Here is a 72,089-nt window from a genome sequence, read left to right as displayed (position 1 = left end):
TATGACAACAGTGTTCCACAGCTTCTGGAAAGCTATGAAATGGCTTTGTTATTTAATTGAGAGAGACCAGTCTTGCATCTCTAAGTTAAATTGTTCCAAACTTGATTCCAGAACTGTATCAGTGTGTAGCTCTGAATGCAGGCAGACAACAACCATCAAAATGAATAATTGATCACCATACCATATAATGCAAAGGCATCTCAAGAGCATACAGTATCAAGCAGTCCTTTATCAAGAAGGAAAGCAGCCTAATTAATGGAAAGCAGAGTTAATTTCCATTGTATTTTTCTGCATCTGATGGCATCTGCATTGGCATTTTGTTCTTAGTAAGCTATATAACTAATGAAATAGCAGTACATTGAAAGATCACTGTCTTTTGTGTATCTTGATGAGCACACGGTTTCCTGAACTCTTTTATTTACTGTTACAGCTACCTGTTACTGTTCCACATCTCCCAGATGGAATCTAAACTATTTAACAGGGACCATCTCTCTGTTATGTATTTGTATTGGGGTTTAGTATTTATTACTGCAGTTTTTACACAGTGGCCTCAGACAAATCATGAATTGCACTTTTGTTAATAACACAGAATGCTCTTTCACTAGCACTACATAAATACCGTGGCTGAGTGCATGGGAAGTGAATTGATTTTAAGTCTTTTCACATGGCAGTTCTGCTCTGTCATTGCAGCTTCCTAAAGACTGAAATGTTTACACAGAGGCTGCTCAAGAACATGTCTGCCCAAGGAACCGTGTTGGAGGAAGACCTTGATTTGGCCAAGCAGAGTGCAGCCCTTGGTGCAGCCCTTCCTCTAAATCACCTTCCCTCCATTCCCTCCCTGCCTCTCCCCTCCCCATCATCTCTGTTGTTTCCCTGGTCATCCAGTGGAAACATCACTTCCTGCTGCTGTTACCAGCTTTCTGCCTGCTGCTGGACAGTAGTTCAGGACTCAAGCCTTTCACAGGAATGTGTCTGATTGGAATCAAATACAATGTTTAAAACACTGAAAAAACACATGGAAAGCATCATAAACATTTTAGTACCTTCATTTGTTGGCTTCTGTGGTGGCAGCAGCTGAGGATAAGTAGTAGTGACAGATTAATTTTAATTGGAAAAAGACATCTAGCTTGAAGATAGCCTTTTTTTTTGAGCTAATCACATGTTAATGTGTTAATAACTTAAATGTTAAGATTTATTTTTAGGCTAGAGAGACCTATATACTGTTATGAAGTGCTGTTCCCAAGCACTTCACAGTATTTGAGCTCTGGAAAGGGCCACCTGTAAGAAATGACTGCTAAATGAGTTTCCAACTCTGATACTGATTTAGCTTGTAAATGTAGGTAGATCACAAAGATGCAGTTGCTGCGTTCCAGTGTGAGGTGGTAACCAAATACTTGTGAGGATTTGGGCCTTAGAGTCTATGCCTTATTTTTCCTACATTCCAAAGTGAAATAATAATAATAGTAACGTGACATATTTTCCATTGAAGGCTTCTGCAGAAGGCTTACTCAATACTGTATTGAGTCAGTTATGATTATTTATTTTTGTATGAACAAACTAAAAAATAAGAGCAACTGCATGCCTAAAACTCAATGCAGTGCTTTGTTTCTGCTCCCCCAATGGCTGGGACACCTACCAACTAAAAAGGGAAACTGCAAAGTTAAACCTCTTGCTCTCTGTAGGTATTCCAACACATATGATATCAAGAATTAATTTGAAACCATTGGGTACAAGAGGTTTTAAATATTATTTCAGTGTTAACTTTGAACTTCAAAGCTATTGGTAGAAGTTCAAACTTGAATGCTATTTAAACAAGGTCTTCTGGCACTGCAGTTGTGAACTGCATTATCAGCTTTCTGTGTAAGGAAACACGTCTCATTCCTGCCTTAGGTAATGAATGAAAAATATATTTGAGTGCTTAACCTCTGAGCAGTCCCCGCTTGAAAGAATCCCCAAACTGAAAGAGCAGGTGTGATGTTTTGAAAGTCAGAGTTGATATCAACCGTCAGCCTGATGCATGGTCAGCATTATTTGGCTAAGAACAGCAGAAATAATAGCCTCTTAATTTTTTTGTTGGTGGCAATGTTAAATGTCAGCTATAGCTTTTGCTTGCTCAAGAACACTTTTCTTACTCATTTGACCTGAACTTTCTTCTCTTCCATCACTTTCAAGAAATAGACTTTTTTTTTTTTTTTTTTAGCAGCAAAATACGCTGTAAACATTGATTAGTTGTCTGAACTTAAAAGGTATGCCAGTCATGGACTAGGGGTATGCTTCAAAGCACCTTTAGGTTAATGTCACAGTCCTGTCCCCAGTCATTTCACAACAGAGCATTTCTTGACAAGAATTAGCTGTGAATACCTTCCTTCTCTTTCCACATCAGGAACTATAGTGTGTCCACTTGCCAGTAGAGAAGGGTTGGGCAGCTGGGGTTGAATCTGTGCTTGACTCACAGCAGCTTCCACAGTTTCCACATCAAACAGGACTGCTCCTGAGTGATAACAGAATTCAGCCTCGATCTTGTAAACTGATGAGCGTTGTGATACCCACTGCAATCAGTTGGATTTAGAAGAGGTGATCCACACTTTTAAAGTGTGCATCCCCATTCAATAAACGTGTATGTCAGCATTTTGTAGGCTACTGTTGATGCAGATTATCAATTGCAGTGCTGAGAGGTGGGCCACTCACAGGAGCCTACAGGCTGCGTCAGCTTCACTTGCATTGGGGTTCCTCTGATGACCATGGCTCTGAGCATGTTATAGATGGGGTGAAATATGCAGCAGAGGTAGGACTTATTTTTAATAGCAGTATTCCTTACTAACTGGAATTTGATTGACTGTGCATCTGAACAGAAAAAACATTCTCCCTTTTGCAAGTATTTGGTGTGGATTTTTCTCTAAAATCTGTCTATGAAATTTGTGAGTATTCATCAGCATGCAGTGGGATAAGTTGCATCTGCCAACAAACGTATCTTTGCAAGTGTATACTAACATGGAATTTGCTTCTTCAAGCAAGAGTTTTTGCTGGTATTTTAGAATGTTTTAAAAATATTTGAGACAAAGCAGTCTGTTATTTCCAAATAGGAAGATCTGTTTTCTGCTGATGTTTTTCAGCTTTTAGCAGTTTCTTGTATAGCTTGAATTACTAAGCTAGTTTAAGAAAGCGTTAGTAATGAACAGAAAAACTCACCAAAATCGCATTTGGTGAACTGACATTCAAAATGAGATCCACCTTAAAAATGGTTCAGAGTGGTAAAGGATATCTTCCAGATTTTGAACATCTGTGCTTTAAAATCTCTGTGTTTATTTTCGGGAACTGTGGAAAACAGATGTTTGGGTTTGCTTTTCTTTTTTCACATGTAAACTACTGCACTACTGTTGTCCCAATTTGCTAAAATTAATGGCTGCTTTAGACCCTGAAGACTACTTTGGTAATAAATATAAGTAAATTCAATCTCTATGCTAGTGAATTACTAGCAAATGTTACCTCCTTCCTCCATATGATTTGAGAATAGGCTCAAAATATGTGCCTACACCCACAAATGATCTGCCGTACTGTTTTTCTGCCTTCTTCCTACACCCTCAAGGTGCAGAGTTTACAGGGGCTTTGCCCACCTGTCATAGGAGAACATTGGGGCAGATGTTTTGCAGGGTCAGTGTGCACAAACATGGCAGACAGAGATGACTGTGGGTGATGGTTTGGTTTTTTTCCTCATTCCTTAGCCACAGCCAGACTTTGTGTTCTACTTCCTGTGGCTAACTAAACAGAAAATTCAGCTTCCTTAAGCTATTTCTTGGTTAGTTCTCCACCTTTATCCTTGGCAGTGATAACCTTATCTTCAAGAGAAAAGAAACAGAGAACAATATAGTAATTTATATTCAGGGCAAATTATTTTGTTGATATTTTAAATAAACTACTTTAAAAAAAAGAAGTTAAAAATTTGCATTCAAAATATGCACCAGACTACTTTTTTTTTTGTGTGTGCATGGTGCTGTGTTCCAAATGCTACTTATTTTGAGATTCCACACTGCTGGTTGCAGCATTTCTAGCAATATGCAGGAGCCAGAGATTTTCTGGAGGGAGATGTAAAAACTTGAAATATATCCTGAAAATACAGCATTGTCTAAAGTAGAAATGAAAAAGAAATATCACGTTCCTATCTCCACTCCTTTCCAGTACAATGTGCTGAGAGTATGCATTACATACAACCCAGTGTAAATCCTTGAGCTGATATCTGTGTAACCTGAAGATCTAAAAATCTGCTTGAGGTTAAGTGCATGTCAGTAGGTGGTTTATACACTGCATGTGTGCATGACATGCTTGGATTGAACTGTTTATGGTTGCATTGTCTGATTAATTTTTAAATGTATTTTGTGGTAAACTGCATTTTCTTTTATGCTTCACTTAAATGTGAAGTGATGCTTTATAGAAAGTATGAGCATATGGAAGCATGGGAACAGCAGTCAGAAATACTTACATATAGTTTTCTTTTTCATGTCAATTCCTTTAGTTACTGTGTACTGGAAACTTTTCTTAATTTTAAAGCTTGTAAGATTGTGCTGTTGTCAATTTCTTGCATTTATAACTGAGGCTTCATTGATTTTTAGTTACATATGGTACACTGGAATCCAAAACATGGTAATTTTGCTGGAGCTTTGAAACAACCTGATGGCGTGGCTGTTGTGGGCATTTTTCTGAAAGTAAGTGGCAAATGTTCAGTCTTCATCATTTTCGTCTTAAAGATGTATTTTTATCTTTCTTTAGTGCCAGGGGAAAAGTTCCCATCATTTTCCCCTGCACTGTATCATGTTACAGGAAAACATTCAAAGTGATGTGCAGACTGAAGTCACATATGTCCCTGAGCCCTCCAGATTCCATGCACTAACCCCTTCAGAGCGAACTTCTGACACCATTCATGACACCAATGGCCTATATCACGAGTGGTATTGAACAAGAGACACACAACTTCAAGCCTGGAACACTTGCTAACTTTGTCCCTGATAGCTGACCAGCTCTTTGCTGTGGTGTGTACTGAGTGAAGAGGACAGTCTGCATAGGAAGAGCGTTTCCTCCTGCCCTTTGTCTGCTAGCAGGCATTGTGTCTGCCTGTCAGCAAGCTTATGTTGACTGATTCCCTTCCTTGATCTCTTGCTGATCCCAACATAAGCTGGGAATCAAAAGGAGTTCAATGAACCTGCTCCAAAAAGAAAGAGTTGATGGTAAAATAAGTTCACTGAACATTTTAACCTTGAAATACAGCAGCTTCTTAACAAAATAATACAATACTGATATTTTCCAATTGATTTTTTAATAAACTTAACAGAAAGAAAGCAATCCTAGTATCAAATCTCTGTGTGGTCTAGGACACTGAGAAACACCGACAGGCAGACAGCCTAATAATGATAAATTATGCAAATTTCAGCTATGTGGCTGTCATTTTACCTGCAGGTGGGCATTTCAGCTTGAACACAGTGTCAGAGAATAGCTCTCCTTTTATTGTTTTATCACTAGGAAGCTGCATTCGTACAAGCAAGTGGATGTAATTAATTTTACCACAGTGTCCCTGGACAGGCTAGATGCAATGTCATTTTAATTCTGTTACCCTGTGAGCCAGCCTGACCTTTTTTCTTGTGGTAGTTTAAACTGAAGGTCAGCACATGTCCAGATTCTCCCCTATGACTATATCCTTCAGTTATTCTTCCTTTGTCATTTCTTTTGATCTGTTTTAGGCAGAACTTTATCTTGTAAAACACAACTTACAAAGCATAACATTATGTTCCTATTAACCATGGTAAGGTCAGCTAAAAGGTCTAGAAAAGTAAGTAGCATCACTGTATCTTCTCTGGCTGCCTTTCCTCATTTCCCTCTTGTTCTTTGGTGTAGGAGCCATTGTTTTGCTTTGGGTTTGTCATGTTCCATGACTGGGTTTTTGCCTATTGCTCCAACAGAGATTGAATTATTTCCTGAAGAATTTAATCTATTTTGAAACAAGACATGGCAATAACAGCATGTCTTGTGTATACTGTCTGCTTTTCTGGGTGCAGAGCCATGTCAAAGCCTTTGGAGGGGCTGAACGTCATGAACACAAGCAATAAAGTGACCCCATAACCTGAGGAGGTCAGGACATGAATGCCATTATATGTCCTACGTCAAATCTGATCTGACTGTGTATGTGCTGTAGAATGTTTGAAATGTCTGCAGGAGCTCCGGCTCTTCAGACTATCAAGAACTTTGCCGAGTGCTCATACATCTCACAGTGGTTGTGGGTCGCTTTCAGACCAGGAGCCAAGGGCTAGGCCCTGGAGGGTATAGATGACACTGAGCATGCAGTTTGCTCCTCAGAGTGGGAGATGGCTTGTAGAGTCCTTCAACATATTTTTGAATTCCAAAGCCAGTTACTTGAGTCTGCTATTCCAGGTGTTCTTGTAACACATGATTTTGTGTCAGTCTGTACCAGATGCTCTGAGAGTACTGCTACTTAACTTGATAAATGGGATGTACTGAATTTCTTTCAAACACTGTGGAACATGATGAAAAAATACAGTACTTCTGCTTTGCATTACAGGTTGGAAAAACTCCCAAACCAGAGATGAAGAGAATTCTTGAAGAAATTGATAACATTAAGACCAAGGTACAAAAACAATTTTTGTGATATAATGTAGTTGAAAAGCAGCAGAAGCAGAAATCAGAAGTTCAGATTCACTTTTTGGCATCATTCTGATGCCTAACAGTAGCACCAGAGGTGATGCATTGGACTGTGGAGCTGGACATTTTCTTTTACTTAAGTAAACATACAACTCCTCACTTCTGTAAGTGTTCTTGTGGTAGAGGATTTTTTATCAATCCTTGCATGTACAATTGATAGTCTTATCGATACCGCTCTGTAAAAATATGCTAGTGTGCAAATAGCAAGAAGAAATTTAAAGCTTTTTTGAATTTGAGGACAGCAGTGGCCAAACCAAACACATATAATTGAGTAAAAATTTAGTTAGCCTGAAATAAGATGTATTTGGAGTCTTGATGTTAATTCTTTCTACCCATATTTTGTGCAAGGATGTGAGGAAGGAAAAGTATTTTAGCTCCTCCCATTGCACTTTGTAGGGTAATACTCTGTTCCCATTTAGAGAAGATTCTCTGTGATACGAGAAGGAATTAGGCATAATAGATTTTGCTTTCCAGAACTGCATCCTAAATACCAGTAGAGAACTGAACTTTCTTGCTTAGTTCTTGTTGCCCTGAGGGGACAAGGTGTGGAGATACTCTTTCGAGTATCCTGTTTGGTGGAAAAGCAAAATTTCTCAGGAAATGTATGTCAGCCTTGATGGAGTGATAATTAACTTTGGTTGTAAGACAATCAGGATCCGGTACTCTTCCAGGAAATGCTTTCGTTTTTTACATTAAGTGTAATAGTGCCAACAAAAAGGTTGAGAGTGTCACCATGACCATGTAATGAGCTCACAATTTTGGGAGGAGAGAGATGCAGATTTAAATTCCTTCAGACAAGAAGGCACTAAGGAATCTAGGGTAAATGCCTGGCTATTGTTCTATTGGATTAAAAGTGTGCCAGTACCTGTGGTGCCACAGCCTTTAATTTATATCCCAAGTGACCCAAAATAAAACAAAATTTTGATAATTCCAGAACAGAAAAATGTAACAATGAATTTGGTTTGGTCCTGCACAATTCAGTTTGTAATTTCTTCTAATTTATTAATGGAACCAAAATGTCAGTACTATTAATTGCAGGGCAATTGCTTGACAGGAAGAAAAGGAGATTGATCTCTTGTATGGATCTTGATGTATAATTACTTCCTTTATAATAACATAGATAGTGATGTCTTTTAAGATGCATATCCCTAGAGTTACTGCAGAGAATTATTTTTTCTTTCTTTAAGGGGAAAGAAGCTCCTTTTCAGCACTTTGATCCTTCAATTCTTTTCCCCAAATCTCGGGACTACTGGACCTACCATGGTTCGTTCACTACACCTCCCTGTGAGGAGTGCATCACTTGGATTCTCTTAAGGGAGCCGATTGAAGTCAGCTCAGATCAGGTAAACTGCAGCTAGTTCTGCTGCTCCTTTACCCGTTCTCAACAGTGTCTCAATATGTCAATGTGATGATTTTCAAGCCCTGTGTTACCTGTGCTTTTTGATAAGGAAAGCTTTAGCCAAGAACTGTGGGAAACTGACTGTAGAATGGACTGTTGAAATGGACTGTAAAACTGACTGAGAATCAGGCTCTCTTCCTGGGCACCTCCTGGAATAGCTTCAGCAGGAGTGTTCTTGGGATCCTGAAAACCTGTGCGGGCAGAGGTGCCCCTGAGCCACAAGATTCAGCCATCACAGCAGCCCGAGTTCATTCTCTGTGCTTCAGCATTAAGAGGCATGTGAGACTAACATTTAGCTGGTTTCCCAGGCAAAGAAATTGCTGGTCCAGATCTTGACTTCCTAAAAACTGTTAGCGAGAAGGCTAGAACTAGCTAGAACCTGCAAACCTAAATGTTAATACAAATTAATGTACTAATTGTATTCATGTAGCTCAAATGTGCATTTACACAGAAAAAAAGAAGAGAGCCAGTCTGAATAAGGTGACCTTCCTTTTAGCTCTTGCGTTAAAACTTCTGGTTATTTATACTGTTTTCTGTACTGCTTCAGCAGTACAAGTCAGGGTATAGTCTTTTTATTTGGCTGTTTTCGGAACAGGTTTATTTTGCATTCTCGTGAAAGGGTAACAATTAACAAAGCAACACTGAATTTGAATTAATTTGGAAAACAACAGCTAAGTGCTGAGTTCATGATTGAACTTAATAATCCAGTTGACATAACTTCCTCTGCCTCACAGAACAACACATGAACTTCTGCAGACCAGCTTTTTTTAACAGACTACCTTGCATAGACTTAGATGTGCATCCTCCGTCACGGACAGCCATATTTCTCAAGTGATTTGACTGCAGTCCAGCTCCAGCAGGGTCACAGGAGGCCCCTATTATTTTTCCACGTTGTGAGTGTGGGTCAAGGGAAAATCTAAAAGAAGCCTTGGCAAGGGTCAAATGATGCACTGCTCTGTAGATTAAGAGTGTAAAGATCCACAGAAACCATGCTAGCTGTTGGGCTGTAGTGATCTCTACCTTGTCATTGTAGAAGAAAATTCCTTTTCTGTCTCAGTTTGTTCTAGGCATCAAGGTCCACACTGCTTCCAGGTGAATTCACAAGACACTTTAATTTTTCTTCCTTGCAGATGGCGAAGCTCCGCAGCCTTTCCAAGAACAGTGAGAATGAACCTCTTAACCCACTAGTTGATAACTGGCGCCCACCTCAGCCTGTGAAGGGCAGGATAGTGAAAGCCTCGTTCAAGTGACGTCTCAAGTCTCTGCTGAACCTGAGTGAGAAAATCTTTGCATCCCAAAGTGTAGTTAGTTTTTGCTGTCTACTGCTTTTCCTCTGGATCCAGATCTGTGTTTCTCAGCTTGAAATTCTGAGTGGTAAAACTGAATCTGATTTTGAAAGCAGAAAGGATACTGTATGCAAATACTAACCTTAATAAGGAAATGAGATACATGTGATTCTTGACCACAAATGCCTCAGCATTTGTGATAGTGTCACTTCTCTGCCATGTGGTCTTGGATGAAAAATGGGCTCAGTTTCCGTATTTAAAACTAATTTCAAAGGAAATGTAGTGAAGGCAGAAAAATGAACCAGTAGTTTAGGAAAGCAGAGACAGCAGTGGGTCAACAGTAGATGAACAGGAGGTAAAATGTCTGCTTCTGCAGCATCTCTAGTAGTTATTTTCCTCAGATATCCCACCTCCAGTGCAAACATCCAAATAATATGTTCCCCTTGAACATACCAGATTTTTCCTTCCCTCTCTTGTTCATAGTTTGTTATCCAAGATTACATTAGTGTTCTGGAGATACAATCTGGCATACTCAGCTTCTGTTGGTCAAGAAGAAAAGATACCTTGCATTTCAGCATTTGCTGTCTGCCATGTCCTGCTGCTGCCCACTTATCTTTTCTTCTTTCACTGCTGCTGTTACTTCACCCATCCAGCTGTAGAGTGCTGCTGGTATCACGTTGCCTTGTATTTAGTATAGTAGCTTTAGTATGGCTGAGGGGGAAGTGCCTTTCTTCTGCTGCTCAGACTATGTTACCTCCCAGAATGATGGATTTTTAGTTTTGATGCTCAGCCTGTTTTTTCATTTTTGACATCATAGTCTGCACATTTATGATTTCACCTATTAGGAATTTTGTTGCAAATGGAGAGGGTCTTTGTGGATAAGTCATATGTGTCATTTCTCTTTCTCACTACTGAAAAATGAAGATTAAGTCATTTAAGTGTTTGTTTATTGTGACTCTGTAGTTAGAGATTCTAAGTGGAGTCTGTTTAGCTGTGTTCCTTTCTGGGGAGACACACCAGCTTGCACATATGATCCAAGCAAGGAATCACTGGCAGACAGAAACTTCTAAATCGCCTTCCCCAGTCCTTCATCATGTAAACTTTATCATTTCAGCATGCTTCCTAGACAGCGTAACACAAATACCATCTAGGTTGAGCCCACATGCAGATGATGTGAGTGAAGATCTGCTACGTTATATTCACCACCAGGGTGATTATTCAGCATTGTACATACAGGAGATCGGGTGGTCAAAGGCAGTGTGTAAAGCCTCCGGCAAATGAAGCTGCTGGATTATCTGTATTCCTCTAACTCATCAGTAGGTGACAGAGGGCATTCTTCTGGAGATGTTGCCACAAACATGTTCACAGCAATATTTTTAAGGGATATGTCAAAATCTGAAAAAAGCAGGGTTACAAATGGCTAGAATAGGCATTTCCCAGTTCTCCTTCACTATTTCACTTTTCACCTTTACTAGAAAAATGGTGCTCCAACAGGGAAGAAATGAAGGGGCAACACTGGACAAATTCTGCTGTTATTATCAGCACGGTTCTGTGAGAATTCAGGAATGAAACTGAGGGAAGAGTTTGATCCTTTGCATTCATTTAGAAATGTTCAAAGAATTACTGAATTCCCGTTGAGAGTTAATATTTCAGTTTATTAGAAGGGTATTTTGCTTAGTGTAAAGCAGTTTCATTTTAAAAACCAAGTTCATGTCAGCAGAAACTAAAGTATTGATTGAAACCTGTTTACAAATATTTTGGTGTTGGCTTAATCTTATCAGAAGATCAGCTTTTGACGTTACCAGTGCAGCACTTGGGATGGTATTGAGTCTCTTAGATCCCTAAACTCCTGAATCTGTACATCTTCTCAACACATAGAAATGTTTCTACAGAAAGCTCATAAGCAACATTTTTTCCTACTGTACTATGTCTTACATGTAAGATTTCTTATAACCCTATGCAGTTGATCTTGGTGTTGAGAAAATTTCAACACAATTAACTGAGACAAGAGTTTGAGCCTTTCTATCTAAAAGCCATTGACTGTAATATTTTAATCTCTTGTTATTGGGGCAATAAAACAAGATGAGTTGCCTGCACTTGAAATAACAGCTTTTGTGTCTTCAGAGAAGCAATAAATGGGCATAAATAAAAAATTGATTTCTGGTTTTATTTCTAATGCTGAGTGATGATTAAAAATAACAAGAACTTACTAGAAAACCTTGTTTCTCTCTTCTTTGATACATATGCTTGTAATACAAGGGTGGAAGGATACTCTAGTAATAACCTTTTTAGCAGTTGGAGTTTAGTTTAATATCTCATCCTGGTTTCTGTGTTTCCAATTAAACAGATCCTCAAAAATATGAGACAACAGAACAGTATCACTTGTTCTCTGTTTCAGGTACATAAAAAGTGTTTATTCCTTGCCTGGACACATTGTCTTACATCTTCCCAAAATTCATACATTCATGTCTGATCTCAAATGTCACTAACCTGGATATGAATTTTGGTTTCTTGCAAGAAGCACATGGATCATTTAACTGAAATGTTACATCATTCTGAAATTTTCTGATTAATACATACTTTCTAAGCACATAATTAAACTTGTTAAAGTGAACACATCATTCTGAAATTTTCTGATTAATACATACTTTCTAAGCACATAAATTAAACTTGTTAAAGTGGAATAATACCTGAATTGCCCACAAAATCGGATACTGAGTGCACTTTCTTTTATTTGCATGTTTCCTCCACTGCTTTTGAAAGGCAGAATAGGCAGAAGTTTATCAACTACTGACATAGTAGTTTTGGTTCCAACAGCAAACATGTGCTTTGTATGTTCACACAAAGGAATATACAGTGTGACATTTATAGAATTCCCTCATGCGTTTGCTCTGATTCCATTTTGTCCGCTAAATTACATAAAAGCATCAACCTCATTGCAAATATGCTTTACGCTTCTGTTTTTCTCTTAAAGAATAAAGTGTACATAGGTTTTGTTCCATTGCCTTTCTCTATTTGATGAATAGTGTACCTTAGTATTAATTACCTTGGTAATGAGAAAAGAATATGTTATGTGGACTCTAATCCTGCTGCCTCATCTATCATAAAGAGAGAAAAAAGCCTCTGGGCACTGATGAATTTTCAAAAAAGTAAAAATTACCCTAATCTGTGGTGCACTAAATTTTTTACTAATGTGTATATATCTATTAGTTTCAGCAGGGCAGGCAAATGATTGAAGTTGAATTATCACCCATTAGGCTTTGACAGACACTGAGTCTCTCCCAGCTTCCCACATCTCACAAAAGCAATTAATAGAAAACTAAAAGCTTATTCCTACAGTTCCAAAGCTTTTTTTATTAACTGAAACAAGTTTCCCACCAGCTGTGGCCATGTTTCAGTTGGATGTAAATTCATAACTGAACTGTGAATTCCTGGTATGACCCTTGGTATACAGCCAGCTATGGTTATGCATTTCTACTACAAAATTAAAAGAAAACATTATTTTTACTGGATCTCAAAGAAAGACTCTCCTGAATTTGCTTGCTGGTGTTTTATCTGCTGAGTAATCAGAGTTAAAGAATGTTCATATTGTCAGTGAGTTTAGTAAAATAAAACAATACCTACTTCCTGAGGCATGTTGCCCCATGCCTCAGCAAAGGAAGCAGCTATACAGTGTATGTTCCACTTCATCTATCTGCCTTTCATCTCGATGAATTCTGGCATTTACCTTTGTCAATATTGCAGCACAAAGCATGCATTCGGGAATTATTTTAATTCCAAATCCAAAACTTTAAGAAAACATATTATAACATTCCCTCCCCCCGCCCCCCTCCCCCCCAAAAAAAAAACAACCAACAACCAACAAAACCAAAACACAACGGGTACAGCTAATGATGAGTTACAGATCAAATCAGACTCACCTTTTCCTCAAGACTCTATTTATAAATAAAGTATCTTCTTTTCAGTTTAGGGCTGCTGTACATGTTGATTTGCAAAAATGTGCAGTAAAATGAAATGGACCAGTTCAGGGTTATTTGTGAGGGAGAGACAGAAAGGCTGTAAAGTTTTGTGTTAATTAAAACACAGAAACAGATTTCAGTACAGATGGGGACCTTATGATATTACTAGGAAAATGAACACCAACAGAGTATTGTTATTACAGAAATTGTTAACTTTCTATATTTGGACTGTACAGCAAAATACTTGCAAGAATGTGTAGAATCCACTTAATCCTGTATGTAACAAATGCCAGATTTCTTTATCAGTTAATAATGAATCCAACAGCAGATTATGTGCTATACAATTACAGTTTGGATTTCAGTGAGTAAGTGTGCTTGTCCTTGTGTTGATTATTGCAAGTTGCTTCCATTCAAAGTAAAAGAAGAACAGAGAAAATTGCATCTTCGAAGTTTTAAATTTCAAAATAGGCAAGTATTCACTATTCATGTAAACGCAAGTTAACTGAACTGAAAAAGTCCATGCACTTAAATGAGGAAAACTTACAGAATCATAGAATCATAGAATGGTTTGTGTAGGAAGGGACCTCAAATATCATCTAGTTCCAACCCCCCTGCCATGGGCAGGGACACCTTGCACTAAACCAGGCTGCCCAAAGCCCCATCCAGCCTGACCAGGAACACTTCCAGGGATGGGGCACCCATAACTCCTCTGGGCAACCTGTGCCAGGGGCTCACCACCCTCACAGTAAATAATTTATTTACTAATCTAATCTAAACCTACCCTCTTTCTAAACCTACCCTCTTTCAGTTTAAAGCCACTAACCTTTGTTCTGTCACTACACGCCCTTGTAAAAAGTCCATCTCCAGCTTTCTTGTAGGCCCCCTTTAGGTACTGGAAGGTCTCCCCACAACCTTCTCTCTTCCAGGCTGAACAACCCCAACTCTCTCAGCTTGTCTTCATAGGAGAGGTGCTCCAGCCCTCTCATCATCTTTGTGGCCTCCTCTGGACTTGCTTCAATAAGTTCATCTCTTGTGCTGGGGACCCCAGAGCTGGACACAGTACTCCAGGTGGGGTCTCAGCAGAACAGAGCAGAGCAGCGTGGAGAATCACCTCCCTCGACCTGCTGGTCATGCCTCTTTTGATGCAGCCCAGGATACAGTTGGCTTTCTGGGCTGCAAGCACACATTGCCGGGTCATGTTGAGCTTCTCATCCACCAACACCCCCAAGTCCTTCTCCTCAGGATGGTTCCCAATCCATTCTCTGCCCAGCCTGTATTTATGCTTGAGATTGCCCCAATTCATGTGCAGCACCTTGTGCTTGGCCTTATTGAACTTCACAAGGTTTTCATGGGCCCACATCTCAAGCTTTTTCAAGTTTCCTCTGGATGGCATCCCTTCCCTCCAGCGTGTCAGCCGCACCACACAGCTTGGTGTCACTGGCAAACTTGCTAAGGGTGCACTCAATCCCACTGTACATGTCACTGACAGAGATGTTAAACAGTGCTGCTCCCACTAGAGACCCCTGAGGAACTCCACTCGTTACTGGTCCCCACTTGGACATTGAGCTGTTGAATGCAACTCTTTGAGTGCAACCATCCAGCCAATTCCTTATCCACCAAATGGTCCATCCATCAAATCCGTGTCTCCAGTTTAGACACAAGCATGTTTGTGAGGGACAGTGTCAAATGCTTTGCACAAGTAAAGAACTTACTGTTTTTTAAAGCAAAAACTTCTGCAAACCACATGTTGCTTGATGATGAATAATGACCAAAAAGGCTGTTGGGAGTAAATGACAGTAAGAAATTGAAAGGCAAATCATTAGCCAAGAAAATTGTATCTCTGATGTCAGAGATCATTTAAGTACAGTGAACTTTGTCAGAGAAGTCATGTCAATTTTTACTTTTGAAAAAAATAACGTAGTGGATGGAAAATCGGCCATGAAAAAGGAAGATAGAGAAGAAAGAAATGCAACTTCTATGCAATCAGGATGAGGCAAATATAATCTAAGTCCATGATATAAATGAATGCCTCACTTTCAATAAGGATGACTGAAGAACACAACTGCAGATGAACAAGGACTGATAGGAATATATATATGTGAGAATGAAAACTATCATTAACTGAGATGGTAAATTAAGTAGGACAGTAGAGCAAACTCCATCCAGGTGAAGGAGTTGTCTCTGCTTCAGAATACTGAAAAGATTGGCATAATAAATTGCAACACTCCCGTTATGAACACTATTTAACAAGATCTCCTGAAGATGGCATCCTGCCTTTCTAGGAGAAAATCCAACAGGAAGGTTGGAAGTGATAAGACCATCTGATATGCAGAAGTGGTTGCACTACTGAACCATACCTGCACTTCGCACAAGCAGAAGCGCTTACACAGAATGTTAGCAGTATGGGAATTCTTAAAGGAGGTCTCACTTACTGGGCTAATTATCCAAGCCAGAGGTTTACATTAACACGTGCTTTTGCAATTCTGTCATGCCATCAGTAAGCAGAACCTGTAGTAGGTGTTAGGAAAAAATATGCCTTTGGTGAATTTGAGTAGCACACTGTCACTCTTTTACTGTTACTAATATCTCACAGAAGATCTGTTAGAAAACTTTTGAAAAACTCAAAAGTCCTTCCTGGAGTTAGACCAGCTTCCTCACTGGGCTAGACCAGAAAGACCATGGGGCAGTTGTCTCAGGCCTGTATGATGGTGATAATAAAGCTTTATTGTATTAAGATTTTTAATTCTTCCAATTCCTCCCAGTATTTTTTTTTTTTTACTGACATTCCCACTATTCATGGGAAATGAAATGGAAATGGAAAAAAAATGCAAACATCCTTACTGAAAACTGAAGTGAAGGACGCGTCTTCTTGCTGGACTTGTAATGTTCCTTTTCCACAGCCCACACGGTGGAGCCAGTTCCTCAACAGTCACTTTCCTGACATCACTTGCAGCCAACACGAAGCCCGAGCTCCTACATGGTGCAGGTTCTCTAGTCCAGCAAGAGTAACTAAATAAGCATTGAAACAAATGCCGTTTATCCAAGTTATTATTGAGCTATAAGGGCCTGTGCTTAAATAAATAAATATTGATAGTAATAGACTGGTGCCCATTTCAATCTATAAAGCTTTCATATTTTGCCTGCATGTTTATTCATGCAAAATCTACATATATAAGTGCTTTTGCTTCTGTAATCTGAGAAAAGTCCAGCTAATTCCATTATTACAGTTCCAAGGAATCCTATCATAAGGTAAGAGGAGCTACAGATTAAAATCTCCCACTGATATGCACCAAATTGCTTGCTGATTTGAGTAATTACAAGACCAGGACTGCAGGACACATCGCCCTGCACACTAGTGATAGCCTGCCTGACTCGCTCTTTCAGTCTACACACCCCTTTTCTCTCTGCACATGATGTCTCAATCATCCTTCATGGTTATGGTAATTTCTTCACTGAACTAACAAACTAAGACATTTCCATTAAAGTTTGCTTCTTTCAGAGAACAGTGATATTTTTTTTGTCTTAACACTACAGGTTGCCAGCCATTAAGCCCTAATTTAAGAGCTCTCACAGTGTTGTGCATTGTCTGTGTAATAAATCTCTTTGGAGAAAAAGTATAATGAAGAAATAATTTTTCTTCTTAAGATATCATTGAACAATGGATGGCATCAGTGTCTGCAGCATACCTAAATTTACAGCCAAACAAATGCTACTGACCCTTGAATAAACAGATGAAAGATGATTTGTTGCCCAACAGTATGTAAGACCTATAATTGAAACACTGATTTCATTGTCTGTGTTGGGAAAGGTAGGGGATGCGAGTTTAGAAACAATATTTTCCAAGCCTAATGACTTAGAACACTTTACTATAATTGCCACCAATGAAAAATTCTGAAAAAGGCATGGAGTCAGTGTGATCTAAATAAAGTTGAGGATATGGAACTTGTCTTCTGCCTTTAAGGTAGTAATTGTGGAAGCACTTAGATTTAAAAGAATACAGTGGAGTATTAATTAACAGGGATATAGTTATGTTCTTATATTGATGTCCATCGTCAGCCTATTTCAATGCCACCCTAAGAAGTACCATAAAATATTTCGAAAGTTCCCAACCAGAGTTCCTATATGTGCTTCCCGTAGCCTTAAAAACAAAAAATCATAATATTTGCTGTCTATACAGGTATCTACTTGTTCTCTTAGAGGTGATGGGGAGCAAAAGCCTAATGCAGAGAATCCTGCCTGGCAGTTCTTTATAAAAGCAACTTCTTGCTTGTGACCTTTTACCCAGGGATATGACCTGAGTTGCACATATTCCGATCAACTTGAACTTTTAATAGTTAATATTTAACAGTTTAAAATAATTAAAATTGTATTAGTTAAATTCAATAGAAGTGAACATTGCCAGTCAATAGTTATTTTCAGAAACCTGACAAAATCTGCTGCTCATGCTACTTTGCCGAGCTCGGCTGACCTAGTTACTCTTTGCCACCCGTGCTAGAAGCATGGTGTTCACTTGTCACAGGACCTGACTGACGGCTTAGCCATTTTTAAATACTGGTATTCACTTGCTCTGTAATTATCTAAATGCTGAACAAAAAGCAACACTACATTTGAGCTCTTTTTAATTATTATTATTATTTCTTTCTTGCTGTATTGAAATGTCTTTAATCAGGAAATGAAGTCACATGATTCAGAAAAGATTTGCCTGGAACAGCTTCGCAGTAGCATTTAGGTAATACTACATGTAGAACCATACATCTTTAAGTTAAACAGTGGGTCCATTTCTTTATATTTGCATTTTTATCTTCATATTACAAAATTGTAAGGTCCAGTTCATAATGCACCTGTTCAAGTAAGTAGCCTCTTCATTTGGCAATATTTACTGTGACTGAGCTGTTGAATAGAAAACATCCTTTAAAACTTGTTGCCTGGATAGACATCATGAAAGTAAGCGCATGTATTTCCATGTCAGCAAGGGAACTCAAGAATACCTTATGTGGCAGGAAAATAGGTAAATGAATTCCATTTATGCATGCATAGAGAAAAAATTCACAACTGCTAAATAAACATGATAGCAATGCATGGTTATAACGCGTCAGAAGAAGGCAAGCTGTTGAATGTCTCCTTGCCTCAGCTTCTGACTCACTGTCTGGTCTGTCTGATGCACAAAAAATGTCAAGCTTCCCTAGTTGGAACGGGTGGAAGTAATATGTGAGAACATTCACATAATCTTTAATGGGGATATGGAGTTTCACCAAACGGCCCAGATGGATAGGGCACAAGGCAGCATTACCTGACGAAAGCTTTCCCATCTACTCCTTGTCACTGGGAATCTCTGAATAATCCATCTGCGTTGTTAGTGTTTGTTGGAATTTATGACCTGATCCTATTTTTTGCTGTCACTATATGGACACTTAGTTAAAGCATACAAACAATGCTACACAACTCCATTTGGAATATGCCCTGGGTTGCACCTGGGGAAGGAAATGGCATGGCCCTCACCATAATGGAAGCTAAATCCAACTCCATACACACAATTACACTGGCCACAGCCCAAAAGGGTCTCTCCCTTGTTTCCAAAATAATCTGTGGCTCAGTGTTATGTATCCAGCATCAGGCTTCGCTGTGGGCATGGTTCCCCCTCATGCTTCTCTATCTACATGTCCTTGATAAGATCTAGAGTGTTTTAGCAGTCCGTCTCAATGGCTTTCTATCTTACCGCTTAACTTGTGCCAGGGTTGTTTCCAGTAACAGGCTCTGTTCTAGAGTTTGCTCTCATAACTTTTTTCTTTTTTCTTTTTTTTTTTTTTTTTCAGTTTGGCAGGATTTTGGGGGGCCCTTCCATCATCAGTCTTTGATGCTTTCTGTCTTACCTATGTCTGGTCTAGAAAATCATGCTTTTCTTTGCACCGGAGATAGTCACTGCAGGCTGCAAACGGTACTGGCAGAGCAAATGTGGACTTGGACTTTTTTGTACAAGCAGTCTACAAAAGTGTTGCCAAACTTGTTGGAGTACTTCATGAGCTCCCTGCACTAAGCAGCAGTCTGGCTGACCCATCTCGTGAGCATCAGGTAGACTTTTGCAGATGAGATCTTTCTACAGAAATGCATGTTTCTCGTTTATCTTGCATTACCATCGCCACTACTGTAGTTATACAAGCCATTACCCCAAACCTAGTGCAGCCTTCTGCCCACCTAGTAATACACTTCTTCAGCATCTTTTGGTTGTTCAGCTTATGTATATTCAATGAAGCAAACCTGTTCTCTTTGGCAACTAAGCATGGGTGGTGTGTGTGCATGCACATACAGAAGCAAATATTTTCCAGGGCTTTGAAAGGAATTGAAAGGTAGCAGGCAAAACAATGCAGTCAACAGAAACGGCTGGATGGCATTCAGAAAGTATCCAAATGAGCTCACAATTATGTGTTGTAGCTGCATTGCATTGCAAAGTGGGTAGATGGGAACATATGCTGAAATACGGCAAGTGTTTACCCAGCGTTCCAACCAAGACTGCCAACACGTTTTTAACATTCACCTAGATGTGTTTACTTGGGTTTTCTTTCCTAGTTCATCCACATATTAAAAATCCTTACCTAAGAATGTGACAAAATTACTGATGCTATCTAAACTGGTATTTTTTCTTGTTTCAGTATGAATTTTTGTTCACGTGGACTTTTAAATAACATAAGTGGTGGAGCAGAGTATGCCATAGCAGCTGTGGGATTTTGCAGATGAGTAGCAATAAAGATAGAATAAATCCGGGCAGAAAGGTATTTTATAGAGCTATATACTTGTAGTCTGTAAGTATCAGATCCTGTACTTTGACAACAGAAACTGTGGGAAAAAACAGGAATTGTGTCATAATAGTAACATAATTTAACTCAGTAGGGTGGTTTTTATTTTGGCAGACAAAGATCTGGCTGTTAATAGGTTTCCATTCATGCCTACCATGTTTTCCATAGTCTGGCACGAATTTCAGTGAAGTGGAAGGCATATGACAAACTGGCTTCTTGGCTGTGACATGTCGCACCAACTATGGCATGCTCAATGAAAAGCACTGTGTGAATGTCTTTTGCACACTGCCAGGCGTGCTATGCACAATCAGCTGCAAAACAATATGGTGTGTTCTGCAGCTTTTTTTGTTGTATTATTTTCCACAAATTCCTAATTAAAGTAGATGGTATGTTATATTAATATTTGTACTAGGCACAAAACAATAATTCTAAAACTGTTCCGTAATATGGTGCAGTTGTTCTGCAGTCAGGCACTAAAGTGAAAGAGAATTAAAGCAGGCATATCTTAGCCTGCTGTACTGACTGAATAAACGCAACGCACTCAGCTTCTTGCCTGTCGAGTCCTGCAGGCCACTAACTGTCTTCCCAGCCCTCCACTGTACTCACATTTATTCAATGTTTTTCTTGTACTAGCAGGCTCAAAACTGGACTCCAGAACCAGTTGCACGAGTGTTGAAGGGGGAAATTGCCACTCACATCGGCCTGCTTGCTACGCTTTCGTTAATGCAGTTCAGCGTGTACCACAGCAAGGGCAGACCACTGGCTCATGCTCCATTTGTTGTCCACCAGGATCTCCATGTCCTTTTGCACAAAGGTGCCGGCCAGCCAGCCAGCCACTGGCCAGTCCTGGTGCAGGGAGGCTGTTCCTCCCCAGATGCAGGACTTTCTTGGCACTGCCTTTGTCATACTTGCATGAGGCTTCTGTCTGGGTTCCTCTGGATCGCAGCTTGTGATTGCATCCTTGAACTTGCTGAGGGTGTGTTTTGTGCCACTGCTCAGGTCATTAAAGTTTTGCCAGCAAATCAAACAAATTAAATTTCAGTCCAGCAGAGTAATGGATACTCTACTGGACCAAATCTTGTTCATAGTATCTAAATAAGTTGCTATCTCAATTTCATTTAAATTAGCATAATCTCTTTAACTTACCTCTTTCTTTTTGGTCATATATGTACAAAATTTCAAGGATGGGGGCTCTATGTATACTGGAGGATTGTACCAATGTATCACTGCTCTTACTGGACATATTTATTGACCTTGCCATTGGCTCTTTTCACCTCCCCACTCACAGGCATTGTAAGCTGCCTTCCTTTTCTCCTTTCTGTTTTACAGACTCCCAGCAACCAGCCTATTATCTATCATGCAAATAATTCTTGTGACACAAATCTTTTTTCACCTTTTTCTTCACTGCTGCCCCTTCCTATTCAGTTCTCTTTCTCTTTTCTGCTTGCCCCAGGCATCTATATCAGTCTCTGTTACCCTTTTCCCATACTCGGCTCCCATTCTCCTTCCAGCAAGGGCTCCATATGTCCCTTGCCCAGCCTATTCTCCCTGCCACAGAATAGAGGCTTCATATCTCTCTTCTTCCTTTTATCTCCCTCTTCTTTTTTCCTGCTCAGCCAATAAATCACTCAGTGATTTATCAGTAAATATGCCTAAGTGGGAAGATGAATAGGGAAAACAATGTTTATAGCTGGGCAGTATGGTATTAACTGGTGTGACCAGCTGGCTGTTTATTTGATCTGCAGAAAACTGCAGAGGTATTTAAGCTGCTAGAGTGCTGTGGTGCTACCCATTCCATAGTTATCGCATTACTTCCAAGCAAACAGAGAAAGAAATGTCATCAAGATGATGTCATAATGCTTAGCCAACTGGTTTATGTGATGCTAATCCCAACACATTTTTGAAATATGCTGCAGTTCTGAAGTTGGATCTTTCTAGGCTACTTTTAGGCAAGCTTATGTATATAAGCATGTACTAAAATGCCTCCCTTTTGTCACCACGACATTTCCCTCATATTTTTATTCTAGTGCATACATGTATTTTTCTGATTTACTAAATAACATGCCTAGTGGACAAAGACCTGTAACACCGTAGCTGACCAGTAGTTCAGTAAGAGGGCTTTCCTGGTAGCTAATAATACTAAGATATTATCCCCTTTGGATGTTTGTCATGTATAGATATGAGGCTGAAATGACACTTTCTGACTAAATCTTTTTGAAAAGCAGTGCTTCATTCACTCCCTTAAAAGATCATGTCATTGTCAGCAGCAATATCTTTTATTATTTTTGAAGATAAAATATGAAATCCTTATGGTATCATTTCTATCTACATTTAATCATCAATACACTACTACGTTCAGTTGCAATAATGAAATGACAAATGGGAAAATATTGTCTATTTAATATTTCTTAAGCCAATTACTTTTCTGGATGTCACCAGCTGATTTTCAAGTTGTGTGTGTGTGTGTGTTATATTCAATAAAGGTCAAACAACTGAAGTATTTGAGCATCTTTCTTTCTTCAAGAAAAATAATAGATAACTTTGCCAGCTTTCTTTAGAAGCAGCTGTTAGCCGTTCTTCTGAAGTATGACTTCACTGCTGTCTTCTGGTGGTCCATAAAATATCCAGAGGACCTTCAGCTCTCAAATTCTCTCTGCTTAAGCTGTTATCTACACTTACCACCAAATTCACACTTAAAGGCTCTGGATACAATCTCTGAAGATGGTGTGAAACACCTGCCATAGTCTCATTGCTTGCAATTTGGGAACCACAAATAGGTTGGATAATTTTCCCATAGATCTCTTACCTGTTCCTTCTGCTCTGTATTCCTTTTTGTACATACTATATTCAAAGGTTATTTTGGGGGTAAAACAGATGTAAATGGGTGAGTTGGCATTCTCAGTCTCTTGCAGAAGCAATTCAATATTACAAATATAGATACAGCTCTAGAGAAGTAAGCATGGCCTTAGTAAGCATAGCCTTTTGGCAAAGGCTCAGCTCTTGAGAGCAATGATTTTCCATTGCCGTGTTTGCCCTCATACAAACAGTGTAGGTATGAGGAGGAAGAGGCAAAGAGAAAAGGAAAGAATTAATGCCTGGGAAAAAAATGTTTGAATTAAACACACAGTACATACCAGTGTTTATACGAATAAGCCAAAAGTGGGATCAGGGTATGCTATGTAAGTGGCAGCATGTGAAGAAAGATAAACCTGATCTTGGAATTGCTAATGATCTTCTTCATAATGGAAGAAGGCCTTTTTCTGCTTTAATAGTGGACTTTCTCAATCTTTGTATTTCTTTCTTCACTTAGTTCTGAAAATAAAACATGCAAGGAGTAAGATTCTTTGAATGAGAATCCTGTAACAACCTAATGCAGCAGGAACTCATTCTTCCCAGACCTTACAGTACCACAGAAATCTCTCAAGCTTTACTCTTTTTTTTTGTGAAAGGAGGCTGGCATTTACATTAATGTCTGTGGTTATACATTAAAAGTCTTTTTGCTAGCTCTGTAATTTGACCCGCTGTGTGTCTGGCTAGTGCCATAGCTTGATAGCTTCTTTCTCATGTTCTAAATAAAATGTCAATATGGGAAATTTCTGTAGTTGGAGATGAAAGCATCTTAGTTGCTGAGGTTTCTGTGAAATATGTGAATAACTCAGAAGATTAAATACACCTTTATATTTATAATGAAAGCAAATTTACACATTCTGATTTGATGAGTTTTGGAAATGCATATGTCTAAATCCAAGAATGGATATAAAGTATGCTACAGAGAAATATGCTGATTTTTATGTGATTTTTATGATTTTGAATGTACATAGCCTTTTATTAAAACATTTTCTGTGCATGTCCTGTACCTAAATTCAGAATAAGCTTCAAGTAGTTTCTTCATCCCTTCTGACAAAGCCCTAGTTTTGATGGTGATTAGTATTATGTGGAAAACCATCTAGCTGAAGTATGAAGTCCAAATATATGTATGAGAAGTGAATATAACTGCCCAGTCTAAATCTCTTGGCCAACTATGTGCCTTTGCCTCTTTGAATGGGAATTATTGTACTTGTTCAAAATGAGACTACATACCCTTGGGTTAATAATCTTTTGTCTTATGCATCTTTAAGAAGTGAATAATCATGAGGGATGGAAACAATATTAGGCGTGATAGTCTGATAGTCAAGGATCTTGCACTAATTCCTGGTCTCTTGAGCAAAGCCTAAATAAAGTAATTTGGGAGGATTTGCCATGTCAGGAGTGCTAGAAATACCAACCTCCTCCACCCTCTGGAAGTGAGTTACGAAACATGAGCAAACAACCTCTTATCTATTTCTGGAAATCAATTTTGTATCTTTGTCCCCACCACCATCAGCAGCATCAAGGTTTTGGCTGATGTATCCTCACAATTGCACATCTACCCTCCCACCATGTTGCTCAGAGTTTTTAGTTTACTGACACAGAAGATACTTTTGTTGAGCATATCTCCATGACACGTAAGGAATGTGGATTCATGCTGCACTTTCTGTCCTAGGACTTTGTCTCTCACTAGATGTACTGCAGAACTATTTAAGTTTTGATATATTTCAGTTCTTCTAAAAAGGTATGTTAATCAGTTAATACCAAGGATTGAGAATAAGTTGTTTGTGTAAGTTTTAGAAAATTATCCTGGTAAACTTAATACTTAATCACCTGTTTAACATTTGACTAGCCATTTTCACTTTAGATGTACAGTTTAAGGTCAATGTAAACTAAATATAAATATAAACTATACATTAGTGGAGAGGAGCCACCAAATTGTGGCAATCTCACGGCAGATGTTCAGATTTTGCCTTTATGAAGAGATGAGGTCAAATTCTTACTGTTCTAAGCCTCAATGCCAGAGCACACATGAGCAGATTGCTCCACTCTTGAATGGAGACCTACATTTCAGCACGTATATGTTGTCTGGGTAATACTTACAGTAACATTGTAATAGCTATCTAGATAGTTTATAGATAGCTAGCTAGCTATAAACTAGAAAGTTTATACGATCCTGTGTGTTGAATTTGCCTGTTTACTTTTTAAATGGATAGATGTTGTCTGGTGAATTTTAACCTCACTTCTTGACTGCTTTTCATCTCTGAACCTGACTGTTTTTCTTAAAATCAATTTTAAATTAGTGACCAAGTCTGTTGTAAATTTGTAAATCTGACTTTACCATTATCTGCAGCAGCAGTAGATTTAATTAGTTACAACACACAGACAGGATCACCAAATTGTGACCTGTGGTCTGCCCTGAAATAAATGTCTGTATCTCATTGAGAAACAAGGACAAAAAAACTTTTTGGAAGTCAAGGTTCTAGTGATGTTTTGCATGGGATGAATCACCAGGAATCCTGGAATCCTATTTCTAACTGTCTCATTATTCTGCTTTGTAATTATGAGCTACTCTCAGTGCTCCTGACTGCCTACCTGCTTCTCATCTGTCTCACAGGCCTCTGAAGAAAGCTTTATTAGATGTTTATACAATATCTAGCAAGATAGGTCCTTTGACTGCTACTGTTATATAAAGAGCAAATACCAACAATAATAACTCTATGACCTAATACAATCTATAAACATATGTGCAGAAAATACACATTTTCAAAAAAACCCAAAAAGCCTCGCTGGGATCCAAAGGTATTATCTTTTGCTGTCAAATTAAAACCATCCTCTTTAAAATGTAATGTTAGTCTTAGCAATACATGTAGAGAAAATCTGTGGTATAGGAATAAAAACCCTGAAAGACTAATCAGAATTTCACAGGGAAGGCAAATATCTGAGCATTTTGCTCATTGAAATATCAGTATTTTGGGGAGAAGATTTGTTCAAGTGCCCTAGAGATCACATAGAAAACATGTTTATATGTACAATATATTGCTTATTTTACTTCAATAACCTAAAATATATTATCCAGTACTTCAACAGCATTTATTGACATATCGCCTGAAAATGTACTTCATTGAATCCAGCAGCCTCTGAGTTGGAAATATAGCTGAGTATATTGTGGTCTGTGGCAGACTGGGATATGCTTTTGTCCAATGGTGAATAGCACTTTGCTCTGTGAAAGCTTTTTCACTTCAGCCTCTCCTTTAGGCCAAATTTAATTTTGACTGTTGTCTTCTATGCCATCTGTGTATAAACTTAAAATACTTCTCTATAACGTGCAGGGAACTTAGGCCATGTTAGATAATGAAAAGCCCAGCAGACCTTTAAAGTCATTCTTTTACTGGAAGAGCAGATCACCTGCTAGTAAGGCCAGTTTTTTTAAGAGATCCTGCTTTTCTGAGAAGGAAGCACGTTAAGTATTTCACCTGGAGAGAGGCATTGACACAGTGTCAGGCTGGGGGAAAGCAGGGAAATCCAGAGCAAAGGGGTAAGAACACTGTCTGAAAAGAGGAAGAGATTCAGAGAGGAAGAAGACAGGAGGAAGTCTCCTGTCTCATTTGGTACTCTTGATGACCCTCAAATCCCACAGAAAGAGAGCTCAGTGAAAGCTGATACACATAGGACATCTTTCCCCACCCCCACTCCCACCCCTCCCCTCAGAAATAACTTACTTGATTTAAAGGTCTAAGTTAAGGTGTTTACAGTTAAAACTTTTTCTTAGATTACTTCTTCCTTCCTCCCACAGTCCCTTTTAGGCTGTCTAAATACCAAGGAGTTCAGAACAAACAGTGACTGGAAAAAATACAATGTGTGTCTTAGAGCTCAGGACAGAAAGTTCTGTATCTACTAAGTCTTCCTACTCGGGCAGTAAAGCACAACCTCAAATTTGTCCATTTTAGTAGGTGTAAAAGATACAGTGTTTTATATTACATATGACTATTTATTAAGAAAACTGGGTGAGGCTATAACTTGTCCTTAGAAATTACTAATTGCTCTAAAACAATGGAAGTAAACAACTACTGCGGGTGGGGTTGGGCTTTCCCCCCTCTTTCTTTCTTTCTTTACTGTTACCCTTATAATCAAAATATTCCTTTCAAGATGTGGGTAAGTAAATATCAGTGAAAAGCATTAATCATTTCTCGGAGTGCAATTACAGATAGTGGGAAAGAGTGTTGAAGAAGACTAGCTTTAAATGAATTAGTACTGATATTGAAAAAACTGTGGTAGCTAAGGTAGTGTGTTAAAACTGTCCATGCTGAGCTTCAGCTTAGTTCATATATTCTTTCAAAATACTCTAATCCCTGTTTTTGCCTACCTGTGATGTTTGCTAGTTTCCCTACACCTTCCATGGCAGATCTTGTTGGTAATGATGCCTCTCCTCCTTGTGGGAGTCTTCCAGGATTTGGCATACGTAAGTGATGTCTTCATGCACAAAACTGGTTTGTGTCCAACCAGGCTTATAAACTACCTGCCTTGCAGTTTATATGACACTGGTATGATTCCTGTCCTGATGTGGATGTGAAGTTGTGACAGGCCTTCAGATCTGATTGGGGGAGTTTCAATGATTCTGTGATGTAGTCATAAAATATTTTTTAAAAAGCATTCTGGAAGGAGCTCATCTAGAACAGCCCCTGTTTAAAGCAGAATGAATTTAAAAGATTATATCAGATCAGATCAGATTAGATTAGATTAGATTAGATCAGATTAGATTGACTAGGGCTTTGTCTTCTTGCCATCCTTCTGGCTGGACAACGAAGTTCTTCTGGTGGGTGCAGGGCACATATTGGAAAATTGGGGAGAATGTGGGAGGCTTTCTATGTGGCAGGTGAGACCAACTAATCATCATCAACACATGAGCAGAGGCAGCACCAAAACTCCATTTCTTATTTCTTTTCCTCTCCTCTTCCCAGAGACAGTTTTTCATTATTGTTCCCCTGATTTAACAAAAATTTGGTTTTCAGGAGCAAATTTATGAAAATAAACTGAGAAACTGGAAAAAGTAAAGAGAGCTGGGTTCCATCTGAGCAAATGTTGGACTGGAAATAGAGGTGCACGGTCCCGGGCTACTACAGGTAGGCTATGGTCATGTTTGCAATATAGCTCCATCTGCAAGTCTGGCAAGTGTACTGAGTCACTGAGAGATGCTCTGGATTTGGAGATTTGTCTGTGGGTCACAGCAGTGAGAATATGTTGGGAAATAGAAGTGAAAATTGAGAAAGAGGTGGGCAATAGTAGGTGCTCTGTAGGGCATAAAAACAGCTCCTGTATACCTTGTTCATGTCTCCACTTTTAATATTGCAAAGTTACTGAAATACCTTGGTAGGTTCCAAACCTTTATCTGTTATCTTGCCTCAATTTTTTCATGGCACGAGAATATGTAATTGTTCCTTGGCTAACATTGCTCATTAGCCTCAATAACTAACTCTTCTCATTCCTTGGTGTTTACCTCTCTGATGATGCATATATACAGACAGCTGTCATTTCCCCTGTTACCATTTGTTCGCTATGCAAAGCACACTAAGCTTTTATAGTCTCCTCTTGTAAAAGAGGCTCTTTAGTTCCCTTGTCTCCCCTGCACCTGTTCCAATTCATCCTAATTCAGATTTATGAGGATGAGAGACCTGTTTCAGAGGAGGTCATACCAGGGTCTCTCCAGCACCAGTGACACGCCCCTGGTTTGTGCGTGTTTATTTGTGAGCCGTTCCTGCCTGGTAATACTTATTGACATTTTATCACCAACGAATCCCACTCTTCCTCCTTCTCTTTCACTGTCACTTCAGAGCAGAAAAAACATTATCAGCCAAGACCACGATTCACAAGACCCCTGCGTTGCACTTTCTGCTACTAAACTTCACCCACTGTGGTTTACACAACGTCCAGGGGTACCAAACTTTTCTGTATGACAACCCCATGCTTCCAACTGCACCACTTGCATTTTGCTTTAACCAACTTGTACTGTTGTCCCCACTTACTACTATCAAATAAAATCATCTCACTTCTTCTGAGATAGAAAGTCTACCAAATTTTAAATCACAATAATTCACCTTTCAGTCCATCATCCTGTCTTCTGCCTAGTGAGTCCCTCACCTGTTTTATGCCACCGGTACTAACCTCTGTCTTCTCTAACTCATCTGGTAATTTCCTATGTGTGCGAATAACAAATATTTTTTAGGCGTCTATGTCACATGGGCGTCGCACAAAGAACACATCACGCTAACAAGTATGCTTACAATTCTAAGTGCCATTTGATGCATAACACCCTGCTAAATGACGAGAATTAGAAGCAAAGCAAACTGATCCTGTGCTTAATTTGATAATAAAGATTTTATCTGGAGCTGGCAGGAACTGGATTTTTGGGTAGTTTAATGATTTGCAGTTTCCAAGAATCCTTGCAGTAGGAAGCAGCACCTTTTTAAAGGCCAGGGGCAATTAATGCTACGGAATTTTTGCAGGAAGCTGTTTATGAAGGCAGTGGGAGACAGCGCAGCAGGGAGCAGAGCTGGAACCCAGGCGTGTATGTGGGAATTTCATGGAGAAGGGTGTGAACCTGTGATAGCCATTCGCACACAGAAGCTGCTGGACTCATCCCCTCATCCCCAGCTGACCTCCCCATCAGGGTTATGCTGCACATCCAGTGGGAAACACATCCCAATGCCGTCTCCGCGGGAGGGACCCAGCCTCTCCTAACTGATGCGGTCTTGATGGCCAACAGGCTTTCTGCAACCAGCCACAAAAAGCCCATCCTGCCTGCCAGTAACACGTAAATTTGATTTCAGAAACCAGCCAGGCTAAGCTTGGCATGTCTGTCTGCGTTATGTGGACGTTAGCTGAACCTGACAAACTCGGTACCTTGCCTGTACCTAGCTCTGGACACTCGCGCTTTTCTATATTCCAGCTTGTTGGGCGCCGGGGCAGGCGGCAGCAGCCCCTTCCCCTCACCAGGCCTTCCCAGCGCCCGCCCGGCTGGGCTCCCTTCCCCGCAGCTCCCGGGCCGCTGGGCAGCCGTGCCGGGTCCCCCACGCCGGGATCACCCGCTGCACCCCGCACCCTGCGGGACCCCCGCAGCCCCCGTCCCCCGCGGCAGCTCTGAGGAGCCGCGGCGGCCGCAGCGGGCGGGGGGCGGCGGGCCGGGGCGGGGGCGCCCGGCTGCCCGGCGGGAGCGGCGGGGCGGCGGCCGGGCGGTGCGAGGCAGGGCGGTGCGAGGCAGCGCGGCTCTCCCCGCCCCCGGCGGCCGGGGCCCTGCTGTCCCCCCCGGCCCGCCGCCGGGGAAGGGCACGGAGTTGGCGGGAGTCTATAAAAAGCTTCCGTGAGACGAGGCCACCGTCCTGCCAGAGCCGTCGGGAGAGGCAGAGGCGCGGCGCGGGGGGCAGCCACACCATGATCAACCCCAACTACTATCCGTGGGGCTACGACAGCGACAACGGTGAGCGGGGGCGCGGGGCCGCCGCCCGGCCCGGCTGCTCCGCGGCTGCGGGTCAGGGCAGACTCCAGGCACGGCGGGAGGCCCCCGGGCTGGGCCCGGCCGGGGGGGACACGGGCTGCAGGCGGGCCGGGGCCTGTGCGGCAGCGCGGCCCCTAGGTGGTGGCTCGCAGTGCGCAGGAGGCGAGGCTGGTGAAAGGAGAGGCGGTGGCAGATGTCTCTAGGTTAAGTAACGTCAGTTTGCCTACTGTTAATAGAATTCAAAATTTGACACAGCTCTACAAGCCAGCCTGAGGCTGGCCTTGGTGCAGGAAGAGCGGTGCCGGTCAGCGGCGCAGCCACTGTCCCTCCCACGTGCAGGGATGGGAATCCCGGTGGGCTGCGCGCGGCCTCCCTTGGTCAGCTTTTTTCCACGTGAAGTTCTTGATAAAACCATGCAGATAATTGTTCCACATTTCAAATTCCTGTCTTCTTCAGGTATCGGTGGCCTTTTCTCTCTCCAGATGGGTACATGGTGCCACATTTGAATCACTTGGGTATACCTCATCCTATTTCTAGCCACGGCTGGATTTGGGAGCGTACACCTCTGGTTTCCTTTCTTGGTGTATTGTCAGTCTTCTAATAAGTAAAGTCTAGAGGTTGCTATGAGATTTCAGGTTCAGTTGAATGACTTGCAATATCCAGTATTCCAGCTAGAATAATCTAATAGCTTTTATACAGTGAAACTCTTGACAGAGCATGACTAACAACCAGGTGATTAGTAACCTGCTTATTAATACATTTAATTGATGTTCTGTAACTAAGCAAAGCCGAGCTTGCATTCATTGTAACAGAACTATAATTCATACTTGGCTGGAGAGGGTTTTCATGATGTTTCTCTGTATTTTTTCCTAGGACCAGAGCAGTGGCACAAAAATTACCCAATTGCCAAAGGACGCCATCAGTCACCTATTGAAATCAATAACAAAGACGTGCATTATGATCGCTCCCTACTACCATGGTTTGCTAGTTATGATCCTGGTGCAGCTAAGACCATCCTCAATAATGGGAAAACCTGCAGAGTTGTATTTGATGATTCATTCGATAGATCAGGTTAGTTTTGTTTTAATCTCAAGCTGTCATTATACATCAATGACTGTTCCTCAAGTTGCTTGGAAGACAGTGTGTGCTCTGAATGTTCATGTCTGTCGGAAGGTTTTTGTGTACTGCCTGTGTGTGATGTACCAGTATCCGTGACTCCAGTGCCCTGCTCAACTGCTGGAAAAGGCTTGGGCCTACTTTTAAAGTTCGTAGGTAAAAAATCCTAGGGAGTGGAGAGAGCTGTAAAGAAGCTTGATGCAGGATGAGTTAAGGTGTAAGGTGAATTTCTGAGCTTGCAAAAGCCACTGCAGTTGAGTTGCTGTCCAGGAAAAAAAGAGTCCAGGTTTTAGGTTTTATCTATGAGGACTGAATTCCATTCACACTATTTGAGAGGCCCAGCAGAATGTCTTTAATTATGTATGTGGCTGAAGTTACAATATTTGAAAACTGTACCCATGTAATTACTGATAAATGAAGTAATGAACCAGATGTTGCCACAAAGTCACGGTATTTAATCAGTTAAAACTCCCTTTGGCATTCATGAGATTTTGTCTTAATGAGGATTATAGGGCTGAGAAACTCCAGTGTTTAAGCTTTAATGTCCAAAATATTTTATCCACTCGTAGTTATGACAACACACAATGTGCTGCATATATAATGCATAGCTTTTAAGAGGTTGTTTGTTACGTATTTTGAAGAGATATGTCTGTTCTCTTTAACAGGTGCTAGAAATATTTAGTTTATGTTGGCAGAACCACTGACGTTTCATGTTAATACTGTTGGCCATATTTCAAAGGAAAAATCATTACTGAAATATGTATGAAATTGCATTAGTACTGTGATAAAAAGGAATAACCAAATGCATACCTCACTCTATTCTTGTACCAAGGTCATCAGAATTTTGTTATTATTTATAGTACATGGGTTGGTAAGAGAAAGAAATACTGGTTTCAGTAAAATATTGAAAAATGTGTCTTCCAGTGTACAGACTTATTTCTTAACTGCATGAAAAGTTCCAATTTACAATATCACTGGGATTGACAGCTATAATTACTAGGAGGAATTTTACTAATAGGTTGATTGATCTTAAATATTTATGGGCATGGATTTAATTTAATGGATTTTTAATGAATGACTTGTGTTTCGTGAAAACTGAGGATCAAAATGTATGGAAGCTGGACTAGCTAATATACTATCAAAACTCATAAATGACTATGCAGTCAAGAGTTTGATTAATTTTCTAGCAAAGTGGGAATCTTTGATGTTATTTGAATAATAATGTTATTAGTGTCAGATAACACAATACATCAATCAGTAAAGAGATGTAGCTGTGGCATATGAGAAGACTTCCATGACCATTTTTTTGGTAGTAATTGCTTACCATTTTTTACCATCTCTCGTATTTGTTGGAACAGAATCAGATACATCAATGGTTGCATCTTCTGCATAAATGTCAAAGTAATAATTGTTATAATTACTCAGATTTTGCACAGGAGTGAGTATCCAGGCAGAGCAATCTACAGCATGGATGCAACACTGACCACAAAAAGCAGAAAGTTTTGGAATTTTCTGAAAATTTTTTTCAGATGAACTGCTCACTAACTGTTGTGTTCTGATCTCAGAAATAAAAAGTGACTCACTGGAAAAAAGTAGGTGTATTTCTCAACTCTTTGAAGGCAAGAATCATTCAGTGTTTATTGTTATGTCTCCTTTGTTATACCATTGCCTGCAGAGTCTGTGGGTGGTGTTCCTTCTCTAATATAATGCTAATTGCAGGACAGATTCCACTGTGCATAATCCTTCTGACTTGAGCATGTTTTAAGGTTTTTAGGATATGTACAGTGACTTATTTTTTTGTAAAAGTACCATGAGCTGCATAATACATATATATGTACATATATAATAGCAATCATAAAGGAATTAAGCTTTTATTCCTTTGGAACAAAGACATTCTATCTGTCTGTCTTCCTGTTTATCACTCTGTCGTATCTACCTTAATTATTTCTGAGATAATCAGAAAACTGAGGGCTTCCTTTTATTTTCCTGACTTTTTCAGTTAGAGTGGTCATGCACTATCTGTAGTGCTATCTAGATTTTCTTTAGTGGTAGATGATATAAATTGCTGAATAAATTGCAAAGGTGAGTGGTAAACCAAATTAGTTCGGATATCTCTAAGTTTTACCTCCATTGTGTCTTCTCTGCCTGGAATACTTTGACTATTTGCCATTGGGACAGTTTCTTACACTGAAATGGTTAGAGAGAAGCTCCTGGGAAGAGTGCCATCCAATGTAATTCGCGTGTTATGTTGAAAGAGACCTTATTACTGTTATCTTTGGAATTAGTCTAGTGGAAGGAATTGGAGAATTTATCTCCAGTTATTTATAAAGTCTGGTTGACTTTAAGAATCTGCTATCCAATTGAAGGCTTTGATGACAGATACTTGCTGTAGGAGGTGTGTCATGCCGCTGCTGCCTGTTCCTACAAGTTAATGGATTGTTGTGGACTCTGTAGCCTGTCTTTCCATATCTATGTGGAAGAAGGACCTTAAACACTGTAAAACCATTGCAGGTGGAGGCTGGAGTCTCAAAATCCAGGAAAGAAATGAGAGCTGAAATTAAAACCTCCTAGGTGGCTGTGCCAAATAAAACCCACACCAGAACTTACGTACTTTGGCAGCATAACCCTGCTATGTGTTTTGGTCTGAATGGCAACTCAGATACTCCTTTAGATCCAGCAGTGACTGGTTTTGTTTTGAATTAGGGCTGCAATCTTATTTCTACTAGCAGAATCCATTTGCTTTTAAAATTCCAAAAATACTTGTGCCAGGGAACTTTCCTGAGAGCACCTAACTGCTGGGACCATTGTCATGATGCTGTGTGACTTATATAGCTTGTGACTTCCTTGCAATTAATAACCTTTTGGCTTTCTTTGTAATACCTTCATTAGATAGTTAGATCAAGGTGTTCAGTTTAATAAAACAGTAAAGATACATAACGCTTGTACTGGAACCCAGACACATCGACTAAGGAGAGGTACACCAAGGCTACGTCAAATGGATACCTTCTTCCATCTTCACAGTTTTTGTTACCTCCTTGTCACTTTCTATGGAGGTTCACCAGCCAAACAGATTCCTACTTCTCCTTTTTTTTTCTTTCTGATAGATGACATTTAATGCCTTGCAACACCTCAGTGCAGGCACACTTTCGTACAAGGTTACCTTGATGCTGCTTGCAGAATCTTTCGATTTCTTCTCAAAGGAATGTGTGCCTTTGGAAGTGGATGATGCAAAAAAAAACCCAAACCCCAAACCATTAGAGCCAGTTACTGTAAGTAGTGAGAGCTTGTTGCATATTGATCTCTTAGCATCATTAGTGCTTTTGGACAGCAGTTCCTAGAGTACCACTTTGTGGGAAATCTCATCTGTCTTTGCAAATGAGATTTTAATTATGAACTTCTGGTGAATAAACATTTATTTGTTGACTGGTTCTAAAACAGTGACTACAGAACCCAGTCACTTTAATTAAAACTGGGTGAAGTCTGTCCATAGACACTTACGTTTTCATTGATTCTGGCAAAAAGTTACTTAACATTTTGTGTACTGAATTTACACTGGAACAAGCCAGTAGCCATTACAAGAATAGCACAGCTAAATCCCAGCGCTTATGTAGCTGTGGTACATGCCACTTGATGGCTATGCTGCATACCACAAAAAGCAGCAAAGTTAAATTCTTCCTTCAGTGTTTAACACATCTACCATTTACAGTGTCTGTGTGAATGTACTGAGCATTAACATGAGCACTGCAGAGCCTGGATACAGGGAATTTAGGAGATGACTTTCTGTTAACTTTGAAATTCCATTGTTAGAGGTAAAAATGCTTGAACATTCAAGGACATGCTGAGGCTACAGTTATGCAGTGGTCTCTCAGTTTTCAGCCCTAGCATAGATCACAAACAAAGATGATTTGGGACCTCACATGAACAGGCTGTGATCAAGAGGCACAAAACTGGAAAGGTTGTGTTACAGTGCAGCTGAGAGTGGGTGGCACCCTGACAGACTTCTGTTAGACACTTCTCTTTCCCAGTCTGTCCCTGTAAGAGTAAAAAGTTCAAATACAAACAAAAGTAATTCTGGCTATCTATTCAGTGCTTGCTTAAAGAAAATTTCAGTGAGAACTGAAATTTCAGTTCCAAAACCCTTCAGGAAACACATTTTATTCCTGCAGTTAACCAGACTGTTTTGGTACAGAGAACCTCTTCTGAGCAGAGGCCTTTTAATAACATGTGAAATGTGGCAGTGACATTAAAAAGCTGAGGGGTTTATACTGCACTGTTAGATTCTGTTATAAAGCAGCATAACAAAGGTAATGTGTCTTTTTCAATTGTCACGCAGTAATACCTTACTAATTTAATTTCACTGTGGTTCACCAGTTCATTTTGTGGATTTGGCAGGATGTGAGGATCGTAAATCTTGTAAGAACAGTTATTTCTTCTCACGTTTATAAACAACTCACCTCGTAAGTCTGTCTGGTGCTCCTTGTGTTTTTCCACCGCACTTTCATGGTATACCTTCACAGGAAACAGGGAGGACATTTGTGTAGGCATAACTCTGCCAATTTTACCTTAGTGAGGAGAGGTGACAATTGACATTAGCACAGATTAAAAATCAGACCTCTGCCTAAGCTTCTCAGCAAATGGATGCGCTTACTTCAAAACCTTCTTGTAACATTTCTGTTGTTAAAATCACCCTGCTACCTAAAGCAAAGTGAGTGGAGCAGCCATCTCCACTCAAGCTGTTTGACAGCTTCATTTTGCTGTGTAAACAGACAGATACAGTTTTTTCTCTCCTTGGTTACATCCTTCTGTGCAGCACTTGCCCTCTCTGGGGCCAAACATCTGCCTCGGTGATTACACTGAGAGTGGAAAAAAATCTATTCTTTTATTAGCCAGTTCTGTCTCATGCTGCTCAGTTTATGATGGGTTGAATAAAAGGTGAGCTTTTTTACTGGAAATGATGCCCATGTGTGTGTCCATGTAGGATTGTTCTGTGATAGACCGTTCTTCAGTGTGGGTGGGGAGACACACGGCATTTGAGCAAGTACTTCAGGCTGACATGACATTTTTATGTCTGGTGTCAGGAACTAGTGGAGAGTGATGTGAAAACCCATATAAAAAGAGTCAGTCACTGAGCAGTGGAATGAGAGTTTGCAATAGTAAGGCGCCAAAAAGGAGCAAATAATTTTTTCCTGCCTTCCGGGACTGCTTTGTATATTCCAGCAGCTGAGCCATGTTACTTCAATGACAGCATGTTTGAGGGAGTTGCATTTTAGTACGGCTGCTGTGGCCATCCTCTTACTTCCTGTAGAGCAGAAACAGGAAGAAAATGCCACACTTCCAATAGTCAGAAGTAACACTTCCAATAGTCAGAAGTAAGTCCAGCCATTCAGCTAGCCATGTGAAAGGATTACACAGTATTTCAGAGGACTAAGAGAAAAGCTGGCTGCCCATATATCAGGAAGTGAGCCTGCAGGCTCCTTTTTTAAAGCTTTTGCTTTTCATTTCATGCAGTGTCATAGAAGCTCAGAGTGAGTCATGGGGCCTTCTAGAAAAGCATCATTTTGTGTTTCATGGTAGGAAAACACCTATCACAGCCTTAAAATTGGGAGAGTCAGACATTTAAGGTGAACATTTCCTATGTAAAAATTGTTAGAATGATTCATTGTTACATATAAAAATGTAGATGTATAAAAATAAAGCTGTATTTTAACACCACTAAAAAGTAATTTTAAGATACCATAGTTTCTTTTATAAAATTTTACTTCATATTCTTTTCCTGTTATATGGGTGTGTATTTCTTTGTGTTAGTATTTTCTGAAAACAAAAACCCAAGAGGATAAAGATACCTTTAGAAATTAAGTTCCAAGCCACATGTTTAAAAAAAAATATTTATTTTACTAACTTTGAGCAGTGCAGACAGTTTGGGATTTTTTATGTTTTAAATACTGGAGAACTTTATTCTTGTAACTCTTTTATTCTTAAAGCATAAGGATATTACATTTACTTGTGTTGTAATTTCATGTATTTCTGTGTTTTATATTACACATTTGAAATTAAAAGAAATAAACCTGCATTAAAAGAAATTTCCTGCAGGATATGTTGGTTTATAGGCATCTTATTCTTTGCATCATTCTGTCTGCTTAAAGTGTGCTAAGTAAAAGCTACTGTCTATTTATAGTATAGATGAGTAAAGCAGGAATGTGTTGGCACAAGGTGATACAGGGCTGCACCTAATGCCCAATCAAAAATGTCTGCTGATGGCCCATCAGTGGAAATAATGACACGTTTTTACCTTAAACTGGATTATTTGGACTTACAGATCTATTTTAATGGAGAGTTGATGGCCTTGCCAGTTACTACTGTTACCGCGTCTGCGTTGACCACAGTACTGACTGTCTGTGGGAACAAGTAAAAAGAATTTTTTTTAAATAACAGCTTGCTCTTAATGTTCAGTAAAAAATACTCTCAGTACTTCATTTCTTGAGATGAGAATAGATTTAGTTCCTTTTCAGATTTAGGGATTTTTCCTGTAGTATATAAGGACCTGTTTAGAACTGCTGAATAGTTTATAGGAATGCTGTAACTCCTATCTCCAAATAAAGTGAATGAGAACTTAATATTAATTAGTATTTTATGAACGTGAAGCAGTTATTCCCTTTTTATTGTGAGATCCTTTCAAATACATCACCTTCGTTTAACACAGAATGTAAAAATGTTAAGATTATTTAGAGTACAGGTATTGTGCATCACCGGCTGCACTATTCATCAGGAAAATAGCTTGCATTCTCAGCAATTGCTTTTCTGAGTCATTTGCTGTTTTCTTTTTCCTTTTCCACAGCCAGAGGGAGCAGCCATCATAGCATAAGTAATTTTATAGCTTTTAAAACAAATAAGTCATAGCCTGCAGTAAGAAACATAGTTTGTAGTGTTTTGTGGGAATTTGTTTATCAACTAGCACTTCAGCAGTTGATCTTAATCGTGGCTATTTTTCTGTGCTTTGATATAGGTAGATATTAGATGGCATTCAGGGGAAGATTAAGGCATCCAAATTTAGGTGTCTTATGTGGGCTTTTAAAAGTAGGTGGATTATGTCTCAAAATTCCCATTCTAGTCAACAGAGGAGTCACATTTAATCAGTGGAGTCCGGAGAGTGATTTGGGTCACCATCTGTTGAATGTCTACCTTAAGGCAAGAAGAATAATTCTAGAGTCTTGACTGTTCTGATTAGGGGCTTAGACATCTCCTGCCATTTTTGATAACCTAATGTATTTCACTATGCCTCCAGATAATACTTTAGAAAAGTATAGTTCTTCTATAGATCTTGTATCACATTTTTCAGTCTTGTCCGGGTGTCTTTGCATATAGCTGAAGATGATTGCCTGAGGTGGTACTAAATTCAGTGCAGATTTCCAAGAGGTACTCAGTACTCAAAATGTAGAGCATCTGTACAGTAAATATGTATATAAATACTTTAAATGCATATCTATTTCTTTTAAAAGAATTAGAAGATACTAGAGTCTAATGCTGTTGCAGATTATCAATTGCAGTGCTGAGAGGTGGGCCACTTCCTGGAGTCTACAGGCTGCGTCAGCTTCACTTTCACTGGGGTTCATCTGATGACCATGGCTCTGAGCATGTTGTGAATGGAGTGAGATATGCAGGAGAGGTAAGAGTCGCTGCTTTTTACTTTGAAATAGGGTGTAAAACAACATTTGCATTATCATTCAGGTGGGACAAAATTTGTCATTTCTCTGCTTTTCAAGGTGTTCTTTCTGTTTATTTATCTGTGACATTTTATTCTTACTCCCATCGATTCTTATAAATGTGAATCAGGTTGAAGTAATTCTCACAGCATAAGGAAAAGTACTATATGAAACAAAAGTTTGCATGTTCTCAAACCAATATGGCTTGAAACATGAGGTAGCAAGACTAAATCACCGAGAAGCAATGCAAACTTACTAAAACAGTATTCTAAAAGTACAGTATTATAGCAGAAGTCTAAAATTATTGTGACAGAAAGGAGGAAGAATGTGTTACCTTTATTTTTACCACTTCAGGGTTGTAGGGGAAGATGAGAACTGTAGACTATCAATACACAGCGCTTACATTCATACAGATTCTTCGTTAGAAATGCTGTAATTTGAAAGCCACGTGGAAACGAATCGTATCAGTAATGACTTCTGAAATGCATGTTCCACCTGCTTGCTTAAGCATCTTTTCTGTGTTCAGCTTTGAGATTACTGTTCTTTTTTGCAATTTCTGTATTGAGATGTTTATGGGTTATTATAAAGAAAATAGTAGTCTAAATGTTAATATATGGCTGATATATCTCATACATGAATTGCTGTCCCTTTTTTTTTTTTTTTGAAGGCCTAATCCTCATTGTTTGTTGCCCCAAACTACTCTCTCATTTATACAAAGAACTCTAAATTCAACCTCTCATGGCTGATAAGGGTGGGGTTTTTACATTTGTCATTGTTTCTAGCTACATTTGTTACACTGGAATCCCAAATACAGTAATTACCTTGATGCTGTGAGAAGAACTGATGGAATAGCTGTTTTGGCCATATTTTTGCAGGTAAGTAGAAGTGTGCAACCCTTCTTTGTACTGCTGCTATAGAGTTTTCTATTCTTGCAAGGTTAAAAAAGCAAAACCCTCTGAATATATTTTCTAGGGATCATAGCACATTGAAGGTCTTGACTTTCAGTAACGCATGCTTTACAAGTTATAGAGCACGAGTCATGTTATTTCAAATGGTATCCAGTACTACACACACTTCTCCCATCAGCTATTGTGTCACTATTTGGCTGGTGGAAACTGTAAATCCAGATGTATTTGCTTCTGCTTTGGGGACACAATGTCAATAGTAGCCCTCTGACAAATAGCAATCAGCTGTGTTCTATGCCAGTCATGGACTGATTTCAAGGACAGATGCCACTCCTGGGCTTTTAATGAACTTTCTCACAGGCAAAACTAACTCACAGACAATAAATGTAACTCGTCCTTTTTAAAAACCCTTTTGGGGGCATGCAGTCTTAGCCTGAAATACTGGCCTTTACTCTTTCTTGTTTAATTAATATTCACTAGAGATAGATGGATGACTGTGTTGAGATCAGCAATTGCGAACAGTAGATCTGACCATGAAATCCAGTTTTTAAACTAGAATGAAACTTTTTCCAACTTCTGTACTTGAGTCTGAAGAGTTGTTTATCTTTGTTAGAAAATTCAATGTCAACAGAAGTAGCTGTATTGTGAAATTAACCATGAGTTTCTGTACTGATACAATTTCCTTGTTTGGATCATAATATCTGTTGGGGTACAGACAGAAGACATAGCTTACTAAGCTGGTAGGGTTGTAGATTGGTGATAGATTGGTGATAGATTGGGTTAATGCATGGTAATTTTATGGTTGATGCATGTTTAGATGCATGTATAAAAAAAATAGGATCAGGAAGAGAACTGACCAAGCAGAACTCTTTGGTTAGCTGATGCTTTCTTCTTTACAGGTAGGGGAAACTCCCAAACCAGAGATGAAGAGAATTCTTGAAGAAATAAATGCCATCAAAACAAAGGTAGTTATATTGGCTTTTCACTATAGGAAGATTGCTTAAAATTCTCAGGAAAAAAAGAAAAAATCAAGAGGCATGACTTTCCAGTGTTCAAATTCTACTCTGCAACATTGCCAGAATATCCTTGTGAACAAAAACATGTGTAGCTTTTCCTTAACAAGAAAAGTAATTTCTTCCATTTACATATGAGCCTTCTTTGGCTTTCATGGGCCTTATATTTTTGTGAAAATGAGAGTCATCTTGCCAGACTTTACTCACCTAAAAGCTAGGCATGGAGTCTTATTCCCTCAGTGGTCACTGACAAAAGAAAGGCGCCTTTATCAATTGGTCCATTTGGCCTTGGAATAGGTTGCCTAATGGACCTTTGGAAATGCCACTGAGTATAGACATCTGTGTCTCAGATAACATTATGTGATAAGAATCTCACATTTCATAGGCTGTCTTGTTTGTTGTTAGCAGAAATATTATAAATCTAGAGTACCTGCCTCCTTCATTGCATGGTGGCCTAATCCAATATTCAATAGATAGGCAGAATTTCCATAAGAAAGGAGGCCAGAAGGAGGACAATTTCTGCACAGAAATGGGTGAAGCACGTTAGTACTGGACACTGCTTCAGAGGAGTTAGCTCAGGAACAAGAAGTAGCATCATGGAGTTTATGTTGTGTCATGCTTCTCTGGGCCCATCTGTGAGGGTCATTCAGTCCACTTACTTTACACTGCATCATTATGTCTTGTGTAGATGTTTGCTTAGTTTTCTTAGTTTGTTCCTTTGAAGTATCTGAGTCTCTCTGTTTGTTAAAAAAACAGAGCTGCATCTGGGCCTGACTTTGACTGGAGCTATTGAAGAGTTTTGTGTTTGTTTTTGTTGTGTTTTATTTAAAGGGGAAAGAAGCTCCTTTTACAAACTTCGATCCTTCAATTCTTTTCCCTAAATCTCGTGACTACTGGACCTACCATGGGTCTTTTACTACTCCACCTTGCGAAGAGTGCATCACCTGGATTATTCTTAGAGAGCCTATCATAGTCAGCTCAGACCAGGTAAACGTCAAATAGATTATATTTTACCTACTTCATTTTAGTTACATGCCATAATCTGATCTTACTCTTTTAAAAGCGAAAATGCTCGTTGGATTCTGTGAGAGATTGCATGCTTAAGATCACAGTGAAGAACTGAATGCCTTAGAAACTACTCTGGGACTCCATAAGGAACCTGTAAAAATCTTCAGATGACTGCAGTCTACAACCTAGTACATGCAATCAACCTGTTAGACACATCTCTTATCCGCCTCTGTATGACTCCTACATTAACTAATAGAGCAGAGATAATGACCTTCTCTACTTGGAAGGGCTCATTGTTTCCTAGCCCATGTCAGACATCATGGTGGTTCAAATCCACAGATATCAGAGAGCTTTATAAATCAGTAAAATCATAACACAGTGTAGATGGTAAGGGTTTTCAGCAGTTTGGAGTGTGACTGACAGCAAGCAGTAGTTACTATATATGAGAGTTCTTGCTCCTGTGGGCAAGAGAGCTCTTGTGGCATCAGCTAAAGAAAGGAGTAGTTCTCTGTTTCCCAGTCCCTGTGTTCCCACAATACTAACTTTTGCTAGTAGGAAAGGATGGAGCTGGATGTGGCTCATACCCTGTATTTTACGCAGAGCTCAAAACACTGCATTACACCAAGAACCAGTGTAGGCGAGCTCAAGCCATTAACTTGTATTCTCCTGCAACCATTTAGAGCAGGACATTGACACATTTAGCTAAAGCTTATGTTAAGCTTCCACCAACAACTTTGATTATGCATGATTTTTTCAACCATTTCTGTTGGCTCAAGCTTCCTCACATAAAGTGTTCATTGCTTACCGTGCTGAATGCTTGAGCGTAGTCACTAGACAAGTTATGAAATAAAGCTGCAGTGAAAAAATGACCATCTGGAATGAAATGCAGTGGGATGGTCAGGTACTCTAACTATATTGTGCACTGAATGAAGCAGGAGTCCAGTGTTCTCACCTAATGCAGCTGAGCATTTCTGACTTCTTGAACATTCTACTTTGCAAATACATCTTTTATAGCATGCTTCTTTCCCAAATATTTTTTATCAGAATACTCATTCAATGGGATTGGTGATTCTGTCTGCCCCATATTCTAGACGGCACCACATAACCAAGAAAATTACAGAAGTGTTGTATCAGGTGCTTAATAACCCTTTTTTTCTGGAAGGTATACCAGCGAAATTTTCACAAACAGGAGCAGCATCAGATAACTATAATTTCTTGTTAATTTGAAAGCCTTCTCTGGTCACTTACCATAAAGAAGTATTTATTGTTAATCCTCATTCTCCTTCAATCCCATTTATAGAAATTCAAATGCCCTCTTTCATCACAATCATTTCAGCCTGTGATTCTACTCGTACCACACAAGTCAGTTTTCTCATCTGAGATTGTTCCTCTACTCAGCAGACTATAATCATAAAATATCACAAATTTCAAGACTCCAGGGTAGTGAGAACATGAACATTAATCAAGTGACTGACTATTTTCTAGTACTTTGGATTTATGTGGCTCTTTACCTTTTGAAGAATAGAATTTGGGTATGATGAGAAGCTTAGGTGGCAAGAGATGAAATATGGTAATGTGTTCATTTACAGCTTAATTTTCACAGCTTACTGAATTGATCTGCCTCCTGTTTCCCTGCCCATTTGAAAATTAAAATATGTGGGCTATTTTGAAGCTGGTACTTGTGTGAAAAATAGAAGTATGGTCTGACTGGTTTCCACAAACTAAATCTGCTTAGGGGTTTATATTACAGAAGATCAGCTACAGATTTTGTTGGGAAAAGTGTCGTCGTTACCAAGCATCTCTGATTTAAAAGGTGTTTCTAAAGGAATAACTAATCACATCATTGATCCAGCTTTGTGCAAACACTTTTTGATCACTGCTGTATTTTGGTCATGGCCTTTTTTTCAGCTTATCTAAAGTTAGTGAATTTGGGGAGACATACAGGCTGTTCTCTAACTGGCCCTACTGTAGAAAAAATGGAGCATTTAACATAAAAAGGATGTACATACATATAGATGTAGTATAGTTATATAGACATATAGATTGGGTCTTATCCCAGGATAACCACTTTTCAGGCAGAATTGGCAGTGTATGCGAGGTACTGTATACAAATACAATGAAAGCCTTTTCTCACTCCAGCATGCCTGCAGTCTAAATAATGTATTTATGAAAGAGGATTGTGTTGCCAATTATTTCTAATCCTAGAAAGTGTACTGCCATGTCAGCCTCATTAATAGTAATTATTTCAAGTGCCTGTGCATTTACAGTGGATTGCTTGGATGCTTTTGCAGCCAGATGGTAATAGTATATTAGCCACATGGATAAGTGCAGTCACTGCAAATCAGTACTCTACAGGAAAACTTAATTTACCAGAAATCCCTGTGAGCTACAGTGTTGGTGGTCTATCTGTTTAGATTAGTTTTGATGAAAGGATGGGAATTTAACTGTGGAATAACTATCCAATTGCAGACACATTTTTTCACCTTTATGTAGCTATAGCCTGAATATGTGCTTTTTTTTTTTTCTAAGTAGGGCAGATATTCCACAAATAATAATAAAACCTAGTAATCTCTTCTCCAATAGTACTTTCAGTATTAACAAAACTGATAAACTATTTTTATCTCCTGCTGTTCCCATACAAATTATTCTTCATCTGAAATCTGAAATTTAATTTCAGGTGAATAATCCAGCTGGTGCATATTATTCTGGTTATAAACGTGACCTCATCATTATTCAGGCAAACTTGAGATAGCTGGCTTTTCTGAGCCTTGTAGTGAAGATCAGTGCTGAGATGCCTGAGCTAGTTCAGTCCCTAAACTGGAATTATTATCATCACAGTGAACCCAGCTTTTACAGCCCAGACAGAGGTTCTGCTTCTATTGGACTTGAACTCTGCTAGATACATCAGCATATCGAAGCTACTTGCAAACAAAGCTGATGTGTGCCATTCAAGTGTACACGCAGGAAAGTGTATGCATCCTTTTCACAATAAGCCAAACAGGGAGGTCTCAAGTGTCTGAATCAGAGCTGATGCACTTTCTGTCCAATCTTGTGCATGCCAGTGACAGCAAATGAAGATTATGTATCTGTAAGTGGGTATATGTGTTGCATCCTCTGAAAACTGAAAAGCAGTAGAGGAAGAGCATTATTTGAAGAGCATGGACAGAACTCATGGCATCCCCCCAAAAAACCATACCTTGGTTAAAAAATAAAAAGGCCAGGGAGAGTCAGGCTGCAGGCCCTGTTTACAAACCATTTGAAACTTTGACCAAGTCATTATCTGGTTTTACTTTCCTGTTATTGATAATGGATTTTTTTGTGTCACTGCAGCAGAATATGTCCTCTGCTACAGATCCACCATGGAAATCAACAATTAGTTTAAATTTAGCCTTAACACCTTGCAATTCCAGAGGCTTCTTAGCTGTCAGCCACTAAGGCAGGGTTAGGTTAGAGTAGGAGAGGTTTATTAGGACATAGGCTGTTCTAGTTGCATTTTCTGAGGACTTTGCTCAGTTTCTGTGACTGTACACAGTTCTGCAGACAGTACATAAATGACCTTACATTTCACAGTTCTGTTCAGATAGGACCCTTTTTTTCTGTCTTCACTATTTCTAAGAATATTGTGGCTAGGAAAAGAACATGAATACCATTCTTGTGATAATGAGGTGAAGGATATCTTCACAACTTTGAAGGAGACACTCTCTCCAGCTTGGTTTAATTGTTGGGCTGTGGATTTGATCCCGAGGGATTTCCATCAGGACACTTTGATTTTTGCTCTCCTGCAGATGGCGAAGCTCCGCAGCCTATCCAAGAATGCTGAGAATGAACCTGATCTCCCCCTGGTTGATAACTGGCGCCCGACACAGCCTCGGTATTTCAGGATGGTGAGCGCATCATTCCTCTAGGACCTGACTCAGGTTGGGTGTCCCTGAGCGAGGTGACCTCTAGAACTAGAACTAAGAGATGGTTTTGTTTTGTGCCCTCTGTTGCATTTAGACAGAACTCCAGCTGTAAGACTGGAGGCTGAAACTTTGAGTCATGAAATGTGAATTTCACTTTCAGAGGATAACATTTACTTAGGCAAATCCTATCATTAAAATGCAAGTAGACATCTACTTGGCTTTTCATAACTGCTTTAACATTAGCTTTTGTTAATAGTAAAGAGGATGATAGAAGATGCTACTAATGGCTACAAAACCATTTGCTATTGCCCACATGTCCATTGGTGCTTGCCTTATTCCATGCTAAAGAGGCTGCAGTTAAAAGAAGTAATTTTTTTCAGCATAAAGCCATATTTTTCATTAGTTGTTTTCAGCATTATTCATATTCTGCTCTAAGCTGCACCGGTTAATGCACAAGGCATTCTTGGAAACATACGAAAGCACTCTTTTGGTATTTGATACTCACATAAAATATAAAAGGATAGAAAATTGCTTCACAGCCATTGATAAAAGAACTAAGCTTTTAACTGAAAACAAGGGACAGGTGAAACAGAGGTCTGTTCTGAAAATTGTATTAACTGAGCTATACGTAGTTAAAACTGTGGAGTAGGGGAAGAGCTGTTTCTGGTGGGTGTCACAACTGTAGTCCATATTAAAAGACTAATTTGCATTTTAATGTTGTAACAATCAAAGCGACATGGATTTTAAGAACTTCGTCTTCGTACCCTGAATATGTATTTTCTCCATGTATACAAGTGACTTTTCTGTATAAAAAAGGTGTTAAGATAGCAAGAGTTCTTAATCTTAGTGGGGTTTTTTTGAGGCACATTCTCACTTCATGTGCAAATGTAATTGATCCTGCTGTCAATGAGATTTGGACATAAATATCTGAAACCACCGTTTGACCCTCCTGAGCAGAATGCAGTTGACCATTTTTTGTTGGCCATGTTGGCCAAACGTGCATTGTTTTGGCATGAAGAACAGTGAAACAGCATTGTAAGCCTATACTTGAAATAACAGTATTTCTGCATTAAAAAATCCAACAATAATAAATACATTTACTTGAGAATTTTTTGTTCTGTATGGTTTTTTTTGGTTTTAGAAACATGTAAAAATAACAGAATTTTAAAGAAGGACTTGTCTGTGTCTTCTGTAATACACCTTCATGGAAATTGATGATGGGTGGTACCTTTTTCAGATCTTTGTTTGAATTACAAGAGTACTCATTGTATTTCATGTGACAGCAAGTAAGGAAATAGCATCTTAAATATGCTACCTCATTGAGACATCCACAGCTATTCTTTTAGTGCGATCACCCTATTCTGACAGTGGCTTTCTTGTGGTGTCACATGAATCAACTCTTTCACAAGTTGATCGCACAATGGAAAAGTTCAGTGTGTATTTCAAATCATTAATCTGAATGGTAATTTACACTGAGCTCTGGGAATCTGAGAAGTAGCTGCTGTTCTGGCAGTGGCTGCTCTCTTAGGTGCCACGTTCTAGGGCAGGAGGATGTTCCTGAACTTGGTGAGGAGACAAGGGTTATGCTCCCTGTCTTCAGGATCCCCACTGTGAAAGTTTCTGGCCTGTGTCCTCATTTTGTTTTCTTCCTTCGAATAGGTAGTGTTTTGGCTGGAAGTTTCAGTTCATGTTTGCATTTTTCATTTGTAGCCACATGTGAAATATTCAGATGAGTTAACATCTGTTTACATTGCATGCACATACTGCTGACTTTGACACAGATTGTCTTACATGTACATACTTACACTTACTCAGATGCATGACTTACACCAATAAAGTCTATGCAGGTTGAAAACATATTTTTTTTAAAAAAAACTTGGTTAAATGTGATTTCTTCCCAGCTGAGTCATTCCAGGACAGTTCAAAGCATAGCTTTGTGTTTGACTGCCAGTATCCAACACAGTGTTAGCTGTAGGGATAAGAACATGCTGCTGGATTGTGCTTTATACTGTAGAGAAAGGTTTAGTCCATAAAGATTCCTTTTTCTCATAAACTTATAAGTAAATATCTAAAACAGTATCAGGAAGGAATCTGTATCTGGTAACTGATGTTACTCTGAACAGGAACGCAAGTCACAGAGCATCATTGACCATGCAGGACAGGGTTCTGATAGAATACCCAGTGTTTCCTGCCTTCAGGTGAAGGCGGCAATTTCCCGATGTGTGAAAATGTGAGAAAACAATACTATAAATACATTTCTACTTTTCACTTGGTTTTCTCCAGTCAGTTCGGCAGTATATTAGCATATCTGTTTGCTGATATGTTGCTTCATTAATTTTGAAGGAAAGAATATTTTTCTACAATGTGTAACTTGCTCTGAATTACAATATAAGTTATTTTATCATGTGCTTTATTAAGATCAGTTGCATGTCTTAGAGCTCAGAGCAGGCTTTATCTTTAATGCAATTTATAATGTTGCAAATCTGGAACATGTAATCTCAGGGTGTTTTTAATGATACGGTGATTTCCCAGTCATGCTTGCAAAGGAGCTGTCTGGGTTCTGTCAGTTAAGGCTGAGGTAAGCGCCATCCCCTAGAGCCATGTTTATTAACTTTTAAACTTAAGATAATCTCTCTAAAGAAAGTGTCATTTGACTTCTTCATGGAGTTGATTTCATAATATCTGTATAATTAGTAAAATGTAGACTCTAAATTAGGCTGAGGACCGTGTTGACTCAGTCGCAGATAGGAGGAAGCATGTGAATATGGGTTTTGGCAGTTGTTTTACAGAGCCCCTTCCAGTGTTTAAGGGGCTATCTGAAGTAATTATGGCAGATCAAGAAAACAGTCATTAAGCAGACATCAGAAGAAAATGGAAAGTGTAAGAGTAGAAGGAAAACAGAAAGACAAAGAATAGGGGGGCACTTCAGGTGCGCCATAAATTGAGCTGTAAGATGAAAGTATGAGGAGGGAGAGTTTTGAAGGCAGCAAGCGAGGAAATATGGGGTGCTGTGAGTCAGCATTTGGGATGTGTTCATGTCTGATGCAATTTTCTTTTCTCTCTGGTTGTCCTCATTGTTATTTTGCAGTGATTCCCCCTTGCTTTTACCTTGCAGTTTCTCTAAGTACAAGAAAAATTAATCACTGGCATGATGGAAGTCAGGTCACTGAAGGGCACTGTAGTAATAACATCCCACGCATCTCACTTGTACCTGCACATTTCCACTGTGAGGTACAGTTCTCTGCACAGCACGAGCAGGGAGCCCTAAGTTCAGAAGCACCTGGTGAAAAGGGAAGGCATCAAATTTTTGTCTGGGTGGGGTAGAAGGCAATGACTTACTACTATATTTGACTTTACATGCCGTGTATGCTTGACTATACTTGGTGATATCAGCGTTAATTAGGAGCAGCTCCTGTGAAACAGAAATGCAGACCTGAGACATGCAGCCACTTTGCATGGCTGATTGACAGCGTCTTCTCCAAGTTACTTTTCATCTGCTGCAGATGTTAAAAATAATGTGACTTGGCCTAGCTTTGTGGTGCTGTCAGTCTTCCTGAAACTTGAAACATTGTAAAGGGATGGCTGTACCTGCGTCCACGTCACGGGCAGTCTTGAACATGAGGGTACATGTGGAATGAAATCACAGCTGCCATAGCACCAGAGGCACTACTATGCTCATCAACAATGAAGGTGAATTGCCATCAATTTTAGGTGAGATCTGCCTGTCTGAATGGGTGGACTGAAAGGTATCCATGGTAAACATGTGGGAAGTCCATTTTCTCATGCTGCTTATGGGGAGAGCCTCTTCTCTAGCCCCAGCATCGTGCTGACTGGAGAAGCTATCCTTAGGTTACCTGTAAGCAGCTGGGCATGAAACAATCAGCTGGCAGTCTCACTTTATGGAGGTCTGTGAGGCAGGCAAGAGGAAGCAGATGGAGATCTCTGAAATTTTATAAAAAAATAGACATGGATTTTAGTGGAGGAGAGTCAAAATCATTCAGGTGATGGATATTTTTGAAGAATTCAGACTTACAAAATCTTTTAGTTCGGGACTACATTTGATTACATTGGATTTATTCTATATCAAAATTTATGACTTGGAAATTTCATTAGTCATTATAAAAAAATGGACAGATCTTTAGACCCCTTATTTTATAATAAGACAGTATTTTACAAAATACGTGCATGGCTGTTAAGACCGTGAGAAGAATTCTGAACTATTTTGCCTAAACATTTCTCCTCACAGTGAAGGAATCTTGAAAATTTAAATATGACTATACAGTAATATCTGAAACAATGCTGCAAAATATGACTTGCTAACTTCACTCCCAAAATTCTGGATTTTGTGGCTTTAAGCTGAAAGAAAAAGGAGAGGTTTTCTATGACATCATTTCATCAAAAACATAGTGCTTGTGGCTAGAATCAGGCTGCCATGCATTTTTCTACTCCTTCTAATAAAGCATCTTGTGGGGAATGTTTGGGATCACAAGAAATGATTGTTGCAGACATTCTGCCCTGTCCAGTGGCCATGTGGCAGCAGTGATGGCTCACCAGGGCTGACTTCTCCTGTCTGTCAGCCAGGGAAAGCCACCCCTCCAGAGGGACATGCAGCTAATCCCTAGCCCTGGTCATTAGAGGATGCATCACATGTCTAACCGAACGTGCTGAAGTCTGGCTTGTTTTGGACAATGTTTTACTTCCTTGCCTCAAAGCCTTTTTCCCGTTGAATAGACCTATGCCTCTGTTGTTGTAGCTTGCTGTCTGTTTCTATATAGATATATATCAACATATACACACAACACATACATGCTATGTAAATACACATTCTGTTTTGTTTTGGGTTTTTTTTTTTGTTAATGTGGGATAGCATTTTGACTGAAACTACAACTAATTTCAGACTCATAGGAAAAAATGCATCATTCTAGTGTAGTCTGCATTTTATCAAACGTGTCTCTGGTTGGCTGCCTGCCATGTCAGACTGTCTTCCAGGATAAAGTCGCTGAGGAAACAGCTCCCTTTCCCTCCTTTTCCAAGAACAAAAGAAACTCATCAGCTTGGAGCAGCTTTGCTTCTTTCTGAAATCATTGGAGCCATTAATTACCTATTCCACTCTCCTGCTTATTGGACTTTCTTCTCACATTTTTTTTTTTTTATTAGAACTAACTTCAGGTGGTTTGAATGTTCTTGTGTTCTGGGCCCAGGGTTGAACATCAGGTCTAGGCTTCCAAGGGCCAAGATCAAACATATCTCAGGAGAGAAAAAATATCAGTCTGATGAAAGCTCACAAGAGATGTATCCAGAGTTTTTATAATCAAATAGTTCCAGTAAAATTTTCATTCTTGGGATTTTTTTGTTCCAGTTATTCTGTGCCTGAATGCTTAAAGAGGTACAGACTCAGTTTCCCATTCCTCGATAAAGGTTTGAATTTCAGTACAAGTGAATTACTTTAATAAAACTGTAATGGTCTTGGAGTTTCTGACATTAAATGCTGTTACGTCTTGTGTGTATGTTAATGGTTGTACAGTGGAAGCCCTATAATGTGTTGAACTGATTCATTTTACAGGTGAATATGGATCAGCACTGGTGCCGTGTTTATTTTATTCTTATGTTAACACATTTTCTCTGCCAGTATGAGTGTTTTATTCACCAGGGTACATCTGGCTTATGATAACATAGTGCTGAGCATGAGAGTTTTCACTCTGCCTAGCAGAACTGAGAATAGTCTTGTCAATGACCACATATATTAATGTAACAGCATCCGTACTAACAGCATCTTTTGGATCTTGTTCGGTCTATAATATTAAGAGGCCTATGCCAGAGCTTTTGGGCGTTAGGGTACCTGTTGCCATGCCACAGAAAGGAGCAAAAGACAAAGAAAGATGCAGTTGGACGTCTTCAAGGTAGTTATAGTGGAAGCTAACAACATTTCTGCAGACAGGCCCTGCAGAACCAGACTTCAGCTCTTTTTGCTCTGGCAGATAGTCCAGAAAGTTTTTGTCTGTCGCTGGGATTTCCATACACATTTGTGATATTTTCCATAGTTTGGCACCCATCTGACGTTTTTAGCTATAACCTGAAACCTTGGCATTTCACAGTGTGGCACAGCATGGCATATCTCTCCCATATTCATATACAAGCTAGGTGTCGGTGTCCTACAGGACAGAAAGTTGTGTAGCTTTTCTCATACGTATAGTAGTAATTTTCCATTCTCTTATATAATTTTCTGGGCCAAGATGTTTAAATAAAGTTTGCAAGTTCATATCCTCCCAATCTTATTCAAGTGAGAAGCCCCATTATCTTCAACAGGGCTAATGACATTTAGGTACTGTGATGTGGGAAGGTGTTATGCCCCATTAATACTTAAAATATTGCCTGCGTTATATCCCATTAGAACATTACCTGACCTTTACAGATAAACAGATCAGAGGGGGTAGTATAACATTATCTTACATCTGAACAGATACCCAGAGAAATGCCATCATCAACATCAGCATAAGGCTTTGAGAGATCAGCCAGCTCAGCATCTGAGGAGTATGCTATGTGTTTGCTTAACACAACCCTTGAAACACTGCATCTTTGTAAGCTAATGTCAGGCAGGACTATTCACAGAAGTAGAGTGAATGAGCAACTCTCAACTCTAGCTGAACAGTTTCCTTTTTCAAGTCATAGAAATGGTGTGTATGGTTATCCTGCATCTGGGTGACTTTTTTGTGTTGCAGATAAGCATAAAAGCTATTTCAAGCACTTAACATGCCTGACATTTACAGCCTCTGTTATCTTGCATGTGCAGAGAGGAGGTGATGATCTCCAAAAGTAATTTCTTCAAAGACAAGATACCACTTTAGCAATAAATCAGCTAATTTTTCTCGCCACTTGTCTTCACAGTACTTTGATGTAAATCTGTAAGCCAAAAATAATGGTCTTCTCAAATCCTGTTTTATGTTTTAGCATCAAAATCTTTATAATCATGACACAAATACAGTTTATGGGAAGTAAAACTCCATATTTAACCTTTATTGAATATAGCCTGGTTGTGACCAATGGACAATTAATTATGTTGGGGTTTAATTTTAAAAACAACAGCAGAAAAGGAATATCAAAGTTTCCAGTATTTTCAAATCTAAACATCAATGCTGCTGGTGAAATGTGTTTTCTTCTTTGTTCCACTTAATTTCAGAACTGCCCTTCTTTCCACCCCCCCACCCGCCCCAATTTTAGCTTCTCTTCTAGCAGTCCCAACTTTTCCTTCAATTAGGTTTTATTATTGTCTCATCAGACCTTCAAACCACATTTCTTGAGGTGCTACCACTTGGCATTATTGTACAGGATCATGTTCTTTGGCATCGTCTTCTCTTCAAGGCAGAAATCCTTACTCTTCATTTCTTTCCTGTTCTACTGCCTTCTTTTGTATCCCCATGCAAATCACATCTAGGAGGGATATTCAAAATCACAAGTTCATGTAGCCAGCTTTGCAAATCTCACCTCTAAATTATTTCTGCCTTCCATCCTATCCAAATGCTGAGAAGGACACAGAAATACTGCTAGTTGAGAAAGGGATACTTTCTGTAATGACGATGATGTGCCTGGACCTGAAATACTGGGAGGTAAGTCAATTACTTAGTCAAAAGCTCATAAACCTTGCAGTAGTGGTCCTGTTCCTGCTTGAAACGCCCTTGACTTTTGCTATCATGTTTCTTCTGGAAGTTGCCTTATTAGATAACTTGCTGCTTTAATTCCTTGATGGTTTTAATGAAACGAGCAAAGGGCTGCAAAGTAACTGTGAACTCTTGACCTATCTAGTTTCTACTTAAATTGACTGGTTTGGTCACTCAGCTAATGATAGCTCCTGTGGTTAGTTGGCATGCATGTTGCTATTCCTAATAGTCTTCATTAAAAGTGAGTAAAGCAGGTATCAGTTCAAAAAGAATTTCTAATAAACTCCGGAAAGAACATCTGAAGAGACACTTGCGCAGATGCCCTAGGAAAAATACTGTAGGTACCTGTATATACAATTTAAAATGTCATGTCCTTATTTTGCCCATTTAATGATAAATGCAAAACCAGAGGAAGAGATAAACAGACAAACACTGTTGGCGCTGCCCCATAGTGACTCACCAATCCTTACACACTACCTTAATGCTTTGCTATTGATTAGGTTTTTGTACATCTCAGGTTAAAGATAACACTACTGGACCATTTGTGAATAATTCATTTTGCAGTGAATCAGGGTAAAATTCACTACACACAAATTTCAGAAGCCTTTGTGAGAGAATTGTCAGTGGAAAATGATTTCTCTGGCCTGTCTTTGAAACAAATGGCTCAGCAGCAAAACACTGAACCATTGCGTCCTCCACAGCTATGCCTGGAGATGCATCCCTAGGTGGATTCCCTGAACATCAAGAAAGGTTGTAGCCCTTCCCCAGAGGGAGTGTGCGTGGGTCTCCTCCCTTCTTGACTGCTCCATGCAACCTGCAGGAAATAAAAACATTGAGACAACTTACTCCTTTGTCAAATTTGGCCAACAGATTCAAACATGTCTAGGAGGGGCTGACTGCCAGATACATGCACATATGGATATTTTGTTTTGGTAAGCAAAGCAACTCAGTTTGTCAGGCCTTAAAGATCAAAATGGCCATTATAAAGAACAGAAAAATACAAGCCAGTCCACACGAAATTTCATGATCACAAAAATGTTTCTATCTCCTATAAGGTGATAAAGACACTGTGGGCTTACTGTTTTGCTAAAAGTTATGAATTCAAAATCCAATAATATAACTTCGATAGATATGAGCTGAAGACAAAACATGAGATAATGCATTTAATCAATGGTATATAAAAAAGTGAGCTTGTTTTACTTAGTGATTCTTGTCTGAAACTGATAAGTTCCTGTTCTTTGGTACTGAGATTTTTAAATCACTCTTGCTTTCCCTTGCCTGGGTCTCTTATAAGGAAATGAAAACAATGAGATTCTTTAGAAGAGGCTGTGATAATAGGCAGATCTTTCTAGATCAGTGTTTCAGGAGCTGACACTTCCCAGTATTTTTTTTTTCATAATAAAAAATAATACAATCAAGGCAAATTCTTAGCTGAGGCACATACTCCCACAATATGAAAGAGAAAGTGTGACGGAAATGATTTAATGTCTTGTGAAGGTCACCTAGTTTTTACTTTCTCATAAAAAATTTTCTCCTAGCTGTTTGCTTCTGCATAAGGCCATTAAGAGGAATGAGCATCAGTAGTCACACTGTCCCCTATTACAAGCATTTACAGGCTGCTATTTGACCCTCCAATCTGGCAGACCAACTCTTTTATAGCTTTTCACTCATGGCATTGGTGTGGGAGGTTTCTGAGGCCAGAGCCGAATGTGTCTGAGCAGCTGTTCTGCTAGGGATCACTGATGATCTTTGTGTGAAAAAGGTGATTCACTAGAAGATTAAGTGTATATTTGCTCTACATGCACGCCACATAACTGACATATATTCCTTTGTTTATTCTGGCAGACCTATGACGAGATACAGACGGGTTTCGCCTCCGATACTTCAGTGTCTTCCAGTGTCTTGCTCTGTCCAGCCAGGCCAGAATGAGTTTCCCACAGTGTCTTTACGGAGTGTAACATAGCCCTCAGACTAACACTGATATTAATTAGTCTTACGTGGCGTAATAATTCAGCCTATGAGTAGAGCCCAATGGCTCAAGCCACTAAGGTACTTCATGGCCTCTGCCAGGTTCTTCTTTTCATCTGGAAGCTGGAACACAGAAACTTGTCCCAGGAGAAGGCATGTAGAGTCATGCCAGTACTCAGCCCAAGGAATGACTTAAGGTAAGCAGTCACTGAGCATAATGAACACAGCATCTTGGGAACTGGGACATGGGTGTCCTCATATCCATGTGAAATTCCCAACTGTCTGGTAAGGGAGTTGAGCTTTGGGTTTTTTCTGTCCTCTCTCTAGACCTCTGAATACTTCAAGTTTTTCTTCAGGAACTCAGCAGCTTCAATCCTTGGAGGACAAAGAATCTCCCAGGACCTAGTTATTAGCCTATTAACCTTGGCTGGCAAAAGTTTTAAGTCTCAACGCCCTCTGGCTGGACAACTGCAAGGTCTCATAGATGCACAATGTCCCAGCAGTGTCCCTTTTGAATAACAGTGGCAAAATCTGCATTTGGAGAAGGTTTTCTTCTGCACGTTGTATTAGGTTTGTTGAAAGAAATGCTTACTATGTGGCTTCTTGTGTCTAGCAAGAATTGCAGCAAAATTCTGAGCCTGGGTTATAAGTGCAAGTGTCAGTGCAGATATGAAGGCCTCTCTATTTGCAGAATTTTTTTAATTTAAATTTTGTACTTGGGCGCCTATATTTGACTGTTTTGTTTAGTGTTTAGGTATAATCAAGAAATATATGAGAATAAAATTTATCCTTGACCTGATAGCAAATAGTCTCTCCTTACACACCAGAATTGCAATTGCATTTGTTTCAAGCTCCTACAAGCTCTTAGTTAATGGATCCTATGTTCTGTATGTCTAGGCGAGATGTGCATTTATAATTGTTTGCATCATGAATGAAATACAGAAATCAGCACTCGAATGCTTAGTGGACTATAAGCCCTGTCTCCTGAGCACAGTCCAAGGGAAGGCATTTAAGCAGAATCGCTATTTGTTCAGGATTTTTAGGAGTGTTCTTCTCCTGCACTCTCCAGTGGTAAGCTCTGAATGCACAATGAATTTCCAGCATATCCACCCTGTGATCACTTGTCTAAAATGGTTCCTCTGTAACGGTAACACAAACAGTGGACAGTATCACCTGTATAAATACTGGGGTTTAGCTCTTCTTAAGTTCTTCAGGGGTGAGGTACACTGAGTAGTTTTCCATAGCAAATAGGGAATGTGGATTCACTTTCTCATTAGCAGCTATGCCAGAACCATCTCACTTCCCATATACTTCAGCTGTCTGCATTCAGAAAGATAGGGAGGACACAGGAATTTGCATACAATTCTAAAAAAAAGTTACTTTTATGTTTGCATATAAATTCTATGTGCCTCCTAGCAGATGTTGCACTGAAGATTACCAGATAGACTCCCTCTGACAAAATATGGATACTGGCAAGTTATAGGAATAGATTAGTGTTTGTGATAATTTCTTAAATTTAGAAAAGGTTATTTTTCTATTAGTCTCAGTAAGCGTCGTGGTCTTAAGCCTGTTTTGACAAATCAGTTGGTGTTAAGGATTGTGAAGAAGTGACAGCCTTACTTGCACTCCGAGCCTTCAAGTTCTTTTCATCCCAGTTCTTTGCATCCCTCGTTTTCTATTTTCTTCCTGTTCCTATTGGACTCAGTATTCCCTTCAGACTACACCTGAAGGTCAAACTTAAGCTTTATCTTGGGAGAGGAGAGCCACCAGTCCACTAGAATTTCAAAGTGAGTGAGTCTGGGGTTGATAAAACCAAACAAGCTTAGGTCAAACTTTCATTCCTGGATTACTCCAAGAAGGCTGTGCCAGAGCACGTTTGTGTGCAGACAGCTCAGATCAGATTTTCATTCTTGACTGGAGCCTTGAATTTCAGCAAGCACACCATTCAAGTGGGTACATATGAGAGCATGGCAATCATCACCTAAGGAAAGAGAGTATGCACTATGCATGAGCTCTGCATGCTTTTGTTTTAAAGGAGTCAATTACAAGTTAAGTGCAACACTGGTTTTATAGACAGGTTGGGGATCACTGACACACTATCTAATCTTTTTTCTTCCTCAACATCTATAACATTTCTTAGGTTTTATTAAGTGTATATTAAGCCTTTAATAAAGTGTATCTAAGAAATGTTTTGCTCAGTTTTCATTCTTTGCTTTCCTGGTGAAGCGCTCCAGAGAGACTCATCCATGGGCAGAGGCTATAGATGAATAAAACTGTGGAGAAATGTCCATAAGTACTTCAGCGCTTCCTCAGTACTTGGGCTTCCACTGTTGTGAGCTGCACACAATCACCTCCTGACTAAACTGTGTTTAGCTCTAGATCACTCAACCCCGTATCGTTCTTATGTATTTCTGCTCCACATGGCCCATTTCACCTCTTCTCCCGTTAGTGTTCTTTTTCTTTAGAAAATGCTGATGGCTGCAATGTGCAAAACATGAGAAAGCCAATCTGCACTGCTGGGGGAAGGTGAATTTTCAGGTAAGAGATTCCTAGTCAAAAACTGAGGACACGGGATTAGACAGTTTCTGTAATATTTGGTACCTAAAAATGGTTAACTTTATGGAATACTTACATATCTCCCTTGCTGTAAGTAATTTCGAAGCTTTCTGAAAATAATGTAGAGAAGCTAGATACATGTTCTTAAAGATATGTAGGGATTTGTATATGTTCAGTGTTACTATGGATGGACAAGAAACATAGGGTGGAAAGGTTTACCAATAGACAGAATAAAAAGGTAAAAGCTCCAGAGGACAGGGCCAAGGATAACAGTAGGGGTAACAAATGCATGGTGCTGGTTATATATTGCTTGCATTCATTAAAAAAACCCAAACAACTATGTAGAAAAGCATGTATGTGATCATCAGATGGAAAAGAATGAGATTAAATAAATGTTTAACTGTAATTCAGTCTTTTTTTTTTTTTTTTTTTTTTTACCTGCTACTGACGTGTACAGTGATTTATGTAGTGCGTGGCACAACAAACTCCAGACATAAATTTTCTTCTCAGACACTTATCAACATAGCAATGAGAGATCATGTTATTGCCAGCAGAATTACCACATTGGTATGGCCACATTTATCATCTCACTTCATGTGGGTCACATGGATTGCAATTAAAAATGTTAATGCACATATATATAAACACAAACATGCATATTAAAGTGCCTAGGTATTCTCATTGAAATTCCTGAATTTTTTAAGATGTGTCTAGTATCTTTTATAAAAATTCTATTTACTTATTTCAAATCACAGATATACAGCAAACTATGGAGCAATAGTTACACCTGTCTTCCTTTCTAATTTATAGATCCTGTATCCTGAGATAAAGAGATGGAGGGAGGCAGGGAGATTCATACTCAGATAATTATAACATGTCAGTTGCAGGACTGAATTCCCTTGAATGATCACTAGGGATCTGGTGTAGTTGGATCAGAAAATGGAGTAGGAGAAAGAAAGAAGTTCTCATTTGCCTGCTACATTCAAAACTCCTAAGGAGAACACAGCAGAGAAGTAGAGCAGGCTCAGCTCTCTGATCTGGCTGGAGGGACTGTCATGCAGGTGGGATCCAGTGTCCTTTCCTTACACATGGAGACAGAGGGAACCACTGGGCTTATCCTGATGCTCCCTCTACTAGTCTGAAAACTGTTGCTTGACGGCTCCCGATGGTGTATTAGTAAGTGGTGTGTTGCACAGATGACTGGGCAGCACTGAGTAGCCATAGCTAAAACATCCCTCTGTCATTAACACTGGTTTGGTCACAAATCCAAAGCATAACACCATACCAGCTCGTATGAAGAAATTAACTCCATCATGGCCAAAACCAGTACAACAGACTATATTGATCCTACACTTTATAATACTTCAGAATTTAGATCAGCAAGGTCAGTGTGTCTGAAGTCAGATTTGAGTATCTCCAGTGTAGTACAAACAACTGGTTTAAACTTGCAGCCACCTGTGGTGAGGGTTATCACCCCTTGACTCTCTAGAGACAGCAATTACCAGAAACCCTTGGCAATTATGGAATGCAGGATGGTGTTACTTCACTATTGCAGGCTTTGGATAATATTACAGTTACACTGCACTATAGCAACAGGATCCCCAAAGTGTGTCCTATGCTGTCCTTGCAGCCCCCAAATTCTTCCTCTACAGCCTGCAGAAGGGTGCTGCTGTATGAGAGAAGGAAGAGAGCATGCACAGCCCCAGTGCCAACACTCTCCCAAAGCACACATTCCTTCCTTTTCCCTCTCTGTGAGAGGCTGGGCACACCAGCAGCTCTTGGGTTAGGAGGCTGAGGGCATGAAAGAGTGGGCCAGACACAAATAGATGGACTTTCTTCTGTGTGTAAGGCCTAAGAGACACTTCTCTGGTATGTTAATTAGCTCAGACAGTCCACTGGAGAGCAGAGTGAGTGAAACTGATACATCAATACTTCTGCCTCACCATCACCATGGATGGTTTGCCCTGGCTGAAACACTGACAGGGTCATATTGTGCTTAGTACGGGCCCTAGCAGATAAATGAAGCAGTACTCCCCATCCAATTTACTAGTGATTTTCCCCAGCTTTCCTGGGTCTGAACGTTTGAAAGATGTGCTACTGGATATTGGACAGAAAGGATAAAAAGTGACTGTTGAGTACTGCTTTGGCCAATGAACACAGTTTTGCCCTTATGCTCGTTAAGGCTGTGAAAGATGCAGCATGTGATTACATCATTACTTGAAGGACTGTAGTCCAGCTTCTCAAATGCAAAATGCAAATCTTTTATCGTATGGGCAAACTTACCTTTGACACCACATACTAATGAGTGCTTTATCTTGCAGCCTCACCACTCATTTAATGGAGGTTTTAATGGAATCTTATTAAACATTAAAAGTATTGGCACCTGAGGACAGAGAGCTCAACAAATGTTAATGAAAGCAGTTAAGTAAGGAGCGATGCTAGTAAGATTAATACTCTTCAGCACATTGCCCTTCTCCTGCCTGGGGTTTAGGGGGTCATTACATATGTTGTGATTGCAGCTATGTACTTAATTGCAAGATTTTGCTGGTAATTGATAACAGGATTCTCTTCCACAATAAAAAAATAATCTAATAAATCTGTAAGGTTTATGGACACTGTAAAGCTTAAAACAGAAGAGAAGTCATCTTGAACTGATGCAAAATTCCCAGGACAACAGAACAAGCCATGGTTATAGTGAAATTTCAACCCTCTTCCACCATTTTTTCAAAACATACACCAAGGTGAATAATGTATATTCTATTATAATAATTTACTTTTAGATGTACCTAACAGTAACCAATTGGCCAGGAGCACTACAATGTACTAATAATTAATCATCTTGAAGCAGTGCTTTGCATCCCCATGATGCCAATGAACTTTGTTGATCAAACACTTGGCTGCTGTAGCTCCATTTCAGTTTGAGTGATTTCAGAGGATCTACACTTGCATATATGAGTGACCGATGCAATGATTTTTTTTTTTTCATGGGTATTGACATTCAGCCATAGATGAAGAGCTGTGTATTATCTCAGAACACTGCTTCATGTGAATTCACTTCTCTGATTGAAACCTGGAGGAAAATGAGATAGATCTGAATCATGAACGGAAAGGTTAGGGCATATATGAAGCTGCCTGGGACCAATTAGTAGCATTATTACTGATTCACATATTGGAGCACATAAGACAATTATTTACCTCTTCATTTTCCCCCATTAAATCTGTCCAAGAACAGACTATTCTGTGTGCAGATCTGTTGTCGCACCACTTTGACCCCTAATCATTACCTGTCCCAGCACCAAACACTTCAGGGTGACAGTGAGATACTGCCTATGTAGTTTCCTTGAATGTCACAGTCCTGATATTCCTCCCACATGTGGTATACATCGCACAAGAGGTCAGGTAATAAAATACTAAAAAATAATACTCAGAACCTTGTGATTAATATTCAAGCATTTCATCTAGGATGGGCCACCTAGCTTGAGTTGGTCATTAATTACTGACATCTGTTTCTGCGATAGGTGGGTCTGCCAGAGCTCTCCATCACTTGGGTCCAGAAGGCAACTTTCATGGGTGCTTGGCTCAAGTGGTTTGGTTGGGTTTATGCCATCTCTTGTTTCTCTGAAAGCTTTTGCATTTCAAAACAGAGAACTCCATCTGCTGTATGGGAAATTGAATTGTAGCTAACATCAACGTTGTTTCTCTTGTCCATGCTCAGGAAGGGAATTGCCATTCAAAATGTTCTGTCACAGACGTATACAGATCCAGATAGGCTGTTTGTTTCTCCCTGAATCCTTGCCACTAAAAGGTAGTAGTAACAGAAGAAAAGCAGTTGGTCCTGCCATGAGCCCCACAAACGTGGCGTTTGTTTCATGCAAGTAGCCCATTGGGACCCATATTGCCCCAGAGCTACATGGCCAGGCAGTCCATGGAGTGACTCCTATTGACTTTGGCAAACTCTGGATCAGGCCTGAAGGCTGTGCACAACTTCCCTGATGATCCCAGTTTACCACAGTGCTCGGTGCAGCCCCAGTGCTCCCACAGATCTGCTGGTAGGCTCACAGTGTGCAGCAGGCTCCTGCAAAGCTCCAAGTGGAGGCTGGGCTCCCTCCTGCAGCAAGGCATGGGATTCCCAAACAGGGGCTGGAGGAGACTATCAGACCACTGCAGGACAATATAAGGCTGTCTAGGGGATGTTATTGCAAAAGCTTGGGCATTTACACTTCAGATAGCTGGTTCCCCAGCAGAGTACAGACCTCACTCTGTGACAGCATGCATACTTTGGTGACTCCCTTGTAGCAACTGCTCATTAATTTCTCCAAATATTTTTCATTTTCTGTGCGCCCAGCTTCTCTGACTCCTCTCACTTGCATATATCTACCCAGACCCATTCCCACAGAGACAGGCATGAGGCTGCTGTGAGCTGGGGAGGCTGGCAGCGAGGAGAAGGTGGCTGTGACCATGTGGTAGAGTGGGACAGCCTCCACCTTGCTCCAGGCAGGCAGTGGTATCTGGCACAGGGGGCCAAGGAGCCAGGAGGAAGTGACATGCTGGGATTACCTGGGATGCCAGCAGCTTGCTGGGGCATCAGGAAAAAAACCCCTAATGTTGCAGGGGTAGTATCCCCTCAACAAATCTGTTTAAAAAAAGAAAATACCCTAAACAGTTAATTATCATACTACAGAACCACAGAAAGACTCCACAGGAGTACCTCCAGCTGAAACTAAAGAAACCAGTAACCCTAGCAGAGATCAAATGGGAAAAAGACCTTATGCAAACATATGATGAAGAAGAAATCTGACAGCTTATTTTGCTCTGAGGTTTCAAGAAACCTACCTAATACGCCTGACATTTGGAACACAAAACTGAAGAGGTTTCAGATAAAGCAGCAAAATACAATCAGTGGAATTTATCCATTTCTTAAATGTCAAAGTTGCTTTTTAATGTATTTCTCAACACTACTGCATTTTTATGGCCTTTCTAGTAGCCTAATATCTACACCTGGTGTTTTTCTTCTGGTGTATATCAGGGAAGGGATGAGGAAAACTGTATTTCTGTCACAGGACTCACAAGGTTTTTCATGTTGTCATCCCAAGTCAAAACCCATTAAATGCCATGGGTTATCTCACTGAATTCAGAAAGGTATTTTGCATATCTAACATATGGCTGAATGCTCTGATTGTATGTCAGAGCATGCACCCCTCTGTAGCCCTTAATCTGACCCAGGCTGCGACAGGGGTAACAGTGTGACAGTCTTAGAGCTACCCTGGTGAGCCCATGGGTCACTGTCTACTCACAGCTTTCAAAAGTCTACCTAAATACCCAGCCACAAGACTGTGAGATACACTCATAAAGCAATTCTTATTTTTCTGGGGCAGTAGCTTTCTCAAATTCCACTCAAGCCATATTGCTTTTCCTTGGTCACTGTTGAAGTTCGCTGTCAGGAAACAGAATATGAGGAATGAGAGTTTTCAAAGACATATTAAACAACCTGGAAAAAACCCAACAGAGCTAGCTAATAAAAACATCTAAAAGTAGATCCCAGAAAAAAATACCACCCTGCTACAAGAACAGCTTTTCCAAACTGTTTTTAGACACAGGATCCATGCTGGCCCATCAGAGACTGTGTTTGATAATTTGGAGAATAAATGGTTTGTGATTCTTTAAAGACAAATATCTTATACACAGACAAATGACCTACACACTGTCATGTTTGTTGTCACGTCAAGCTGACAGATGAAGTGCTACAGTCGAAATAAAACAAATATGAGATTTCCCTTTTTGTCTAGCTTTAGAAGAAGTATACAAAGAGCCTAAAATAAATCCTCGTTATGTTACTTTTCTTAAAATAAGATTAATGAGAAAATACTTTAGGACATGAAAAATTCTTCTTCCATCATAGATTAGTTTGCAGGCCTTGATAAAGAGACTGGAGACATTCCTTTTATCTAATGGAAGTCTTTCTTCATTAGTATTCTTCTTATAAATCTTATTTGTTAGTATTTTCTCTCTTTTTTTTCGTTGAAAAATGCCAGTGGGTAAAGGAATCGTACTAATTTTGGTAGGAAATTATTAACCTCGACCTTGGGAACTGCAGCTTGGTCATTGAGCCATCTTTCATCTGTTCACAAAGCTGATGAACCAATCAGCAAAGCCTCCCAGCAGGGGCATGATGGCTTTTGCATCCGCTGCACCCCCAGTACAAGGCAGAGGACAAGCAGCACAGGCCTCAGTGCCTTGCACCCAAAGTGTTGAACGAGGGACCTTTTTCCTTTCGCACATGGGTCTGAGGCCCACGTGGGCTGCCCTGGAGCGGCAGAAGTGCTCATACCCAGTGGCTGGTGAGCAGGTGTCCCATGGTGCCGTATACCATTCCATCTCAGTCTTATGAGAATGAAATCTGCGGGCAAGAGGAGCAAGGCATGGACACCTCACTGTTGGGGTCTGCAGCGGGTGTGCAGACAAGTTAGTTGACTTCAAAGACTTGGCCGTGTACCTTTAAGACAGCCACAAATTGTCAGGTATGTAAACAGGATGTGAAGAACCAGAACTTAGAACCACAGCATATGGGCACCTACAGCAACAGCAAATAGCAAGCAAGAAGAAGGACACAAAAACCTATCAGGGTCTAGCACCTGCACTGTCTAAGATATATAAATAGTTTGTATAAAAAATAAAGGCCATTTTGTCCGAACGCAGCCACGCAGGCATAGTGTTTCTTTTAAGTCCGCCTCAACTTGCGTCACCACACCTCACCTCTCCTCACCTCTGCCAAAAAGGTGCCTGGACCACATCATGCCCTGGTAGCCCAGGAGTAACAGCACAGCCAGGAAATCCAGCCAATAGGAAATAAATTGGCACCTACAGTGGTAAGTCAGAAAGCACCTGTGGAACCATAAAGGCAGGAATAAGTGTGACCTTGCTGCCCTTTCAATTTTACTTGCTGACCGCTGAAATCTTTTTTTCTGTCTTTCACCCCTTCTTTCCTGGTTTCCTTTTGCTCCCATCTTCACAGGTCTGTTTTCTCCTTTTGTTTCTGCTGGTTTTGTCTTCTTGGGAAAAGCCTGCAGACCTTTCTGTTCAACAGTTTTATTACATAGGTAAAGCCATGGTAAACTTCGCTCAAACTCTTATTTTAATCAAAGGCAGCTCATTTTACCTTCTTTCCACTGACAAGCTCTTCAGTTGTTCGAGGCACATGAGGGAGTCTGCCACGCTTTCTGCAGTGACTGGAGGCAAAGCTACAGGCACCTAAAATGAAAATGGAGAAGTTAACACTGGCAAGGGCCTCCCTGGAGTAGTAAGCCACTGCTTGCCACATTTCTAGCTTAGATCTTAAAAGCTGATCACTGGGATTGGTTTGCATTACTCCCAGTTTGCGCAGTCCCCTATCCCAAAACAGACTTCCTGGAGCTCTGAAGAAGTAGGATCTCGGCTCAACTATTCTGAAGTGGACAGCCACTAACGGGACGGCTCTAATGGGATCATGGCACCAAGTGCAAAGGCAAACCTCCATCAGCCTTACTCTTAACTTTTGCTGAGCTGCAGACTGATGACCTTGCTTGCCCTTGCATCATGGGATTTTAGTCCACAGCAAGAATGAAGTCCTTTCTTAAAAGACACAAATGCATAGGACCAGCTGAAGAGGCCCAACCGTTTCTCACCTGTGCTAGTAACATGACACTCTTACTTTGCAGTCCACACTTGTCTGCTTTGTTTCTGTTCCAGAGGCACAAGTTCAGGGCATTCAGCACCTCCTTTCATCACTGCCCTGTACATGCTCATTTTCTGCCTCACCTTCTATGGCATCAGCCACAACCGATATCCCCCTGTTCCGGAAGGGGCCTCGCCTCAGCAATATGACCAGATCTTGACAAAGGCTTGAAATCTCTTGTGTAGTATGTGAGGAAAGCCCAGCTCAGTGTCATTCACGTTTTTCGGATATTGACTGTCAGTGGCTCCTGGCCCCACCGCGCTCACGCGTTGCCCGATTCCCGCGGGCTGCCCTGCCCCAGCGGCGGCCGTGCTGCCCCACCGTGCTCCCCGTGGAACAGGCACTGGCTGTGGCTCTGAGCAGAGAAGGTGCTGGAAACCGCAGGAGACCTCACAGCAGAGCCCAGGGCACAGAGCTGGCTGCTGTGAATGACCGCATCCCTCCTGGGGGTGGCCGCTGCCTGGAGGGAAAATGCAGACTTGGAGAAGGCAAGCGGGAGGAGCAGGGCTTAGGGAGAGGGTTGGGCTTGAAAGAGGGACAACGGGTACAGCTGCCATCGGAGGGGGCTGCAAAGGGGCTGCTAATGGAAGGGGGAGGCCGCAACTCCTGACTTAGCATGCTTCCTAGCCCTAAGCCTTAGACCTTTGCCACAGCTGAGCCTTGACCCAGACCGCTAAGTATGGCATAGAATAGAACAGAATAGAACAGAACAGAATAGACTATTTCAGTTGGAAGGGACCTACAATGATTGCCTAGTCCAGCTGCCCGACCAATTCAGAGCTGACCAAGTTAAAGGCTAGGGGTTGGCCTGCTGGAAGGCAGCTCTGCAGAGAAGGACCTGGGAGTGCTGGTGGTCAGCAAGGTGCCCATGAGCCAGCAGTGTGCCCTGGTGGCCAAGAAGGCCAGTGGGATCCTGGGGGGCATTAGGAGGACTGTGGCCAGCAGGTCAAGGGAGGTGATCCTGCCCCTCTGCTCTGCCCTGGTGAGGCCACATCTGGAGTGCTGTGTCCAGTGCTGGGCTCCCCAGATCAAGAGGAGCAGGGAACTGCTGAGGAGGGTCCAGCAGAGGGCTGCAAAGATGATGAGACTGGAACATCTCGCTTCTGAGGAAAGGCTGAGGGAGCTGGGCCTGTTTATCCTGGAGAAGAGAAGGCTGAGACGGGATCTTATCAATGTCTACAAATATTTTAAAGGGTGAGCACCAAGAGGATGAGGCCAGGCTCTTTTTGGTGGTGCCCAGCAACAGGACAAGGGGCAACAGGCACAAACTGCAGCACAGGCTGTTCCTTCTGAATATGAGGAAGAACTTCTTTACCTTGAGGGTGACAGACCACTGGCACAGGCTGCCAAGAGAGGTTTGGGGACATTCAAAACCCACCTAGACATGACTCTGTGCAACCTGCTGAGGGTGAACCTGCTTTAGCAGGAGTTTGGATTACATGACCTCCAGAGGTCCCTTCCAGCCCTGACCATTTTGTGGTTCTGTGATTAAGGGCATTGTCCAAACACCTCTTAAACGCTGACAGGCTTGGAGCATCAAACACCTCTCCAGAAAGCCTGTTCCAGTGTTTGACCACCCTCTTGGTAAAGAAATGCTTCCTGATGTCCAGTCTAAACCTCCCCTGGAGCAGCTTTGAACCATTCCCACATGTCCTATCACTGGATACCCAGGAGGAGAGATCAGCATCTCCCTCTCCACTTACCCTTCTCAGGAAGATGTAGAGAGTAGTGAGGACACCCCTCAGCCTCCTTTTCTCCAAACTAGACAAGCCCAAAGTCCTGAACCGCTCCTCATAGAATATTCTTTCCATTCCTTCCAATCCTAACCCCTACCTTAACCACAGACTTGGCTCTCATCTGAGCCTTAGATCAGGACACTGAGACACAGCCCAGGGGAAAAAGTTCTCTGTGAAACAATAATTATAAAGCTATAAAACTACACAATGTAATGTAACACTAAAGTCAAGTTTATAATAAGGGATTTTGGTGTTTTATAGCCAAGCAAAACATTACTTTTAAAAATAGGTCACAAAGTCACAAGTAAACCTTTATTGCTTCTGTCTGAAAACAAATTAAATAGGTGCTCATGAGGACTGAGTAAACACATCTGTGAAATGACTAACCACAAATAATTTATAGCATTGTTTGCAATTGTTATCAACAGTAAAATGTAGATCCTTTTAAAACCAGTCCTTTCTATAATTTTTTTGCATGTGAACAGTGGCAAAAATTTACCCTATTACCACAGGACACAAGGTCATGTCTTCATTTCAATGACAAATTGTGTTATGATCCTTTGTTCTAGTTTGGTTAGTTATGATCCCAATGCAGCTACTGAAGAAGGGGAAACATGTAGAATTGCATCTGGTAGCTCCTTTGACATTTCTAGTTACTTTTCCTTTACTAATATTTATAACAGCTTTGGGAGACAAAGTGCCCCCTAGAGGTTCATTAATACAACAGGATTATGTTTTAGATTTTAATTGTACCTACTTAACTTTGGGTTTTTTACTCTGCAGCTCCTTTTCCATATTATAAAGGAGCAGCACAGACAACTTTTTATACATTGAATAATCATGCTGTTTAGTTCAAACCATGGGCTATCACCTCAGTCTGCAGAACTGGTATCTGGTGGAAGTTTTAACACTGTCTTGTATGTCTACACCTAACATCCTTCTACAACTGCCAAACACTCAGTATGGAAATCTTGTCTTTGTTGTTACACCTTAACTAAACTTTTGGAAACATTATTTTCTACTCCCTGAACTGCTTCCTCCAGATGCTCATGAAAAAAACTTCATTATAGTGGGCCAACTCCAAAACCTATAAGCTGCATTAGATTTATTTCTGTTGGGTTTCTCTGCAGATCATTGGTCACATTGTGGCTGGAACGAACTATGCAACAGAAACAGGTCTTGGTTTTAGAGTAGCAGATGGTCCAAAGTGAAAGTTGTCATTTTGCTGTAAGAAACACTGCTAATCTCACTATGTAACTTCTTTTATTATTATTATTTCTTGTTGGTCTATGTAAAATTCTATTAAAATTCATAACTTCTGGAATGTACTGACACAGCAGTTAGTCAAATTCATAGACAGGAACTCTGTAAAAGGACAATGGAAGGACTAAGCGGGAATGTGCCTTGTAAAATCACTTACGTAATAATTGTAGATGCTGGGGAATATGAGGGCAAGAGACAACAGAAGGTGTCCTGGCTCACATGAAATTTCCAAATAACATTTTCTTTGTCATTGCCTGATACAAAAAGGTTAGCAAAGAAAGGACAAAGAATGCTTTTAAATCAATATGAACACATACCGTGTCTCAGGGACAGGATCTTAGCCTGTACTGGGCTCTTTAGTTAATTCATCCAAGGTGCAGGACTTTGCATTTGTCTTTCTTAAACTTCCTACTGTTCTTTCCAGCACTCTTCCGCCTGCCTAGGTCTATCTGTAAGATGGCTGTCCCTTTTGATGTGTCCGCCTCTCCACCCAGTTTGCTGTCATCAGCAAACTTGAGGGTGCTTTCAATGCCATTGTCAAGATCGTTTATGAAGATGTTGAACAGCAGGGGACCCTGTAACCATCCCTGGGGGACCCCACTTGTGACAGGTTGCCAGCTTGAGTAAAAAAACATTGATACCCAACCTCTGAGTGTGACCTGTGAACCAGTTTTCTACCCATCTTACAGACCACCCACCCAATCTGTATCTTGTCTGTCTGTCCAGGAGAAGGGTGTGGGAAACAGTCAAAGACTTTGCGGAAGTCCATGTAAACAACATGCACTGCTCTCCCCAAGTCAACAGAAGATGTTTTGTTGTAGAAGGTGATCAGGTTTGTGGGTTGAGCCCTTGCAAAAGGCTGCAGACGAGCCATTCCTCTACTACTGTGGGGTTAACACAATGCATTGTTGTAGCTGCTTGATCCTGCGATCTGGGACCAGCTACACCAGTAAAGGTAGAGGCAAAGATGGTATTGGGAACCTTTACCAGGCCAGCATTATTACTAACTAGTTTCCTTGCCCTGTTTAGCAATGTACCTGTGTCTTCCCTATGCTTCTGCTTACTAATCACATATCTGAAGAACCCTTTCTTGTTGTTCCTGACATCTCTGGCAATCTTCAGTTCTAGGTGAGCCTTGGCCTCCCTGTTTGCACCTCTGCATGCCCTAGCAGTTTTTTGTAGTCCTTGATGGGTATTTGGCTGCCTTTCCATTGGTGTTATGCTTTTTTGTTTGTTTGTTTTTTGTTTTTTGTTTTTTTTCTTTTAAGCATACCCAAAAGCTCATTCTTTTCCACTGAAATTTGCACTACGTAAGTGCTCAGATTTTAAATACGATGTCTGGTACAGTGGGAATATGAACTTCCATTTATTTCAGGTAAAATATTTTTTATGCATGTTTGTACTATCATATATTAAGCTTGTTGTGTCTTAGGGCATAAACTGTGGTCAATGGCTCAATGTCTGAATGAAGACCAGTAATGAGTGGTGTCCCGTAAGGGTCTGTATGGGAACCGATACTGTTTAATGTCTCATAAATGACATAGTGGGATCAAGTGCATGCTCAGCAAGTTGGCAGATGACACCAAGCTGAGTGGTACGGTTGAAAGACCTGAGAGACAGGATGCCATTCAGAGGGACCTAAGCAAGCTCAAGTGGGCTTATGTGAACCTCATGAGGTTCAGCAAGGCCAGGTGCAAGATTCTGCACCTGGGTCAGGGCAACCCCCAGTGTTAATACAGGCTGGGGGATGAAGGGGTTGAAAGCAGCCCTGCAGAGAAGGATATGGGGGTACTGATGGATAAGAACCTGAATATGAGCTGACAGTGTGCACTTGCAGCCCAGAAAGCCAGCTGTATCCTGGGCTGCATCAGAAGAAGCATGGCCAGCAGGTTGAGGGAGGTGATTCTGCTCCCCTATTCCACTCTGGTGAGACCCCACCTGGAGTCCTGCATCCAGCTCTGGGGTCTTCAGTACAGGACACACATAGACCTGTTGAAAGATGTTCAGAGGAGGGCCACAAAAATGATCGCAGAGATGGAACAACTCTCCTATGAAGAAAGGCTGAGAGAGTTGGGGTTGTTCAGCCTGGAGACACTGTGGGAAGCAAGCCAAGCCAAGCCCAACCCACCCCAGCCCTAAGTACATGCTATAGCTGGATAAAGACTCATGATTGAAGGTGTTGCTGCCATACATATAGATTAGTATATGAAGGACAGATAACTGTCTCTGAAATAATGAAACCCCAAATATATGTGGCAGTCCCAGCTACTTTTATTAAATATCCAGCAAAGTGGTCATTTTCCTCTCTGTTTCATGCCAAGTGTTCTTCTGGACACTATGCACAGCTCTGGCCAGCTACCAGACTGATGATCCCTTCCTCTTTCAAATCTACTAATGATAATACTGAAAAAAGAGTGCCACCTGAATTCCAGCTGAGATAAAAAGCATGCTGCAGAAAGCTGGACTAATGAGTCATGCACTTATCTATTGTATTTTAAATTAATTTCATAATAAAATGGATATATTAAGGTGGCAAGATTACAGGATATTGACATTTTTATCCCTGAGGCAACAGTGACTCAGTAATGACTTTGCTTTTGTCTAAGCCACACAGTTAAATCTGTAGCCGGTGCTATGCAATGTAGATAGCTGAGTCAGAATTAAGGCTCTAAACAGATACGTGTTTTGCAGCCAGAAGCTGATGAGATCACACCAGCACACAAAGACAAGTTTCCAAATACCAAATAATTTCAGTACCATGAATAAGAAATGGAGAAATGCCTTCTGGGTGGCTCTACATTCAAATGAGCTAGGTGAATACTGGTATTTAAACATGCTGTGCAATAGCTTGTGTTACCTTTACCCTAAAGACTACAGTTCACATCGTATTTGCACTCAAGAGATATCATTGTTATGCGTTTTTCATAGAAAATAAGCAGGCGTATTTGTATGACATACTAATGTAAGCCAAGATTTTTACACAGTGGCAAAATTGCTGACCCTAGCTTACTTGTACAGTACCCATTAATCATCATGAGACATAAGTTGTACATACAATAGTATAAAAACAGAGAAAA

The 72,089-nt window shown here is 40.2% G+C and overlaps 2 protein-coding genes across 2 annotated transcripts in view; both read left to right on the top strand.

Moving 5' to 3' along the window:
- The window catches only part of LOC102057152 (carbonic anhydrase 3), a 12,628-nt gene extending 1,061 nt beyond the window's left edge, over window positions 1–11,567 (top strand). Inside the window, exons 3-7 of the mRNA XM_055706101.1 lie at window positions 2,667–2,785; window positions 4,608–4,700; window positions 6,566–6,631; window positions 7,893–8,048; window positions 9,235–11,567. Coding sequence (XP_055562076.1) covers window positions 2,667–2,785; window positions 4,608–4,700; window positions 6,566–6,631; window positions 7,893–8,048; window positions 9,235–9,354 — 554 coding nt within the window. The 3' untranslated portion in view covers window positions 9,355–11,567. The remainder of the gene's footprint in view (window positions 1–2,666; window positions 2,786–4,607; window positions 4,701–6,565; window positions 6,632–7,892; window positions 8,049–9,234) is intronic.
- Window positions 11,568–30,276: 18,709 nt separating this feature from the next.
- Window positions 30,277–47,213, top strand: LOC102056977 (carbonic anhydrase 3-like). Its single transcript, XM_055706100.1, has 7 exons — window positions 30,277–30,461; window positions 31,353–31,550; window positions 39,140–39,258; window positions 40,078–40,170; window positions 41,100–41,165; window positions 42,045–42,200; window positions 46,007–47,213. Exons 1-7 carry the CDS (start codon window positions 30,416–30,418, stop codon window positions 46,124–46,126), a joined length of 798 nt encoding a protein of 265 aa, XP_055562075.1. The 5' UTR covers window positions 30,277–30,415; the 3' UTR covers window positions 46,127–47,213.
- The last annotated feature ends 24,876 nt before the right edge of the window (window positions 47,214–72,089 follow it).

The sequence above is a fragment of the Falco cherrug genome, chromosome 3, assembly GCF_023634085.1.
Source record: "Falco cherrug isolate bFalChe1 chromosome 3, bFalChe1.pri, whole genome shotgun sequence".
Classification (NCBI taxonomy): Eukaryota; Metazoa; Chordata; class Aves; order Falconiformes; family Falconidae; genus Falco; species Falco cherrug.
The sequence above is the reverse complement of the archived record's forward strand: the minus strand, read 5'-3'. Positions and strand labels throughout refer to the sequence as shown.

What these genes read in the sequence shown, in the direction of transcription:
- LOC102056977 (XM_055706100.1), top strand. Translation starts at nt 30,416, where the DNA reads ATGATCAACCCCAACTACTATCCGTGGGGCTACGACAGCGACAACG. An exon ending in GAGTGAGATATGCAGGAGAG is followed by an intron (nt 39,259 to 40,077) that starts GTAAGAGTCGCT and finishes CATTGTTTCTAG; the next exon opens with CTACATTTGTTACACTGGAA. An exon ending in TTTTGGCCATATTTTTGCAG is followed by an intron (nt 40,171 to 41,099) that starts GTAAGTAGAAGT and finishes TCTTCTTTACAG; the next exon opens with GTAGGGGAAACTCCCAAACC.